The following is a 72,089-nucleotide window of genomic DNA, read 5'->3' as shown; positions in this document are numbered from 1 at the left end:
TTATTACTCTTTCCTGCTGGCACACCTGTCACACCTGAGAGTCAGCTAGAAACTTACAGTGACGTGGACATCATGCAAAGACTGCCAGACTCTGTAATACTGTAAATGATCAGTGACTCAGGTTAACACTAAACTTTAAACAGTACCTCTGTGTGTGCTGAGCATCTGGAATCAGATTGAGTCAGGCTGCATCAGCTGAATCTGTTATTTGTAAATATCAATATTTTTTATTCAGGTGTGGGGATAATATGTAAGACTGCAGTGAAGCGATGTACCAGATGAATCCCTGGCCAAAGGTATTGTACTTACATCAGACTACTGATCCAGCCACATCAGCCTTTTGTGAGGTCTGTTTAAAGTAGACTTAAAATGAACTCTAGGTTCCTGAGAGGTGGACTGTGAGCACAGAAACACATGTTCATACATACAGCTGTAGCAAGCTTACATTAATTTTAACTCTTACTCTGATGTCTGTCTCTCTGTTAGTCCTCTGACAGACTGGTGACCTGTCCAGGTGTGCTCTACCTGTGGCTACTGGGACAGGCTCTAATAGAAAGTTTCTATTATTCTCATTTAAAGTATTTAAGTGCTTATGCATATGCTTAGCTGTGACACTGTTATAGACTGATCAGTGAAAGTTTCTAAAACTAGATGAACTTACTTCAGCATCAGCAGTTTGAGAAAACAACTCCCTTTACAGGTGCTGATAAGGCCAAGGGCACAAAACAGCGTAACCATTGATCTGTTAGGTTCATAGCGAGGCGCGTGAAGTGTGGTACGATCAGCTTGTAACTTCCTCTTCCTTGGAATGCATAAAGGAGTAGGAGCACGACTTCTGTGGCAGAGCTGGCATGACTGAACTGTGATGTTTGATGTGTGTTGGCTCTCCTGTGCGCAGTAATAAATAGCTTGATCACAGCTCTTTCTGTTGCAGTGTTGCAGACTTTATTTACAAAATTCCACAACACCCCCACCCCCACCCTCCCACTGTGAACATGAACTGAATATTCAGAAGAAAATGAATGGATAGACTGACATTTGTTTAAATACTTCTAGAAATCTGAGCTGTTGGTGTGGTAATAATATTGGAGCTGGCAATCTTTCTTACTGAATCTCAACTGTGAGTCATGTTACCTGAGATTAATTCTATGTTTACCTGACAGCCTGGACAAATGTGCTGTGTGAAGGATGTAAATCAAATCAGATCTTAACTGCTTACATTTATGGAGCCTGTTCATATTTAATTGTAATATGAACCAATGATTTTCTGATTGCTGATTCTAAGAGAGTCCTTGTGGAAATCCTGTTTGGCTTTTTGTCATTTTAATTCTCTTTTCCATTTTCCAGAACAGTTCTCCACAGTCGCTGTCCACATGGGTCAGTGGGACCAAGCAGCACTCTCTAATGTGTGGACTCTGACCAGCAACATCCAGCAAGACCCAGGCAGCGTTTTCTATCTCCCAGCTGGAGTTTTTTGTTAGTCTGTGACTGGAGAGTCAGATTTTTGTTGAAGCTGGAGGAACAGAGAGGTAAGTCAGTTTGTAGAGATCCCTCCCACCCTGGCTTTTATGTGGCAGATTTCTTATCTGAAACAGTAATATTTCAGTGACTGCTGCTTATACCACAGGTTAATACACGCTACTGATCCCTGATGGGAGAATCATCACCTCTGCCAACAAAGAAGCCTGGTGGATGTTTGTTTGCAGTCTGGTGATGGGACATCATGCTCTGCATCTTCAAAGTGTGTCTCTTGATTATTATTCATACACAGTAATGTGAATTATGCTTATATCTAGTATAACTGGACCAACCTGGTGCTCTTCATTTATGGGGGCTGTTGAGTCTGAATGTTGGATGTTGTGTATCTCGTGTTCTCTGGGCTTTGTTGTCCTCAGTCTTTTTGCAGAATCAGAAAACAAAACCAGGAGGCCTGTACATGTTTCTTCTCCAATTGGATGATGATAAGACCGTGACACGGGATGCCACCTTTAGTCTTGTGATGAAGCAAAGCTCAGGAAGAAGTGTGATTAAATGGTACCCACATGTGTGCTGTTGAGAAGGATGTACAAGGGCACCTGCAGCCAAATCCAAGCCTCCTCAGGTTAGTTGTAGTTGCAGAATGCTATAGGACTGAGACAGCTGAGGCATCAAATGTTTGATTAAACGGATGAAAAAGAGAAGTTTCTTCCCTATAATTATCACTTTTTAAAATCTTTAGCAACTTCAAGTCTGTCAGCGTGCTGAGGTCACAGAAACAAGAAAAGAAGCTTCAGACTTCAGAGTGTTGTTTACAGTTTTCTGTCATCATGATCTCCCCTGAAGTTTATCACTATTAGGCAAGCAGTAAGTCCACAGTACTGTAATGATGATTCTGACTTTGGTCACGGTTGCATAATATTTTAATAATATACAATTATTTTTTGTAATTCATATTTTTTCTGTTAATCAAAAATTTACTTTGTGAAATTTGTATTTGAAAATGCAGAAAGTGACAATATATTTTTGTTCAATATTTAATTCATTCAGATGCAATTGTTAAATGAAAGAAAAAGAAAAATATATTCTAATTTAGCAAACTAATTTATCAAAAATATATATACATATATCTGTATTAGTTTTTATACATTAATTTGACACCTGTATTGAAAATACCATATTGTATTCATACAGAATCAGTTTGGTATCATTGTTTGTCTGATTGCTGAAACTAAGAACTAGTTTTGATCTAATGTATCCAAACTCGAGCTCTAATATTTCTTCACCCTTGTGTGTGTGATATGTGATTTCCTACATGCTGACAGAGCAGAGCGGCAGTTTGTGCTCACAGATGGTGACGGTGTGGAGAGACGGTGGTGTTTCCTCAGAAGAACTAGCAGAGTCACCAAGGACACAAGTCCATCTCACCACCTTGACTTGTTGATCAGTGGACACACTTGTCTCCCCTTTAAAGGAGATACTCTTAGAGAGAGACGATCAGAGTCATCCCTAAATGTTAGTGCTTTCAAATACACAAACATTTTTAAAGGACAAAAACGAACATCCAACTTTGACTGTAATACAATTAAATCTTTGCATGCGTGTTTTCAAACTCTCAGATGGGCAGGATATCACTATTGGACTGTCTAACCTGCCCGAGCAGCACTGAATGACCACCATACATGATCAGTTCCTGCAACATTCAGCAGCTCTGCTTTTGGTAAGTAGAGTTACCTAACTACAGTAACTTTAAAAACATGATATCCATTTCTAACAGCCTGGTTACTTCCTGTCAGTTATTTTAGAAACCATGTGGTCACCTGACCTAACGCTGTTTCTTCTTCTTCCCCTTAATGTTGAAGTGTCAAATGTCCAACAACTGGAGAGGAAACTACACCACTGTACTGGGATGTTTCACCAACACGTGCCAGACGCTGTTCCTTCATGGTGACATCACCAGAGACGGCCCCGCCCACCTCATGACCTCGCCATTGATCATGATGATTTTAATGATGACAGCGAGCGGAACTAAGACTGTAAAAATCAGAATGTTTAGATGCTTTCTAATTATTAATGAACACTGAGAGCCTCTTTCTGTGTTTTGTCTGTTTTTTTTTACTTCATTTGTTACTAACAAAGTTCACCAAACTCACACAGTTTACATTCTGTATGTTTCCATCTTTACCAGCCACACTCTTAACTGCAATTAGAAAACAAACCTTAGAAATCGTCGTTTTTCTCTTTTGTAATTTTGTAATTCAGTGAATATACTGCGCTGCTTCCTTTAATTGCGTCTCACATTGCTTTAAGTTTTTCAGTGTCCAGCTATTTTTTACTGCTGTTTGAATTCTCTGTATGTTTGACCCTGTAGACTGTTTAATGGACTGCTTGTCTTCCTGTTTGTAACCGCCGCCTGTTTTTGACTAAAGATTTGGATTTCTGACTTTAACACAGCCTCTGCGTGTCCTCCATTTGTGTCCTCTTCCTCTGTGAATGTGTTGCGTGTGTCATGCAACACACAGATTCATTTTATTAACAGCTTTCCCACAGTGAATTGCATCAGCATTCATTCACAGCACATTTCAGAAGGATTCAGATTAATACAGTGATCTTATAGTCAGAATTATCCTGACAGAGTGCCCACTGTAAATTATCTTTCATCAGGTCAATTTTAAAGCTCAGTATTTCAAAGCAGGCGTTATGAAGAATCATATTGGCATTATGACTGTAACAATATGTACTAACAAAGTCAAAGTTTTTTAATTATGCTAGAATATTGGAAGACAATCAGCTTTTAGTGTTTTCTGCATATTAATTATACTGACACAGAGACGGTGACCCTAACTACAGAAGCACTAAACAACTGACAATCTAACAAACATTACTGGCCTGAGCCGTCATGCATAGTGAGTCTGATCCTGTGCTGTGAGAGTCTGACAAGCATGTTTCTGGTCAGTTTGGAAGAAATAATATCACAATGTAGATCTTTTTTTCAATATTCCTTCTCTTTTGCAACATAAACTGTGATCAAAGCTACTTATTTTCACAGCATGTAATAATAGTGACAGTCCAGGGCATTGTGGTCTGTTGAGCTAGGGTTAGGGTTAGCAATTCAGACATATGTAATCAATCTCTTGCTGGATATAACAAACACCTAGGAATTCATATTATAATTTGATTTTCATGAAATATTCATATTCAGTATCAGTCATTTTATATTATAACCACGTATCCACCCAGGCTCATGGTGGGCAGGGCTCTGTCCTGGGATGCTTGTGTACAAGGTAATGTACACCCTGACCAGGTATCCAGTCTGTCACAGTTGTTTTCAATATTTGGTTCTAAAATATGAGTGAAAACAAAAATCCAACTAGGATTCTTGCATATGATGGATGAAGTCTGTCTTTGACTGTATTGTCCAGCTGATCCATCAAACCCCCAGCAGGTAAACCTTATTCATGACATAACACAGTAACAATGTAAAAAATTAAACAGCAACAGTGTAAATTTAAAGTGCATTTTAAACTCCTCTTCAATAAATTATTTGGATGTGCAGAGAGTCATTCAGGACTGTAAAACGTGAACTACAGAACCCAGAGTCTTCATCATTAAATCTCTGGTTGCTTCATTTTTCTATCCTATATCAGATACTTTAAAGGTTTTAGTAAAGTTGCATTCTCATGGTGAGGCAAAGTGCTTTATGTGTGTGCGTGTGTGTCATGAACGGCTGTAAAATTCCTTTAATTACAGAACAAAGCGGGTTTGAGTTCGAGTTACGGCAGACTGCCGCTACTTCTAAACGGAACGCAGCCTTCCTACGGCGGACAGCTAATAACAGGAATCGGACGCGCGGTCCACCCTAGTCCACAGCAACCACCATAGCAACCGCCTAGCATAACTTTAAAAACATATTCTGTCTTCATAACTATCAAAAACGTGAAATGATTTGTAAAGCATGAAAGTGTTACAGCTGCAGAGAGCTATGGCGGTATCTTTGGAAGCTGTTTGCATAGCTAATAATATACGATGTAACCATGGAGACAGTCAGTCACGTGAGCTAGCGTGTTTACTACAGTGAATAAGGTGATTGTGTGCACAGCGTCCACACACTGCAGAGGGTAAAGACATTACTTCAGTATTGTTTTCTATTTATATATGTTTGCCTTCTGTTGACCATCACCTCAGGTTCACCATTACAGTTTCAGCATACAGATGCACACTGTCTAAATGTGAACACATTAAAAAAATCATGTCTCAGAAATAACCACAGCTGTTCATGTTTGTCATTAAAGTTTTATTTGTAAGAAAATTGTGAACTTCAAATTGTTTATCAAGTCAAAGAACATTTGACAAGTCTGAGTCATTCCTTTGTCCTGTGAGAGCTGGAATAAATATATATCCTGACAATTACAGTTGCAACAGTAGAGACAGGTAGAAATGGGATCAGATTAATCTTTGCTTAGTCAGACATGTCCTGTGTTGGCCTTAACCCAAATTTCCCTCGGGGTCAACCTTCAGGATCAATAAAGTTTTATTGAATTGAATTGAATCATATTAAAAAACAATCAATAGCACGATTTTGCATCCATTTCCAAATTGTAGTAAAGCAGCCCAGTCTCATAAATAGGTAACAGAAATGTCTCTAATGTAGACGTGTACAGTCTAGTGTAAGCATTAAAAGACCATAAAGGAAACACTACTATTTATGTGAAACTAATTGAAATAAAAAATGAGCAGGTGCTTTACAGATTTATAAGAAAGAATCTGAAAACAACACTTTTTTGGTCTAAGTGGTCAAAGTAGAAAACAGAACTGATGTTCAAGAACAAACCGTAGCTGCACTAATATTACACATCTCCATTGTTGTGGTGAACAGATATGTTGCTTTTAAAACCACATGCAGTGTGTGACCATGACTGTCCACTGAGACCATGAACGCCACTTCGCTGAAGTCTTCTTCTTCTTCTTCTTGCCATCAAAATGGAAGCAGAAAGAGCACGAGCTGCTTTGATCTACTGAAAGGAAAAAGCAGAACATATGAGCTGAAACCATTAAGATAGAAACAATTGTTCAATGCAGTGTCTCACGTAGCTTAACCTGTTACAACTGTTGATACAAGCTCAGTACAGTTAACACAGTGTCAGGGAACTCCAGTGTGGGAACTAGTGGCTTTAGGTTGATAGTCATTTAACTTTCATGCATTCATTCATTTTATTCAGGAGGAAGAAATGTCAGGTTGGTGCAGGCTGGTTACATGCATTTGGTCCCATGCTGTCTTTAACGAAATGACTTGGTTCACTTTATGGCTGGGCTGTATGTGGGGTTATATCATGTTATTTGGGCAGGAGTACCTGTCGCCTGTTAGGCTTAGAAGGTTTCTCCATAAGCAGAGCTTCTAAGTCTTATAGCTTTTAGCACATCTGCAGCTGTGCAGGCTGACAGGTTTTTGGTGGCTCTTTCTACCCCACACTGGTTGTGAGTGTGTAATGACCCCCACTAGTTCTTTTGGGTTGCAGTTAACTTGGGAGGAAGGGGTGGGTCTGCCAGGACTAGATGAATAAAAATGATCTGGGATACATAAATTTCATAATGCATGCATATATCTCTATTAATTAAACCTGGCCTGAGTGCTGCCATTTTTACATTCAGTTGTTTCTCTTAGAAATGTTGGATCTAAATAATGAATGTGTTACAGTCAAACTGACACTGGTCAGTGTAAATGGCTCATTGGGACATAGAAACCTTTATATTAGATACCATCACCTGATATCGAGTGTCAAACAATATTAAAGCTGTAAAAGCTGTTTACAGTCAGAATTTATAAAAACTATGATTGTAAATAAATTTAAACAAGTGAGCTTTTCTCTTCGTGCTGAATATCAACACTGTCATTTCTCAGACTGTAAGATAGAATTTACTAAATGGTTGATGTACATGAAAAATATGTCCATAATCACAAATGACCATGAGAGCCAGTAGAATTAATTCAACTGGACACTCAAAAGACGTCCTTAAATGCTCTTTAAGTGGCAGAACAAACGAACAAACAGTTAATCGCTTACTTGAGATGAAATCTGCTCAGCTACTTTGAAAACAGCTTCTAACTGGTTCCTCCTTTAACAGGATGACTGCTCAGGGGTAAGGCCATCATGCAGTCCAGCAACCTTTATGGTTCTGCTTTGATTCACCAGGAACTATTAGGGAAACATTTCAGCGCCTCCTGTGAAAGACACAGGGATAAACACACAAACATTTATTAACATGTTCCACAGTCTTCCAGTTTGATTTTCTCGTCCTGTGGACAACAACATACAGAGATGCAGGTTTATTGTTAACTTTTGTAAGGTTTCTTTACTGAACATATCCAGCTGCAGCTCCACTGTGATCCTGAACTGGATAAGCGCTTAAGAAAATGTGTCAATAAATGGACAAACATCAGCTTACTATATTTATCCAAACAGACGGGACCAATAATGCTTCACTGAGTTAGAGACTTTAACAGTCTCTTCTATGTAAGAATGTCTCGTGCTGATGGACCTGCAAACTTGACAACAAAGGTTTTTCAGACTACATGTAGCTGTCCTCTATGTCAGCTAACACATTTACATTCATGTCACACTTATTTCTGCTTTCTCATTTTTATCATTATTACTTACATTTTGATTGGATACCTTGAGTTTGTAAAAGATCAGATTACATAATTGGGATACAATTCAATAAAATTCATGTATCCAATTCAAGGTCGCGGGAGGATGAAGCCTATCCCAGCTGATACAGGACAAAGACAGGCTGCCAGTTATCGCAGGGCTAAGACAATATGTAACAGAAAATCCACTTAAATGTTTGATATTTCTAATAATAATCATAATTATGACTATTATTTGAAATATTATTTAAAGGTTTCTCTATAAATACGTTCGAATTTTTTTATAACCCCTAGAATATGAACCTGAGCTGTTTCAGATTCTGACCTCTGACCTCAGTGACCAGGCTGTGTCCTCACTGCAGCTCCCTCTTGGAAGTACGTCTGCTTCTTGTCGTCCCCCAGTGATGACCGCCTGCCCTTAATATCACGTACTGTACCTGAGGAACAAAACAGGACAAACACTTGCCTTCATTTAAGAAGTACATTCATACAGAGATAATCTATGGAAACACACTAGTTCACCCTTTGGGAGGAATCAGTTCCTGTGAAACATTTCTGTAAATAAACATCGTGGAGAATGAAATGAGTTCTTCAGGTGACTCAGCAGATCCACACTGACAAACTTCTGTGGAAGAAGAATCTGGATTTTTTTGATTTCCAATCAGGTTAAACTATTAAGGATGAAGTGGGAGTCCTCATCTTTGCTCTTCTGAAATCTTTGTTAAACAACAACAAACATAAATTAGTAACAAAAATACAGCTGAGTAGAGGCTTTACAAACCACCACCAGCCATAAGTTAATTAATTAATAAATAAATGTAAATTTTAATCGTCAAATGTTTCCGAGCCGTCTTCAACCTGCTTTTAACACAGAAAAGTCCCACAGTCAATGCAGCCTGACTCAATCCTAAATGTTCAGCACACACAGAGACACAGAGGTACTGTTTAAAGTTTAGTGTTAACCTGAGTCACTGATCATTTACAGTATTACAGAGTCTGGCAGTCTTTGCATGATGTCCACGTCACTGTAAGTTTCTAGCTGACTCTCAGGTGTGACAGGTGTGCCAGCAGGAAAGAGTAATAAGAACCTGCATCCTGAGGAGGTTTGTCATGCAGGATTAAAAGAGCCAGACTTTGTTCACACAGCTAGGATTGTATTTTACACTGACCCTGGGTCAGTATAAGTATCATACCGTTTAAACGAAGCACTGAAACTTGCACATATTTACTGTCAATCTGTGGCTGCGATTAATCACTTTACTGGAAACTTTATTAACTAGTAACTTCATCAGTCATGACAGAAGCTAATATTTCTGTGCTAACATCGTTTAAACAGTAATAGCTTTACTACAATATAAGCTAATGTTTACACCGTAACTTTAAGCTAGCACCATAACGACGGTAAAACACGTAATAATATCTACAAATGCATCTTAAAGCTGTTATATTAGCACTCGGTGTATTACTAACATAACCACATTAACATTATTGACACTCGCTGACTTTTAATAGTCATTCTATAAATGCTGTCCGGTTAAATGGTCTTACCTGTAACACTGCTGTATCCACCGGATTCCAGCCAGAGTGGATTCTGGAGTCTTCCACGCTCCTGTCAGTGATCCTCCATCTGGATGGATGATAACAACCTTCTGAACAGTCTAGCAGGTGGATGGCCCACATCTATGGGACTGATTTCTGCTAATAACGCCCATTGTATGGACTGATAACAGCCGAAGCGGGTGAATAAAGTCACCCAGTCGCTAGCTGTGCCGTTACCCAGCATACACCTCTCCCTCCATAAATGCAAAAGTAATGGCCTATAATTAATTTATCTGCTGTATCTGCTGTTTCTCAGGTAGTTGCTTATATTATTTAATGTATTGTGTTCAGTATACGTCACTACAATGTGATTTCGGAAATATATAAATATACGAACAACAGGCTCTTGCGCGGAAATCTCTTTTCGTCGATAAACAACGACTAGGGATCAGCATAGTATTCAATAGGAGGACCCTGCACGTCAATTCTCGACGCGAGGGGGGTACCCTGCGCGTTGATAAGTGAAGCAGGGGGAGCCTGACCATGCGTCACACATTTGACGAGTTGGGAGTGAGAACGTGTTGAATTATTTTGTATAAAGGAGGAGTTTGTTTGATAGTGACATTACACTTAGTGTGGGACATTGGGCTGTTTGGATCAAGTAATGACCTGAACCAAAGCTTGATTGTTGAACAGTTTTATTCATTATTGCATTATGAAACATATGTGTCCATATGTGGTAACTGTAGCCAAGCTAAAAAGCAGCCAACAAACAGGCAGCCTACACAGTCACAGATGTGCTCCCAAGCTAGAAATTGCGTTCACCTGCGTTCATTGCAACATAAACATTATAAAGTTCCCTAGATCAGCGGTCCCCAACCTTTTTTGCGCCACGGACCGGTTTATGCCCGACAATATTATCACGGACCGGCCTTTAAGGTGTCGCGGATAAATACAACAAAATAAAACTAGTAGCGGTACCGAAAAAAAGAAGATTTATTCATAACACACGTGAAAAGACCCAGGTAAACCGAGTTAACGATAAAAACGATAACAAAATAACGCTGAAAACCGATAAAAACCCTGAAAATCATACATTTCACACCTGAGCCTCAACTCTCGTGGCCCGGTACCAAACGACTCACGAACCGGTACCAGTCCGAGGCCCGGGGGTTGGGGACCGCTGCCCTAGAGTAACTCAGTAAGCCTAACAGGGGATAGGTACTCCTGCCTGAACTGACCACCCCAAATACAACCCAGCCACAAAGTAAAATCAAATGCACCTAGCTCCTAAAGTAACCTGCCTACACCAACCTGACATTTCTCCTCCCTAAGCTGGATGAAAGTAAGTTAAATGACTACAAACATAAAAACCAGTAGCTTGCAGACACTGTGATTGTCACTTACAGAGATGATATCAACAGATAATGACGGAACAAGAGAAATACAGAGAAAGAATGCAAATGCTTGAAGAAGAAGACAAACGCATATCTGCAGAGCAAGACGTTGCTGCAATGTCACAACGTCTCCTAGAGGAAAAGGAGGAAACTGAGTGCAAGTTAAAGAGAAAAAGAGAAAGCAGGTGTGATAAAGAGACAACAAGAGGAAAGTGCTGCAAGGAGAAGGTCAGTTGAAGACTTAAGAAGAGAAATTGAAAGATTGGAAAATCTGAAAGGATTCAAAGCAGCACAGGCAAAACTACAGGTTTATGAGGAAGACTATGCTTCAGTAAAGCAAGAAAGAGTCACACTAAACCCTGCAAACTTACAGGTATCAGAGTCCAAGAATAATGCTAATCAACCCTTACAAGAAGAGAGTTAAACGTCACTTATGAGAGTACAGGTGAGCTTATAAAGGTTTTGGCAGAAGCTATGTCAGCTAATAGACTACCTGTTCCAGAGCCCTCAGTATTTAGTGAGGATCCACTTAAGTTTAAGCATTGGAAAGCACCTTTTCAGACTCTAATAGAGAGAAAGAACATTTGAATTGAATTCAAAATCCTGCTCCTCACATACAAGGTCTTAAATGATCAGGCCCTGTCTTATCTTAGCGACCTTATAGTACCATATCATCCCATTAGAGCACTTCGCTCTCACACTGCAGGCCTACTTGTTGTTCCTAGAGTATTTAAAAGTAGAATGGGAGGCAGAGCTTCAGTTTTCAGGCCCCTCTTCTGTGGAACCAGCTTCCAGTTTGGATTCAGGAGACAGACACTATCTCTACTTTTAAGATTAGGCTTAAAACTTTCCTTTTTGCTACAGCATATAGTTAGGGCTGGACCAGGTGACCCTGAATCCTCCCTTAGTTATGCTGCAATAGACGTAGGCTGCTGGGGGACTCCCATGATGCATTGAGTTTTTCCTTTTCAGTCACCTTTTCCACTCACTATGTGTTAATAGACCTCTCTGCATTGAATCGTACATGTTATTAATCTCGGGTCTCTCTTCCACAGCATGTCTTCTCTCCTGTCTTCCTTCTCTCACCCCAACCGGTCACAGCATCGACCAAGTCTGTTTGCTTTTGGAACTGTGTCTTCATTCCACCTACTTCACATACAAGGGTCAGTTCTACAGGCAGAAACATGGGTGTGCTATGGGCTCCCCAGTTTCACCCATCATGGCCAATTTGTACATGGAAGAAGTGGAAAAGTCACCGGAAGTGACATCTCACATTGTCACTTCCGGTATGATGGCGCCTGTGTTTGGCTCTGCCGCTGCCGGGTGCAGTTTGTCGCGCTCTACTACTGTTGTGTTGTTTTTTTCTGCTCTACTGTTCTCACTCAGTTTTAATGATGTATTTGCTGCCCTGGTGTATGATCGCCTGGCTTTGCTATCCATCCGATCCTCTATGATGCCACACGATGTCTTGTCGTCCTCTGGCATTTTCCACCCTCTTCCATTAGCTGGATCCTCATCAGGCGATTTCAGTGGTCCCTCTAGACCACGGAGAAGGAGAGGGAGAAGAGGAGGTATTCAGGTAAAGCTCAGGCTTTACTGGCGGCGTGGTTTGGCTGGTAAGCGACGTCGAGCGTGTGTTGTCTCCTGTGTCCAGAAAAGCTCCATGGAGGGGGACTTGTTTTCCACGGCCTTGTTTGGATACGCTGGGCCCGGCTCTTTGAGACCTTGCCACCTTAGGAGGGTTTATCCAGACTCTTCTGCGGGCTGGCTTTTTCTTCCCTCGGTGAGTGGATTCTACGAGCGTGACGGCTCGAACCCTGTGTATTTACGTCCCTTAACTCGAGCCTCTGCAAATAATGAGGCTTCTAGCTCACTGAATATGGCGCTTTTTAACGCTCGATCTCTGTCTAATAAATCATTCTTGTTGAATGATTTTATATTATCTAAAAAACTGGATTTTTTATTCTTGACTGAGACCTGGCAGCGGGATGTAGACTACTCGTCACTTATTGAACTCTGCCCGGATGGCTATACTTTTATTACCCAGCCTCGGTTGTCTGGTCGGGGTGGTGGGCTTGCCGTGGCTTTCCAGGACCGTTTCTCCTGCCGCTCCGTGAAAACTGGACATTTTCGTTCGTTTGAGCTGCAGCTGCTTAAAATTGGTAACAAGGATCCTTTCTACTGTGCTGTGGTGTATCGTCCACCTGGATATAACAGGTTATTTTTATCGGAGCTCAGCGACTTCTTATCCGCTACTATGAAGCTGTCTAGGGTGCTTATAGTTGGGGACTTTAACATACACGTTGATGATGACTCCGACCCATTCGCCAAAGACTTTATGAACATTATGGATTCTTTTCATTTGACTCAGCATGTGTCCAGTCCTACACACAGCAAAGGTCACACACTGGACCTTGTTTTTTCTTTCGGTCTAAATATTGATTTTATTTGCTCTGGGGACATTTTTATTTCTGATCACTATGTTATTGTTTTTAACTTGTCTTTTAATGAGCTGTTGTCCCCCGTTAGACGGATGGTTAGCTCTCGCATCTTAAACTCCTCCACAGCGGAGAAATTTGTGGATGCTTTAACTTACAGCTATCTCCTCAAAATGGTGTTGATTTCTCAACCAGTCTTTTTAATAATTATTGCCTTTCTATTTTAGATTAAATTTGTCCGGTTAAGACGAGGAGTGTTTCTGCCTCCAAATCTCCTCCTTGGCTAAATGACAGTATTCGTTGTCTAAAACGTGATTGTCGTAAAGCGGAGCGCAGGTGGAGGAAAACTCATCTAAATGTTCACCTCCTCTCTCTTAAGGACCTTTTAGCTTCTTTTAATAATGCGATCAGAGATGCAAGGGCTGCCCATTTCTCACACTTGGTTACAAAGAGCAGAGGCAATCCTAAGGTGCTATTCAACACCATTAGAAGAGACCTATTTTCCGTACTCTGCCACCATAAAGCCTGCAAAAGTTACTATTAGCCTGTTATTGTGAGAGGATGATCTAAAGTCTTTGCTTTCAATATTATTTTTGCCTATTTGTCAATGCTGGTATGAAGCCTGTCTGTGCTGTTTTGATCCCTTTGCAAATGTTTCTTTCAATAAATCTCAGAAAATCAGTTTGGTTTTAATGCTCAGTTTATTTTTCCACAACACTTTGATCATCTGAATATTTTGTAAGTGTGGTTTTAGTAACAGCCAGTGCTGAGCAGCTACTAGACAGTGTTTTCCTTATTTGTGGCATGAAGTTCTCTCTTTTTCTTATGTGTACTTTCAAAAATTCATATTTGAACATCTGAAGCTGCTCAGCATTAATAAAGAATTACACCAAGCTACAGCTGAAACAGTCATCAGCAAAAGTGCTGCTTGCACATAATCACTTCAGCAAAAAAAGATTCTACACACAGTATGTAAAACTATTAAGAAGTCTATGAATGTCCTGGCAATTCCTGAGCCGTTTCAGCATCCACCTTTAAATCAGCTCCCTTACAACTCGTACTATACAGCTTCCTGCTGTAATGATGAAGACGAGTTGAAAACACTTAAATCTCAGTAATGTGCAACTCACAGACTGCACTTGTGGAACTCATTGGAGATGGAGGTCAATGCTGAGTGTCTAACAGCACAATTTGGTTAGTGTTCACATATTTTTCTGAAAGCAGGCTCAGTTGGGGCCAACTACCTGCTGCGATGAACAACCTAGACAGGAAGTTTAGGCATAAAGCAAAGAGAGAGTTTGTGAAGAACTTTCCTTGTAAAGAACAAGGATGACAGATAAAGATGCCACCAGGCACTTCCAGATTCTCAAAGTCACAGCCTCAGAGGGTGCACACACACAAACACACCACATAGGAGGGTGAGAGGGGTCGGGGGGTCAATCCTGAGGGTCCAGCAGCACAATTTTGTTAGTTTTTACACATTTTTTTGTCTCTTTCATTGTCCTCATCATCATCATCCCGTTTTCTCTTCTGTCCTGCTTCTGTGTCAGCTGATGTAGAGGGTGATGACACCGTGTCTTCATTTTCATTATCCTCACTTTCAGAGGTGGTGTCTGATGGTTCGTTGCCTGAGTTGAGGAACCTGAATCTCTTCCTGTTCATCTCATTACTGTCACCATTATTATTTTCCTCTCTTTGGCGCCTCCTGGAGCCAAAGAGACCGCTTTCATCAGCTTCCTCTCTTTGAGGGCTCCTGGATTCTTGAGGTTCTGGGATGATAGGTATTAACTCTGGGACATCATCATCAGATTCACTTTCAAGGTCGCTTTCATTTTCAGTGCCAGAATCAATGTCACTTTCCCAGACCCACCACATGTCATCAGCAAACTGATCTTCTTCCCAGGGCAGATTAATGTCCACGTTTACTGCTGGTAGATGAAGACCTTGATGGTCCCAGGGATCTTCAGCTAAACCGGCCAGGTTGTTTTCCATGTCAGCTGCTGGAACAGGTAGCACTTCATTGTCCCAGGGACCTTCTACTCCTACTGCTGGATTTAATCCTATGCCAGCTGCTTGCAAAGCTAGGTCCACTCGTGCAATATCGTCAATATTCCCAAGTCCCAGAGTATTATAAAAAATTTCTATCACAGTTTCCAGGCTGAATTCATTGAACAGACCACGCATTATAGTATCCCGGAGCAAACTCATCTCTGGACCTACTGCGTCGTAATATTCAAAGCGCTCCACTAAATGAAGCAGCGGGCGAAATCTTAGCTGCACATCTAGAAACGGAGAAATATTTTATAGTGAACACTCATGATGAGAGAACAGTCCACAAATTCCAGTTGGTGCTATATTACATGCAATACAGGCGCACCTGAAAACTAAGTGCTAAAAACTACATAGGTGAGGTTACTACTGTATGCACTGCAGTTGTGATGAACTTATTAGCTTTGAATATCAGGTTTTCCTCAGGCCACAGTCACTATTATAAAATACTACAAAACTACTTAATCTTACTCTTTCCCTTTACAAAATAATTCAATCTTAAAATTAAACTGAAAATAGCATGCAGCACCAGCATTTAAATAAGCCCGTGAAACATCCCTGCTTAGACAAAAACATGTATATTCTCCAATCCCCCATTGGCGGTCACAAAACAGTTGATGTACCGGGAGAAACACTGTACGAAACGGAGGTATCTAGACTGTGTGACCGAGGCCTTTACGAGCATGTGTTGTAACACACACATGCTCATCACAAAATTGAAATGCTTACTTTGGTTAGGGCCGTTGATCTCACCGTCTCCGCTATCCATTTTAAATATGGTTCAAATCCACTGGACTGGAGGAAAGTGATCAGTAAGCTGCAAACTTAAACTGGCTGTTTACAATTTTCACTGTAGTTAAAATAGCTGAAAAGTTTAGAAACATTTTCTGCTGTAGCTGTTAACACGCGAAGAAACTGCAATCTGTGCTGCAAGAAACGCTGCTAAATGTTTTTTTACAGAACGTTGTCATGGATACACGGGGTTCTCACGATGATTCGTGAAGTCATACTGGACGTCGGATTCAAATGTGACGTCAGTGCTTCGAACGTGGACTTTACCAAATATATATATATATATATATATATATATATATATATATATATATATATATATATATATATATATATATATGTATTTCTTTCACAGGAAAACCCAGACCCAGGACACGCTGGACAGATTATATCTTTCGGCTGGCCTGGGAACGCCTTTGGTCAACTTGGTCAACGCCGGATAGGCTGGAGGAGGTGGCTGGGCACAGGGAGGTCTGGGCTTCTCTGCTTAGGCTGCTACCCCCGTGACCCGGCCCCGGATAAAGGGGAAGAAGAGCGATGGATGGAGGGAGGAAAACCAAACGAACACAAATTACACACCTCATACAAAGGAGACTTTTTTGGCGAATAGCGCACTGTTTGGCAGACGGTCTGACAAACTGGTGTTTGCTAATAAGCTAACGAAACTCAACATGGACATAAGAAGCTTTTTAAAAGTGGGAGAGACGCGGGTGAGGCGAGAGAGGTAGATACGCAACTGTCTCCAGTTGCAGCACAGTCGTCATCACTTGTTTTACGTTGTGTGTGTTTGTATATTACATACATTTGCTACGAGAAAGCGAGAACAGACTTCAAAGTAAAAACTCTTCAAAATCCATTTAAACAGCTATTTATTCGTCTCAGTTTAGAAAGATGTTAAAAGGAGTCTTTGTGGTTCCATGTGCAAATTTCACTTTAGATCAACAACATACACCATCATAGTGTTACTCGTTCAGTCCGAGTCAGTCTGATTTTAATTTCAAAATAATAGCCATTTGAAATCAAGAGTGTGGCCCAATGCTGAAACATAGTAAAGATATAATGTATGTGTATGAAGTCAAAATGTGTGCACTGTGTGGCACTGATGACATTTTTAGAAATAAAACACAAACCCTTCATTTGAGTGCATTGTGTGATTTGCCCATTTCCATTTCTTTGTACTTTTCAAAGATATGCATGTCTGTGTATTCAAATTCTGCCATAAAGAAGAAGATAGACGTTCATTTACAGTGTGAGGTCACTGTGGAGTCTAGTAGATATTTGTGTGTGAAATCAGTCAAATATAGAAAATGGAAAACAATGATAAAAAACAATGTAAATGGAGTGTGATTATTAAAACTTTATTAGAATTATTATTTTTAAATGCTGCCAAAATGAAAGGAAAGCATGAATTTAGAAATGATGATATCTGTGAAGACAGACATCATTTGGTGGAAAGGTCATAAAATCAGACAGAAATAAGCAGCCAGCAGAATTCAGACTGATGTACATCTGTGGCTGCATGAAATATTGTAGTTCTGATGGCATCAAACACTGCATTAATAATTAGCTGTTCTGCAGTCTGAAATGTCTTGAATAATAATCACAATGTTTATTGTGATTTGGGTCAAGTTGACAAATAATATGAGTTAATAACACAATAATCAGAAAATCAGGAACGATGAAGAAGAGGTGAACATCCATAGGACGAGACACTTCGATTTTTGTTCAATTCACTTTTATTTGTATAGCATGAAATCACAACAGAAGTCACCTCAAAGCACTTTATATTGTAAGATAGAGACCCTCCAATAATACAAAGAAAACCCCAACAATCAAATGGCCCATGTGATTAAGAATTTTTGCAACAGTGGGAACAAAAAACTCCCCTTTAACAGGAAGAAACTTCCTGTAGAACCAGTTTATTTGAGGGGCAGCAATCTACTGCAACCAGTTAGGGCTGAGGAGAGGAAGCAAGGACACACTGTGGAAGAGAGTGTTACACCTAATCTTAAAAGTAGAGATTTTATTTCCCTCCCAAATCCAAACTGGGAGCTGGTTCCACAGAAGAGGGGCCTGTAACACAAAAGCAGGTTCGTGTATGCTTTGTGTTTTAGCCCTACAAGCTGGGACATCTTCAAACAAAGCAGCTAATGACCACACCGACTTAGAGGAACGCACTGAGGCTGTTACAGCATACAAATTAATAGGGTTGATATTGAAAGAGTCAGTGAAAACAGATTTCCAAGGTGATGATAGTTAGACTTAGTTGGAGAGCACATGTTAAATATATTCATTCCAAAGTACTTGTTTAGTACTCCAGTACTAAACAAAGAAGAACAGGTATTACATGACAAAGAAAAAAATGTTTAATTTCTACAAGTTTAGAAATACCAAAGGCCTGCCTCTGAATTTCTTCAGCACGCCGTCGCTGCCTGACTCCAGGCTATCGTGTTCTCTGTTGTTGGCTGTAACACAACAAACACAGCTTCAAGTGTGGTGTCATCTGTAAAAGATAATGTTCTAATCATCTCCTCTCAGACCGTTGGGCTGTCGGAGGCTGGTATTAACCCTCAGACATAAACAATCTATGTTGTGGTTTAGGGCTGCAACCACATGACTTTCTGTGTTGCTTGCTCAACACACTGTGATTGTAGAACTTCTATGTATAAAGACGTGTTACATTTAAACCTTTGTCAGATGAGTTCATATAAGACTGAATAAGCCTATTAGCACCATATAAATCTCAGTGTATTGTGTACAATATTTAGGGGTGGTGCTCAAGATCAAAACAGCACATTTGGAGACAGAACAAAGAAGACAGGATAGAGGCATGCATTATTTATTGACTCTGAATGAATTTGACAACTTTGAACATATAACAGTAAATAGCCATTTTTAAAATTAATCTGACCTAATAGCTGGTCACAATACATTTAGATTATAACTCATCATTCATAGGTCAGGGGCATTTTTCTCTGAGAACATGCTGAGAACATGTTTTTTGTCAGCTTGCTAGCCAATTCAAGAGGAACTGTAAGCATGACACTAACAGTACTATAGATCCTACAGGCAAAAAAAAAAAGGTTTATCAGGAAACCAGGTTGTAGTCATGGGGAGGGCAAGTAAGTACTCGGAGTTGATAGGTGTCTTAAAATGGAGCTGCAGCACCTGCCAGAGTCTGAAGTTTGATCAAATTAAAGACTTTGCAGAATAAAAACAAAAATCCTCAGTTCATACTAAATGCATGTCTGTGTCAATATGATATAAAGGCAACATTACAAATCAACGTTTTGCTTATGTGGTGGTGCAAAGGCAGATAACCAGTAAAGGTGACTCAATGGTGTTGACAGCACCACATGGGGAGGGAGTTACAGCCCAGGAGAGTTTACAGTAGCAATAGTGCAAATGTTGTGCTAGTTACAGAAGCCCACAGGCTCGTTATTTACAAGCAGAGGTGAGGCAGGTCAATTTCACAAAGCAAAGTTTATTGGACAAAATTACTAAAAGCATAGCAGGAAAAAAAGAACATCTTTAGGTAGCAGGGCTGGCAATACTAAACTGTTAATTATAACACTTTATTAACAAACATTAATAAAAAGGACAAAGTTTGCTGCCACAGTGCTACTCTAGTTAAAATAGCAGCTCAGTAAAATTATTACACAAAATGGTGGAGACCGGCCACTTGGAGAGGCAACCTACAGGGAGGAGTGCCCAGGGGTGCCACCAATTACTCACCCGTGTCTTACTGCTATCTGAATGGTGCATTATACCCATTTCCCAGTGTGTACACTCACATGCATCAGGAGGTTTTTAAAAACAGATAAGGAAGGTGCCTGTCTAACATGTAAAGGCAACTCATTCCACAATTTTGGTGCTGCCACAGCAAACGTCTGATCCCCTCTGAGCTCACGATTTGTCCTGAGCACGCTCAAGAGGAGCTGGTCTGCCGACCTGAGGGACCGGGAAGGTATGTATGGATGAGGAAGCTCAGAGAGGTACAGAGGGGCAGCAATTGACAAACATTTAAAAACAAATAAAAGCAGCTTAAAATGGATCCTAAAATGCACACGCAGCCAGTGAAGTGAATATAAAACTGGGGTGCTCGCGTCTACGAGTGCCAGTTAAAAGACGTGCAGCAGCATTCTGAACTAGCTGCAGTCGAAAAACAGAAGATCGACTCACCCATATAAAAGAAACAAGAACAAATATACTCTAAGAAACAACTCTTTTTAAAAACATGGTTAAAATATAACAAACAATTTAGAGTAAAATACCATAAAACAAGGAACCAGTCAATGCCAGCACATAAATGATTGTAAAACAACAAGACTACAGCAATACAGCAGCAGTGTGTAGGCCTGTAACAAAAGAGGGAAAACAGTCATCCAGAGTCCATCCTATTATATGCCATCTTACTTACCACCCTTTAACAGTTATACAGAGTAAGCAATTGCCAGGGGGAAGGAATCTGGTCTGCAACATTTAACAGCCTGTGATCTTTGCTGCCTTGAACAGGAAAGAGTGCAAGTTGCCAGAGCACAAGAGTGGACCACAGCTGTTCCTTATAACTAACCTCTGATTTACAGCTAAGGGAGGGGTGAATGTTCATGCTGCATTCACAGACACCATGTATGACCCAACATCCACCAAATATAACCCACTACACTTAGAAATAAATATATTGAATGAAATTTGCTGATCAGAGTACTGCCTGTATTCCTCAGCAGTAAGGTACACATGAGCCTTCCTCTCCTACAGATGGGACGTGTTCCAATACTTCATTTTTGACTTGTAGACATTAGTATGCTCATGAGGCTCTTTGAAAGTGAAACAAAATGAAAATCATATTTGAGATCATATTTGCGTTACACACAAATCCCATTTGTACATCTCAGTTTAAGCTTGAGGGTCAAATCAATCATACACTCAACTGTCTGACAGATTGCTCTCTCCAGGCTGTTACCTCGTTGCTCCTGATGGGGCAGCAAAGAGCGCAGTGACGGCTGCTGCCACCAGAGAAACCAAAAGCACTCTTCTCCCGCGTCATTGAAGTCTAAACCGACACAAAACTTGTGTGTGGGATGACATCATGATAACACCTGAGCAGAAGCAGTCTATGGACACTACACAATGGCACCGACGTCTTCATGGGACTTAGTTTCTCTCTGAGTTTTGAAAGTGAAAGCGTCCCAAGTTCCGAGAGCGTCCGAGATAACAGGAAGAGGGAGCGCCGGCTAAACGGCGTTTGTGTGTAATAAACAATAACAGTAAATGATATTGTGTTGCTATAATTTCAAGAGTTACGCTGTGTAAACGTCTGTAATGTTGACTCAGCATGTCTGCCAAAGCCACCGTGAGGAGAAACAAAACAGCCATTCAAACGATTCTGTCCGGAGACTACAGGCTGATCCTCAACAAAGTTTATGAGAAGGAGCTGATCAATCAACGGGAGTACAACAGTCTTAAAAGTATCAACAGGGAAGATGCGGAGGGACACGTTATTGAGCTCGTGGATAAGATGATGAATAAAGGAGACGATACGTGCGGAGCTTTCCTGAACCTCCTGCAAACTGATGAAGACATTAAAAGTACTTTCCCTCAGCTGAAGGACTTACAACTGAATGAGGCCCTCTTTGTACCCAGGCCGGTCGAAATTTCTCCACCTCACAATGGTAATTACAAACATGTAAATCCTGTGTCTGAGAGCAGATGGTGCTAACTGAGATCTGTAACTCTGTTTCACTGTGATTCCTTCAAGCGTCGAGTCAAAAGGTATACAACATGACTCCAGCCAAAGGGAAACGATGTTCGACGACGGGAAAGGAAAAGGAGCGCAACATGTAACGGTGCTTATTTCAGAGGAATAATAGATAATTTAGTCACAGAATATTGAAAGACAAGGTCATCTCAAAGTCTTTTGTTATGCTCTTATAGCCTTTATTAACTCATTATCTATTGTAATTCTTCATATTCAGCATAGCTTCCAGCCCTGTTCCAAAAGGAGCAGGTCCACGAAAAATATTCGGACTTTGTTGGACATAAACAACGAACTGGAATCTTCTGAGGTGGCAGCGCTTTGCTTCTTGTGTAGTGATGTTGTCAGTAGGAAACATCTGGAGGAGGTGAGCGCCACATGTGTTACGCTATTTACTTTTGTTTCTTTGGCATTTGTGGGAACCTTTAAAAAAAAAACAAAAAAAACTTTATCCTACAGATCAGGCTGTCACAAAACGGCCGGAGGTCGAGCACCAAAAATCAAACCCACGTGCAGAAAACCCAAGGCGGAGGCAGAGTAAAGGGTTTAACAAAGGTTTATTGACTAACACCAGAATGACGTTCACGTTAGTACTTGATTTAAGGCTTGATATATGGGGCGTGAGGGTCTTGGCCAGGGGAGAGGGATAAGCAAGGGGACAAGTCCAAGAGAGCAACAGCAGCTGCTGGTGATTAGGTACAAATGTGCAGGTGGGAGATGGAAGCGTTGAGGGAGAGGTGGTGCGGTCCAGGTGGGTTAGGTGGTGTGTGGCAGCTGTCCTGAGTGGTGAAGGTCCCGAGGTGGTGTAAGGGCAGGAGGGCAGGCAGGAGAGGCAAGGAGATGATTCCGCGAGCTGGCGGGTTAACCAGACTTCCAAGATGAGTGGTCCGGTGTGATGGAGTTTTCCTGGAGTAACTAGAACACGAGATTACAAGGTTAGTAGAGCACTTGAGATTCATGAACATGGAGCGTGAGGCCTGGTTACCAACATAGGGTAGTTGATGAACTGGCGAGGAAGCAGTGTCAGCAAGCAGCTTAAATCTCCAACCTGATTGCCCCAATCAGCTTCAGGTGAGGGAGGCTGTAGGCCCTGCCCATGGGTGGATACCAGGGAGGTCCAGACCTTCAATGGAAATTTTACAGCCACACACCCAGACCATGACACAGGCAGGCCAAAGAGCTGTTCTCAAGGTTAAGTGAAAAAGGTCTACTGGAGAACAATACATTCCTCAAGGAGCTGCTCCACACTATCCATCGAGAAGACCTCATCATACGCTTAGAGGCACACAGTGGAAATCTAGAGGAAACAGATGCTAGACGTGTCCTGTCAAACTTCAGGTAAGGACAGTTTCACTTTAATAGTACAGCTTATTAATACAGCAGTACTGAAATACTCATTTAAAATTTGATGTCTGTTTTTTTCTTTGTTTCTCATTCTCATTTTTTTCCCTCTTTGACTCTTTTGCTATGACTCTTAGAATAATGCTGTACAAAATATATGATGACATGACTGTAGATGGTCTTGAAAGCATGAAGCTTCTACTGATGTCAAAGCTGGGCAAAAGACACCTTGATCACTGCAAAGTGAGAACACACCCACACACCTTTAAGTGTTTAAAATTCAACTCAACACAACCACAAATGACAAAATCCTAGCTTCACATCTTGTTTTTGCTCGTATCTAAAAAGTAAAGCTAGCTCTCACGCCTGTGAAATCAGTCCACCAAATAGAAGTCGGGTTGTAATGACGGTCCAACTCTCTTGTGTCATCTGTGACTGAAGTAAACACTTTCCTGATGAGTTTATGTCTCAGTCGCTATTTTCGAGTCGTACTAATGACAACACGAGGTCACCTTTTTAAATTATGACGCTTAAGGGCAAATCTGCACTCTGACTGATGGGGTTTTGATCTGTCAGAGCCCACTGGTGTCTGCGTCAGATCCGCCCCTCACTCATCACGCCTAGTTTTAAAACACCAACATCATGATGGCATGAAACCCTCTGCATGAAGCTTTAACCCTTTCATGCATGAATTATGACAATCGCAATCAGGATTTTTTTTCTTAAGTATTTTTATTCATCTTTAGGCATGAAAAAAACATGTACTTTATGTACTTCAAAGAGTTTTTTACATGTCCACTTAGGTGGACCAGTGGGTGGCAGGGTATGGAGTGACACATCAGTGTCCAATGTAGTGGTTTATGTGCAAGTATACCATCAACACTGACACAAATACAAGAAAACAGCCTTTGAATAGCTGTCCACTGTAGTGACCACTATGCATGAAAGGGTTAATGAACACAGAATGAGCAGTCACCAGTCTAATGTCCAGTCCCTATCTCACATACTTCTCTATTACAGATGACTTTCTATTACACCTGAAGTGATTACTAGTTTTACATGGTGTGTTCAGAGCCTCTTTGAACTGAAAACTTCTTCTCTGTTGATTCCAGACAGCGCTGGATGTGTTTGCCGAAATGGAAAAGAAAGAGTTGATTTCAGACACACATGTTGATGAGCTGTATGACGTGCTACTAAAGCTGGACGCAAAACTGGCGAAGACTGTGAAACACTACACCATGAGGTACGAGGGACGCTTCCATACACAAGTACACACAGATTTGAGTTTGAAATTCAGGTTTTGTACTCTCTACAAGGGTCCATGGATAAGAACGACTGTGTGTGTCTGCAGTGTGTAAGTTCAACGATGATCCCATGAGTCACCAAATGTTTGTGTCTAAACTGGTTGAGGAATGCATGGCTCATGTAAACTCAAAAGTGAGTGTGCGAACACAATCAGACATGTATACTAAAGTGTATAGGTTTGCAGGGCATATAAAATGGTTATCGATGCTGCTCTCCTCCAACCCTAAAACAAAACTAACCAAAAGTAATGAAAGTAGCTGATCCAAACAACAATTCTGAATAATGCAAAGCAGTGGCACTCAAACCACAAGCTAAGTTAGCTATCAGCAGTTATTAAAGCTCTAACCTGAGCGATGGTTTTGGAGATTCTGGATATAGTCCCATGTTCATGAACTGGCTCAAGGTATATGACAAGGAGGGAGTCCACACAAGACGTGTAACTTGAATAAAAGATCATTAGTAAAGATAAATCAACAAAACAAAACCACTAAACAGAACTGAAGCTCGGTGGAGTTTAGAGCCTAGAAGGCCCAAAGTGAGCTAGATTAGCTTATGATTCTCTTAAGGCAACCAAAAATAAGTAAGAGAAGATCAAGATTTCCTCGGGTATAGTGGAAGAGACATTAGTATATGTGTTTGTAATTCTTTTTTAAAATGTCCAACTTTTATTTTTACCATGCTCATATTAGAGGTGTAAGTTCACAACATTCTTTCTGTTTCCAGGCGGTGAAGACTGTGATGGACAGTAGAACACAGAGCCCGCCTTTCTTCAGGTAGACTCTCATTGGTTCATGTATTCTGTTGTCAGTAACATTTATGCTGATGTACAATGAATTACTTGATTGTTCCTTTCAATTTCACCATAGTTCATTTACCAAAGTGAACTTTATAGTATTAATAAATGATGTCTGAGTTTAAAAATATCTATCTAAGGTCTATAATTCAGGGAATGTTAAGAGTAGTTTGTGGTGCATATTTTAGCCATAACTGTCATGTTGTTACTGACAAAATTATGTTATAGAAGTTCAATATACACCTTATTTTTCTCCAGAAAAAAGTCCCCCTTATAAGGAAAATGATGATAACATTATATCTCTGTGCAAATTTGTTTTTTTAGATGTGGTGCTGGTGGAAAACTTTGTACTAAGAGTTTCCTACAGTTCATGATGTTTGTGATGTTTCCCTTGCAGCCAGGAGATGGATGATATCTCGACTGTCCTGGCACGTGTGAACAGGGAGATCAACAGAAGAGAGTATTTAGATGCCAGAGCCCTGATACACTGTCACCAAGAGGCTCATCCTCAAATATGTGAGACCAAGTACAACACTGCAAGGGTCCCAAAGTCCCAGATTCTCATAGACATTATCAGTCTGGTTTGCAGTGTGTCTGTGATTTTATTTATGGAAGCATTTGTGCTTTTTTATTTTGTCATAATACAAATCTCAAAAAAGTGAGTACACCCCTCAAATTTTTGTCAATATTTTGTTATATCTTTTCATCGGACAACATTAAAGATGTGACACAAAGTAGTCAGTGTACAGCTGTATAACAGTGGAAATTTGCTGTCCCCTCTAAATAACTCAACATACAGTCATTATTGCCTAAACCGCTGGCAACAAAAGTGAGTACACCCCTATGTGAAAATGTCCAAATTGTGCCCAATTAGCCATTTCCCTTCCTGGTGTCATGTGACTCGTTAGTTTTGCAAGGTTTCAGATGAATATAGAGAGCAGGTGTGTTGAATTTGGTCTTACTGCTCTCACACTCTCTCATACTGGTCACTGAAAGTTTTATGTGGCACATCATGGCAAAGAATTTTCTGAGGAGCTGAAAAAATCCCTCCCTCATGATGTAGACCGTTTGCTCCCAGTAGGGTCTCAGTTTGCCAGGGCCCCCCCTTTCACTCAGGTTTCGTACCAGTACTCGGTCTCCTGTCTGTAGCATTACTCCTTTGCACCTTTTGTCATAGTTTGCTTTGCCTTTGGAACTTGACTGTTGACTGTTTGCATTTGCAATGCGGTATGCTTCTGTCATCTTCCCTTTCCATCTTTCTGCATACCCATGTGGTGTCTCAGTGTTGTTTTCTGCCATGAGACCAAAGAGAAGGTCCACTGGAAGACGAGGGTGTCGACCATACAAGAGGTAGTACGGAGAGATGCCAGTAGATTCATGCTTGGTACAGTTGTTCCTTCCAATTTTGTTTCTCCTTTTCTCCCAGTGTACGCAGCATCTGTAACAGAGTGCGATTCAGTCTTTCAGTAGGGTTGCATTGGGGATGGTAGGGGGATGTCCTTGAATGACCAACGCCTGCGAGTTCTCTTAGGGACTTGAATAACTCATTCTCGAACTCGCGACCCTGGTCATGGTGGAGCTTGGAGGGGTAGCCGAATTTGGGAATGTAGTCGTTGAAGAGGTCTTTGCGGCCTTATTCTTGGTGGGATATGCTTGTGCGAACCTGGTAAAATGGTCCACAACAACCAGTATATATTCGAACCCACCTTTACAAGACTGGATGGAATGCAGGAAGTCAATGCAAACGAGCTCAAGAGGGGAGCTGGATGTTATGCTACCCATGGGTGCTCTCTTGTGCGCCGTTGGCTTCTTCTGCTTGATGCACTGACACTTCCTTGTGACATACTGTTCAATTTCTCTCTTCATGAAAGGCCAATAGAACCGCTCTCGAGCCAGGTTCAAGACTTTCTCCACGCCAACATGGCCCATGTTGTTGTGGAGGTGCGTGAGAGCGACCTGTCTGTAGAGAGTAGGTAGGACCAGTTGCTTGCATCCTGTAGTCTTTCTATAGAGAAGGTCATTCTCCATGTGCAGCCGACTCCACTCTCTCAACAGTCTCTTTGTGTTAGCGTCAGCCTTGTTATCTTCCGTTGGTCTTATGTCCTTCTCTACCATGTCAATGACTTTACCGATTGCTCGATCTGCTCTCTGCGATTGTACAAGTTGGTCATGACTGATTGACTGTAGGGGTTCTTTGACGGGTAGGTTTGGTGTGGTGAGGCTAAGGGCTGCAATCCATGCTACGTCTCCTTGCTCCGCTCTTCTGCTCCCTTCCCAAACTGCACATACGGCTTCCTCCGACAGTTCCTCTGAGCACTCTTCCATGAACCTCTCAATGTCAAGTGGGCAATGTGACAGCACATCTGCATCAATGTTTACTTTTCCTGGCCGGTATTTGATGTCGAAGTGGAAATCTGCCAATTGTCCAACCCAACGGTGTCCGACTGCGTTGAGCTTTGCTGTGCTGAGGACATATGTCAAGGGATTGTTATCTGTAAAAATGGTGAAATGTGGAGCATAGTAGAGGTAATCCTTAAACTTGTCACAAACTGCCCACTTGAGGGCGAGAAACTCTAGTTTTCGGCTGTGCAAGTGGTAGTTTTGTTCAGCAGGTGTGAGCGTGCGAGACCCGTACCCAATCACTCTCATCTTGTCTTGTTGGTTCTGATATAGGCCAGCACCAAGGCCTCTCTGGGACGCGTCCGTGTGCAATATAAAAGGGCGGGTGAAGTCAGGGTACGCTAACACTGGTGGCTGAGTGAGCATGTCGATCAAGCGCTCGAGGATTTCTTGGTGTTCTTTGTTCCACTGTATCAGGGCTCGAGAAGGCTGCTGAGTGTGTTTTGCTCTGCCTCTAGTTGGCTTTGGTGGCAGTGTGTTGGACGGGACTTGGAGCAAGTCATACAACGGTTTGGCTATGCGTGAGTCCTGCACATACATCCGATAATAGCTTAGGAATCCCAAAAGCTGCCTGACTTCTCCGACAGTCTGTGGCCTTTTGTGTTTGAGTGCCTGTACTGCCTCAGTATCTTTGGGGTCCACCTTTACTCCATCTGCAGATACCAATCAGCCGACATAGCGAACCTCTTTACGAAACAGCTCACACTTCTCGGGTTTTAGCTTTACACCATGCCGTTGTAGGGCTTGGAGGACTTTCTGTAACACTTGGACATGTTCGTCGAACGACTTGGAAAAACAAAGCACGTCGTCAAGGTAAGGGATACAGCACTCGTCTCGGAGGGTGTCAAGCATTTCTTCCATGCTCCGTTGGAAGGCTGCTGGGGCATTCGACAGTCCAAAGGGTATCCTCACCCATTCGTAGAGGCCCCACGGGGTAATGAATGCCGTCAGGTACCTTGAGCCTTCTGCGATGAAACCTTGATGATAAGCTTTACCCTGATCCAGGATCGAGAACCAGCTGTAACCACCTAGCGAGTCTGTGAGATCCTGGATCCGAGGAAGTGGGTGTCTGTCTGGCACGGTCTTGTTGTTTAAGAGATGATAATCGATGCACAAACGTAAAGACCCACCCTTCTTCCTTACGCAAATGACTGGAGCAGCATACGGCGACTGTGACTTCACTACCCATCCCTTGACAATCAGCTCTTGAATATACTCCTTCACTTCCCTGTAGAGGGGTTTAGGGATAGAAGCATAGGCCCTCTGGACTGGTGTATCATCTTTGAGCCTGATTTCCATTTGTAGTGAAGGGATACAGCCAGTGTTGGGGAGTAACGGAATACATGTACCGCCGTTACGTATTCAGAATACAAAATATGAGTAACTGTATTCCGTTACAGTTACCGTTTAAAAAGGTGGTATTCAGAATACAGTTACTTTGTTGAAATAAATGGAATACACGGCGGTACTTCCCTGTTTCATATTGTCGCGGGTCAGGATTGTTTGGGTTTGTTTGACAGATACGCTCTGTTGTTCCAGGCGGCAGCGTTACGGTTGCCATGGTTACAGGGTGACGCTCTCTCTCTGCGTGTTTCCTGGGTGAGAGAGCGCTTTTTTGTTGTTGTTGTTGTGCTAAGCTAATAGGCAGACTGCTACAGGCATAGCTCTAAAGAATGTAGCTTCATGGGCAGTGTAGTCCGTGCTGCAGCGAGAATGGACTACCATACCCGTTATGTGTCTGTGAGCGAGGGAGGGAGAGAAAGGAAAAGTCAGAGCTGTCACGGAGCAAAAACGGGAGCTGGAAGCATGTAAATATAATAATAACCACTGCAGCCAAGAAGAGAGCCTGAGGAGCCCATTTGTAAGCTATTAAGACTCAACTGTACACTGTGTTCGTGTTTTCCTCTGAAACAATAAGTTCCGTTGGAGCAGCCTTTCAACGCCTCTCTCTGTCTCCCGCTAGCAAAGTTGACCCAGACAACAAAGTAAAGCTAGTTTTCGGCTACCAGCCCGACACGAACCCGACGTATTAGCCAGAGGTCCCTTTACTACGTTTCGGACCTTCAGTAACAGTAATAAATCACAGCAATAGTACATTCACGTAGTTGTAAACAGCATGATAATATATTAAGTATTCCAAAGTATTCAGAATACGTTACTGTCATTGAGTAACGTAACGGAATACGTTACAGAATACATTTTGGGGCATGTATTCAGTATTCTGTAGTGGAATACATTTTAAAAGTAACCTTCCCAACACTGGATACAGCCTATGTCTGTGCTGCTACGAGAGAACGCCTCACACTCTTCTCTTAGCATCTTTTCAACTGACTTCTGTTGGTCCGGACTCAGGTGGCTAAGATCAACTGGTGGCAGCCATGACTCAGTGGACAGTTCAGAAGCAGAGGTGGCTGCGCTTACCTCAGCTGTCGTGATGGGGCTTTGTGTGGGTTGAGTCAGCTCTGATGTGTTTGTGTGTTGGTCTGTCTCAATAACTTTAGCGACATGTTGAATAGTACCCAGGGCTGTTCTCTTCGGTAGAATTATTTCGTGTTTGGAGTGGTTAGAGATGGGGACCTTAACAAATGGCCTTTGAGGGTTGTTGATCTCAAGGAGCCCTTCCCCAACACTCAGGTGTCTCAATGCAATGTTCTCGTCGGGTTCGTACAGCACCAGGGGGTCACAAATGTCAAAACTTTGGGGTACTCTGCACCACACTTGGACTGCTTTTCCAGCAGGAATGGTCACATTGCTCTTCCCAATTCTCACTGTGGCTGGGTTACATCCTGCTCTTTGTGGTACTTGTATGAAGTTTACCATAGCCATGACTTGCTAGGAGACTATACAATAAGCACTGGCCTCTCGGTCTGACTCTTGTGTTTGGATAATGGTGCCAAGCACGTTCGCACCCAAAAGGGGCTGAGGGAGTGACAGCTTACTGACAAGGAATGAAGCTTGCACAGTAAGATTGGGATCTTTGTGACCAGCGAGAGTGACTGTAAGTTCGACCCACCCATCATAGGGAACTGCTTGTCCGTTAACCGCATAAACTTCAAGTCCATCATTTAACAGCTCTTGGAGTGGTCGTACCTGATAGTTAGGAATAAACCGCTGAACCCACTGTCTGTCCACTAAACTCACTTGTGAGCCAGAATCAAATAACACTGTCACTGGATAGCCACCAATCAAACACTTGAGGAGGCTTTTCTTTCCAACTAGGGGGACTTTACAGCTGTTTGGTGTAAAACTTTGGCAAGAGGTTACCTGTTGCTTTCTCTGGTCTCGCTTTGACTGCTTTCTTTTTAGCTTACTGCAACGTCTTGCACACTCAGTGGTGAGTTATGCAGAGGAGGACCTTACTGGCTGGGACTGTGACTCTGCGCCGGCCTCTGGCTGTCCCTCGACAGAGACCGATTCCAGTTTCCCTGAGTTTTGGTCCGCTTTAAGCATCCCACTGCTTGGTGTCCTGACTCGCAGCATACAAAGCAATGACTACAGTCCTGCAAGTTCTGTTCAGTACACTTTGGACAAAGGAACGGTTTCTTTTGAGGAGGTCTGTTGGGATTGGCTGGGGTTTGGAAAAGCGGGTTGGAGGGTGGTTGTGGGGACAGCTGGCAAGGCTTTGCCTCCTGCTGTTTAATTAGGGTGGCGACCATGTTTTAGAGTCTCTACTTGGGCGGCAAGCTGTTTGATTGTTGGTGAGGATTGTTCTTTGGCCATCTTGTCGTTTGCTTCGATCCCAGCACTTTGGGCTTGTGCACTCTTTTGGCGGGTGACTTGGCCTAACCTTCGCTGGTGTTCATTTTCATCACTGATAATCTTTGTGACCTCACTAAGAATCTCTTCGTCAGTGACATTGTTGTTTGAGGTGAGAGGTCTTAGTCTTTGTCGCAAGTCTGCGTACTTAGCTCCCAGGCCTTGATAGATTGTGTGAAGGAAAACTTCCTGGACAGTTCTCGGGTCATAGGAGATCTCAGTGTTGGCCTGCTTTGAAAAATAAGCTTCTGTTTAAGTCCAATCAAGTAGCAAAGTAAGTAGGAAAGGTCTCTTACGGTGACTGGCTGCTTAGGGCTAATCTGTATGATTGGTCGTGGATGCGAATTGCTCTGCTGGCTTGCTACAGCAGGTGACTGGGCCCTTACAGTTCCACATAGTCTTAGCCTCTCACCCAGTGTCTCATACGCATTCCTCAACTCCTCTAACTGTTGTGTTTCTGTGTTTGCATAGGGGTTTGGTGATATATCTGGTGGATCTTCCGGCGGTTGTGGGTCTAGCAAGGTATTGGATGGTTGTGGACTGGGCATGGCATGTACTTCATTCTCACCAGCTGTTTGCAAGGCAGGATTACTTCCCTGGATGACTAGATTAATCAAATCATTCAGCGTCAACAAATGACTCATGCCCTCATCTTCGAGTTGCAATATTGTATTTGACTGTATGTAGGAGGTGATATAGTCCATACAACCTTCTTTATCATCCTGACTGAGCTGTGTAGTGTCTTTGTTTTCCGATGCGAGGCTCTTAGCGAGTTCGAAGAGGTCCTGACCTTGGAGTGAAACCAAGCGTCTCCTGATATTCCAGGCGAGTTCCTTTCTCTCAGTCGACATGTTGTATGTATTTCTGATTATCTTTCAGCTCGATAGTGACTCGGATGCGTTAAAATCCCCCTCACTGCAGTACGGTTCCACGTCGAGGCAAAGGTCCTCTTTTAGCCTCACTACCTGGACACCTACTCACTGGCTTGGCTGGGGTAGCGGCCTTGTCACGATTGTGTCGTGGTTCTGGTATCACTGGATCTGCCCTCGACAACTGTAGAGGAGAGATCCCGGACGAGCCCCCACAGTTTGTTCACACCTTGTCCCAGGTGTGAAGACCACAATAACAAAAAGAATACAAATCTGTAAAAATAAGGGTAGAGTCTCAGAGAAAGAATCACAGGAGCACTCGTATCTTTTCCCGAATTGCGTCTCTTATTTCAGATCAACAAATATAATTTACATTCAGTGCATTCACTTGTCAGATATGCTCAATAACTGTAAAAGGTAAATAAAAGGCATTTGGCAAATATATGTATCTATGGTTATTACATTTCTCCAGTTTACACTGTTAATTACACTATTCCTTCACTCATTTACATCAACAGTGCAGATACCATACAATGCCTTAAACGTCTTATTGCTCTTTCTCACATAAAGGGCAAACTCAAAATAGCTTATCCACAAGTCTGATATAAGTGCATAAATCTTACTAGATTAGACAAAACACACCTGAATGTATTACTTTGCAATGTAACAACATAAATGTACATGCATTCTTAGCTTGTTCTTAACATTTCCACATTACTTGAACCAAAAAGTGTATATGAGATATTTTAAACTCGAATAATCTGATGTCAGGGCCTTTACAGTTAAATTGGAGCACCACACACACATATTTGATTGTTAAATGGAGGTCACCAAGTTTAAATACATCCCGCGGGCTGGTGAACTCTCGCGGTAACTCTCGCGGTAACTCTCGCGATAACTCTTGATAAATCTCGCGAGACTTGGGGCTGCGCGGCTCGGCTTTACCGCCGCTGCGGTGCCACGCTTCAGTAACTTTCAACTAAACCCCACTTAAGGTTACATCGGCGGTGACAACATAACTCTCAGTAAACACTGAAGTAGAACGAGGCAGAAAGCCCTCATACACTGTATTTTTAAGACGATACTGACCTGTAAAAATAAGGGTAGTCTCAGAGAAAGAATCACAGGAGCACTCGTATCTTTTCCCGAATTGCGTCTGAGAGGACAGGAAGTTGGTCCGCTCTAGGCAACCACGGGCAAACGACTACAGTGTCAAAAGTTCCGCTTATCATTTCTCACTTTTACTCTCCTCAGTTTTTATGGACTACACGTAATGAATGTAAAATAATAATTGTCTTAATTACTGGCGTATATTTTTCTTAGAAATAATAACATTTACCCAAATGTGGTAGCACATTTGTGTTCACCACATTAACATTTCTTGATGCATGTTCAATCATCCAGGTAAGTAAATCCCCAAAAGTTTTCAGTCCCACTGAAAACTGTGAGTCCGAAAACGCTACGTCTAGATGAGCAAAATCAACTTTTGGGGAGAATGTTAACATGGTTGGTCAAAACCTCTCTGGACATCTCCTTACATACAGATGACCTTTTTGCAGGCAACATTCCCATGGCTACCACATCTTGCCCCCCGTTAAGGCCTGCATGCAGTGGGAGCTTCTCTAACCCAAGAAATTTACGGCCCTGTTTCATCTACCAGAGTCAGGCTTAAAGTTCTGTATCATCTGGTGCCATCACCACTCCAGGGAGACCATCACCCTCAAATTTCTCAAAGAAGGGGGTGTAGGAGCCATATATGAGCTTTTCCTTTTTTGGATTAAGAGGGTTGGTTAAAATGCATGCACTGTATTGGTGCACAGTTGTGGGGCGTGACTCATGGGTGTGTATTAGATCAGGGGCGTCGAACTCCAGGTCTCGAAGGCTGATGTCCTGTAGGTTTTAGATGTGTCCTTGATCCAACAAAGCTGATTCAAATGGCTAAATTACCTCCTCAACATGTCTTGTACCCCCTCCAGAAGTCGGGTAATGGACTAATCATTTGATTCAGGTGTGTTGACCCAGGGTGATATCTAAAATCTGCAGGACACCGGCCCTTGAGGCCTGGAGTTTGACACCCCTGTATTAGATGATAAATGTGGTTGCACTCACCTGGTCACCGCACCTGGTGTTTGATGAGCAGAAAGGTAGGGTGTAGAGATGGGATTTCCGGCTCTTTTTAGAGAACCGGCTCTTTCGGCTCGGCTCACAAAAAGAGCCGGCTCTTTGGGCTCCCAACCGGCTCTTCGGGTTGTTTTGTTGCTTTAATTAATTAATTATCAACAACAATATAAAATTATGCAAAAAAGGAATTAGTAATGTAAAAAAACGTGGTTTTCTTTATGTATGTTTATATATAAATATTTATGGGGGCCCCTAGAGATGAAACACGTACAAACTCCAAAGCACTTAGAAATTCCAAAGCACGTACAAACTCCAAAATACTAGCGTTAACTGAAATTCCAAAACAGAGCTACCTAGATCACTTAAATTACACAATCGAATTCATATGTCTATTGTTTTTGTATTAATACACAAACACTCATATATATATATATATATATATATATATATATATATTCAAATAATTTAAAAAAAAAACTTCATTTACCTGTTACTACCAATCCAATTGTTGGTACTTCCTGGCTTGTGTAGCCACTAGGTAACAAATGCTCAACACGGCCCCTAGCATCCTGGAGCACTTCCGTTGTGTTTTGGAGTTTGTACGTGTTTTGGAGTGTGTACGTGCTTTGTCTCTAGGGGCCACTGTAAATATACTTTTATTTATTCACTCCACATAAAATGTAATAAATAAATTATAAAATACAAAAACCAACTATTTACATTTCATACATTTCAACTTTTAACTACTTAAATTTTCAGCTTTTTCCTTTTAAACAAATTTAAAGTGAAACAAAACAAAACACTGCAAACCACAACACAATAAAATATAAATTAAAATATGGAAAAAAAGAACGCCCAGATCTTTAATTAAGGGAAAGGTTGGCATTTAGAAATATTAATATCACACTCAACTAACTGCGTTTTATCTTCCCATTGCACTAATGGGCGGACAGTTCTTAGGTGCCTGTGCATGTTGTTTGTGGAGCCGCCTCTATATGATATCCTTTTCTTGTAGACTCTACACTCTGCCTTTGTTTTGTCAATAAGATTGAAATGGTTCCAGACTTTGCTTCTTTTCTTGGTGTCACTCATTTTCTTTACTGTACCTTTCCAATGTGACGGTGTTGTCTCTTGTTGTTGCTCCCGGCTCTCTTTCTTTCCCTCTCCCTCCTGCTCTTGTTGTGTGCTACTGCTGTTGCAAGTGTAACTACCGCCCCGCCCCCTCAGCTCAGCGCTGAGCAGAGGGGGGACGGGCGCAAACGCAAGGCTCTGTTTGCCGTCTCTGCTCAGCGCAAACAACGCTGACTTGCAGCGTGAAGCGAAAAAAAGTGAAAGAGAGGGCAGAAGAAAGAAAAAAAACAACAACCCACGGCTCCCAATAAGGAGCCGGGTTGCATCGTTCACTTCAAAGATCCGGCTCTAAGAGCCATTTCATTCGCGACCGACCCATCACTACAAACAACTCACCTTATACCATGACGGCTGCATGTCACCTACCGCTGTAGCATATTATGAAATGGACATGTGCAATTACCCTCCTTTGGCATATAGGAGGGTATTCAGAATATAACAGTTAGCATAAATAATCATACACACATTTTAATTCTGGAAACATCAAATTTTCTCTTAGTAAAACTGCAATAGTAATTTCTGGTGATGTCCAGCATTAGTTTGGCAGTGTTAGACAGTCATGTAACTTTAATGTGCAAAACCAGAATTATGAATGATTGAGGTAAAAACAAATATGACAAAATCAAACTTAATAAATGGGCTTCTTTTTTTCACTGTACCAAGGGTCATCTGTAATAAAATGCACAAATTAAAATCAATATTCAGGAATTAAAATCCACTTCTTTTAAAATAAAATCACAGATCTTTGGTTTCAAAAAGGAAAAGAAAAAAAAATGAAAGAAAACAATTGGAAATAGGATTTCGGTATTTCCTACCCTAATACGGCACCACTTTAAGCGTAATCAATGTTTAATGAGGAGGATATAGCTTTAATTAGTGTCCTGGAATTTGACTAGCCAACATTTAATAATAGTAATAATAATACATTTTATTTAAAAGCGCCTTTCAAAAACACCAAAGGACACTGTACAGAGCAAATAAGACAAGCATAAAAACAGGAACAATAAAAGAAAGTTTAAGAGCATGGAGAAGTTATAGAGAGTGGGCCATCTTGGACAGATGGGTTTTGAGGGTGGCCTTAAAAAGAGGGAATGAAGTGATGTTTCTGAGGTCAGGGGGTAGGGAATTCCAAAGTCGAGGGGCAGAGTGACTAAAAGCCCCGCCTCCCATGCTAGGGCAGGGATAGCTGAGTAGGTAGGTAGAGTGGTCGCCCCATGATCGGAAGGTCGGGGGTTCAAATCCATTGAACAGCTACCCTGAGGTATCCTTGAGCAAGGTCCCGTCCCTACACACTGCTCCCCGGGCGCCTGCTTAGTGGCTGCCCACTGCTTCACTGAGTGAATGGCTCAAATGCAGAGAAAAACAAGTAATTTCCCCACGGGGATCAAAAAAGGATACATTATTGTTATTATTATTAATAAGGAGAAAGGATGGAACAGGAAGGAAAAAGAGAAGAGGTCATGCTGTTCATTTGCAAATGCAGCAAAACTGCAAAAACATGTTCTTTGAACGTTGCTCCAGCTGCCATGTTGCTCCTTTCTGTCCTGTAGATGATGTGTGGCTGCTTCAAAACGCTGGATTCTTGAATACGACTGTTTTCCATACTGTCAATTCTTTAAGTGTAGTTTATCAGTGCCTGTCATTCTCCCTACTTTAGCATTCACAACCCTACCTTTTTCAGAAACACCCAATTAAAACAATTCAGCATAATACTGTTGCAGCTGGAGTTTGGGCTTCTTTGGTGGTTTTGAAAGGATCTTCTTCCTTGTAGGCAAGCTTCCTCCTGCTGTGGTCCCACTTTAGGTTGTCTCATCCACTGCTGGGTGTCTCTTTTTCCACTCTCCAATGTCCAGTGTCCTACTTCTCCACAATTATTTCAGGTACTAAACATCGTCTTTAAGTCTAGAGAGCTCCTTTGGATCCATATTCCATCCCATGATATTTGTTGTCGATGCACAGTGCAGTAGTTTGGAGTCGACCCCCAGATTGCTGGAGCTGGCGGGTTCTGCTGTTGTTGTGCTAAGGCCGCTGCTACTGCTTGCTCTAGATCAGCCTTCAGATCCACAGATGTTACCACTTTTTGTCTGGCCATGGCCTTTATTTTATCAGCTTTGGTGTTCTTCTCTACCACATAATGATTTTTAAACACAGTGAGTACTTATTCATTTTACCGGCCTTGCTTTCTCCCCACACGATTTCATACACTACATACAACCAATCGGATCCTGTGTGCTTTAAACACTCACAAGGGCCTTAACCCAGTATTTTAACCATTTTCTATAAAAATAACCTTGAATTAAGGTTCAATCATTTCTTAGTTCCTTACTGATTGATCACTCATGACAGAATTACTTTAGTCAAATTGCAGAGTTTAATTGAAACACAATGTGGATACCTTCCTTTTTTTTTCCTTGACCAGGCTGAGGCTCAACTCTCACTACCGGTCCAGATTCCAAGGGCCTCGCTTTGGTGCGCCAGTTTGTTGGGTTCATTTTTGAGAGATAAGACACATATGCTCAAAGTGCATTTTCTTTAACTTATTTAATGCTTTACAACCTCAAACATTACAGCTAACAGCTGGATTTTCCCATTTGAGGGCAGCTTGCCAAAATAGTGAACAGCCACTTACTGTTAAAGAGACACAGTGAAAGTGGACAGTATACCCTTGGTCTCTTAACATAAAACTCATTGCTGCAGCCAGACACAGCACAAATATGATCCCCTTAAACAGAATTTTAGTGTCCCTATTTTCAACTCTGTTATCGACTCTGTCACTAGCTAGCTAACAAACTAATGTAATTCTATTAACTGCAACCCCCCAACCAACTACATGAATCACGTTCCCTACTGACCCCAAATGGTGCTAAACATGTTTTTAAAATTTTAAGCACTTATTTCTTAAATCTGGCTGCACAGATGGTTACATCTATCGCATGTTTTTGAGAGCAGGGCTCAATGGTGTAAATTAGCCATTACAGGTGTAGCATTTAATGTCCCCATTAATGTGTTTTTGTTTTGCCTTGGGTTTTTTTCCACAGGGCCCCAAATCCCCGGGAACACCCCTGCTTCTAAATATGTAATGGAATTCTTTTTAAGGCCAGCGTAACAGATCTATTGATTTATATAATTCATATTTGTTTAAAGTGCAGTAAACTGTACCTCTCCTTTGTTTATTTATTCAGTTCCAAACCCATCTGCCCTTTAAATCTGACATTATTAGCTGTTTCTGGGTCCAAACTCCTCTTCAGTTCTCAAAGTCAAACTAACCCTGCATCATCACTGAGAGTTACAAAACTGTCTAAAATCTTTCATAAAATGATCGATGTAGCTGCTCTACCAGGTGTAACAATTAAGTTTAACACTGAAGCTCCTATGAAAACAGGATTTATGAAGTTAAACAGGGTTAGAAGTTAGCACAAAGTTAGTTTCCATTTAAATATAATATACCATGTTCTGACTGAGGGATTTGAAAAATGAAAATGTACAGCTCTGCTATCACTTCACACGTAAATGAAGACAGAAAACTAAACAGTAGTAACGTTTGTAGGGTTACTGAATGTCCTCTGGCCATTAATTAGAAAAAGAACTTCTAAAAATACAAAAATATTCCTGCTACATTTATGTTTCATTTAAAGTAACCAGACACTAAACCTGAAAATGAAATCAATCACATATGAATCCAAACGTTACAAAAATAAAAAATGACTCAAAGCAAGAAGCACCTTCCATGCCATACCAGCTTTATAAAGCACTTTAACTTAAAACCAGGGTTAACAAATTGCTGTACATATACAAATAGCATAAGCAAAGTAAAATAAGACTGAATAAAATAAATAAAATAGTACATGTTAAAACAAATTAGACCTTCAGGTCTTCTTCTCCTCATGTGGGTACATTAACAAGATTTTACATTTAGTTTTATAGTAGTTTAATAAAAATAAAGCATGTAAATATAAATGAGTCAGCTTAAACTTTTTTGACTTAGAAATGACTCCATGTAAGATTTAAAATTTAGAAAAACAAAAGATTAAGAATAATAAAAAAAATGTGTTTTTTGGGCCAAACAGATGGTGCAAGGGGTCATCTGTGATGGCTCTTGTTTTGGTTTTTTTTGCTGTTTGGGGGGGGGGGGTTACTAGTTCTCTGTGCAGCCTTCCTTTTCTTAGCAGTGGCCCCTGCATACCATGCAAATCATGTCAAAAAATAATAAGCATCACAGTGATCAGCAAACTGACACACAGAATTAAATGTTCAGAAACAAACACAGACAGATACAGTTGTCAATACTGACATGAGGAGGTAACATCTGCTGCTGCTGATGAGGGACTCCTGTAATGAGTACAATCATTTGTTTGTTTTGTTTTGTTTTTTATTTTGTTCATTTGTTTTGTTCCTCCTTATGGCGTCGTTGGCAGACATGCTGAAGCTGCATTACAGACATTTAAACAGTTTAAGTATTGCAACAGCAGCACAATACAGGTTTTATTATCTTACAAAAGTCTTAATTTTAAATGTAATCGTTATTGCATGTTACCTACCTTGATATTAATGATCTGTACGGGGGGGGGGGGGAATCTTTCGAAAGTCAATCAGTGAATATGAACATATCTAACAGTATAGAACATGCAGCACTGACCCCTTTCAGATGGCTTCTGCTAACAACATCATGACACAAAGTGCTGCCACCTCAGTAGAGTCCAGCTTGTCTTCTAGAGTTGAGGACAAGCTTTGTATCACAGACCTGCTCCCACCAGCACAGGCCTGGATGGACTGATAGATACACACAATTATTACCACAGGCTATATGAATGTAGCAGCAGTCTTTGAGATGACTATATGTCATCTCCTGCAATATTATGTGAAGAAAATTGATTAAACAGCACATTATCTCTCTGACACAAATGTTGTCACTTATTGAGCTGCTCTACCTTTCCAGAAGTAGGACCTCACCTCCATTTGACTGGAGCCGTCATGTGACAGAACATGTGAGGGAATCAGAGAGAAACAGAGTTACACATCCAACCAGAATATGATCTCAGACACAACATTTCTCTGTGTGTAATTGCCATGCTGAAGTCAAGAAGCTTTGTTAGGCTTAGGTGGAAATGGGTTGTCCTTCAGCTGAGGGAAAGCACTTCTAATTTTTTTCATGAAGTGGCAGGAGGTTCAGGAAAGCTCTGCATGTATCTTCTCCTTTACTCATGATCTTATCCTCGAGCTCAACATGTACCTCCACACATTCCCTGTTGATACTTTTAAGGTGGGTGATATATTCACGCATGTGCAGACTTTTTGATGGGAGGAGGAATGTAATTATGCATGGACTGATGTGCGTGTTTACATCACAGAATAAGTCCCAACATGGACGAACTAATTGCCCAAATAATATAAAGTCATCAACTTGGGATTTCTTTGGCTTTAAACCAGATAAAAGCAGTAAACCTGAGGATGTAACCAAAGCGGTGTGCCGCCTGAGCTTCTTCGTTCTTCTTTTTTTCCTGTTGACTGCTTCTATTAGCTCCATCATTATTAGCAAACTTACTCATGGGCAAATAAATGAATACATCGGCCTTGTAAAATTGATAGGCTCAGCCAATAGTCAATATATTTATCCAATCGCCCAACCCTAGTAGAAACTGCACAAAATCTGATTAAACTCAGCCAAGATCACTGTTGCTACACCGTAAAACATGACTTTAACATGATGAGTTGCTAACCTTACCAGCCATGTTTGGGTTGAAATTACTCCCGTTCAGAGCTGCCTAACTTACACACATTCTGTACTTAAGTAAAGTACAGATACTAGAGCTAAAAAATACTCAGGCAAAAGTTGAAGTCCTGTTTTGACTTCTTTACTCAAGTAAAAGTGAAAAAGTACAGACTCACAAAGTAAAAAGTAGCTCCTTGAAGAACATTTCTACCATCTATTTTTGTGCAACGCTTACTGAACCCTGTGCTATATTATTGTAATAATAAAATAACTTTAGTAGATGGGAAAAAACTTTATTTCAGTCTAAATTTAAATTCTAATAAAGGTACTCAGCTTGAATAACTTAAGTAGGACACAAGCAAGAAAAAAGGAAAATTAATCTCTATTTTCTGTTGCTAATTGTAGAGAGTGGCTTTGCCTCTAAAAAGGGAAAATGTGTACAGTCAGGGGTTAAAGAGGAGTTCAGCAAGTGGAAACCCTAAAATCGGTTGTAGTAGCTCACCGTAGAGGGAAAAAATATAAACTCCAAATAATTTTTGTGTTGAGAGCTCCAGTAGATATTCTTAGTGTACAGGCTGTGATCAGCTGACCTGCTGCTCTTATTGGATGTTCGTAACGCAATACAACCAGATGTCAGCAGATGTTTCACAGCTGTCTTGGTTGATTTTCATCCTCTACACAGACAGTACACTGTTTATGCTGTCTTATAACACACTTATTTCAACCAAATAAATCTTTGCAAAATTACCAATATGCATACTCTCACAACTGGTATCAATTTCTCAACGTAATATAATTGTTTTATCAAAACAAGCCTTTATAATAATACCAAAAAATACACACGACCCCATAGGTTGTAGTTTTACAGTGTATGTTAACTAGGGTTGCCACGATTGGTCTACTAGTCATGATTATGTTGACTATCAAAATCGTCGAGTGGTATATACTGGATAAAATAAGTTAAATGGCACCGTTATTATTGTCCAGCCGGAAATTCTTGACCATCTCACACTTCCGTTTAATCAGTTTTCTGTGTGACGTTTATTCAGCTGTGTGAAAACCCCGTAGGAACCCTCCCGATGGGTTAATCAAGTTTTATTTAATCTAATCTAAGCTAATAACTTTAATCTCAGCCAAACCGATTTACTCACGAACAAATAAAACACTGAAAAAGGCCAAACAATAACATGTTTAAGTTATTTAAGGCTACGTTCACACTCCAGGTGAAAGCGCATCAAATCCGATTTTTTGACCCTATGCGACCCATATCCGATCATGGTATGACAGTGTGAACGGCACAAATCCAATATTTTCAAATCCGATCTGGGTCACTTTCTTATGTGGTACTGAATCCGATACATATCTGATGTTTTACAAAGCGACTGCTGTTTGAATGGTCATGTCGCATTAAATCCGTCTTTTACGTCACTGACACAAGACAGACGCCAATTATCAGCGCCGGAGAAGCGCCCGTGAAGACATCGTGAACGCTTCCTGGCCATCCAGTGTAGATGTTAGTGAAACTGTTTGGAAGACAACATTGGAGAAACGTGAACATTTTATTTGTACTGTATAATCTGCAGATTCTGACAGAAATCTGCAACTATCCTTTGAAGCACCGCTCCTCTAAAACAGCAATAAGGATCATTATTAGGTTATATACATTATTATGTAAATAACAAAATAACTTAAAGCAAAAATTGGGAAACGTAAAGTCCGAAGTCTTTATATTAAGGGCCATCAGTCAAACAATATTGTTTGGTCTGGGTCTATACAGAGCACGTTGTGTGTGACGTCTTCTTTTGCGCATGCGGGCCGCTTTGAAGGTTCATACTAGAGAGTGTTTGCTGTCACATTTTATTTGCAGTGTGAACAAGCAGAAAAAAAAAATCGGATTTGATCAAAAAATCGGAATTGAGCATTAAGACCTGCAGTGTGAACGTAGTCTAACTGACTTGTATATCATGTTTAACCTGAGTAGCAAAAAACCGTGGGAGTTTGAAAACGATGTGCCGGGAGTTTGCCGTCTCTTCGGCTCAGATATTTGAAGTTTACACAGCTACATTGTCGCCTGAAAATATGTTGAAAGTTTATTTTGCGACCCAGAAAGACTAATAAGAGTAATACTGAAACTAAATAGCTGCAGTAGTAGTAGCTAGGGTTGCCAACCGTCCCTTAAAAAACGTAATCGTCCCATATTTAGAAACAAAAGTACACGTCCCGTATTGAGCTAATAAGGGACGCACTTTGTCCCGTAATACAGTGAGAATCAAAAGTAGTCTATAAATGTTAATGGAATTAACGCTTTGTTTGAAAACATAATTCCCAGCCCCTCTCCTGCTTTGTGACCAATGAGCTGACAGCACACTTATGACAATTCGAGTATGACCATTCAGATTATCCGCTTATCTCATTGGTCGAGGAAAGGTCGCTTACGGAGAAAATACCGGAAGACAACAGATGACCACAACAAGAAGCATGGCCAACAGGGAAACAAACGCCGACACTGCGGTGCAAGTCTCAGATGACAGTACACCTAAAGCTGGGCATACACTGTACGATTTTCAAACTGCATGATTGACTCGCAGGGGTTATAAGTTCGTAGGTCACGATGCAGGTTCTCACACTATACGGCCCGATGCTCTGATGCGACCTCTGTGCTCACACTGTGCGTCCATAAAATGAAGGTTATAACAGAAAATCTGTCGCTCACTCTCCCTCTCTGTCTTTCACTCACACAGACACGCACACCACCACCATCAACTTTGCTAAATTGCTAATGAAAAACATTGATCAGGCAGCTGTGATTGAGCAGCAAAGTCCATCCAACTATTTTCACGGTTGTTGTGGTCGTGATAATTTTGTGAGGCCACATCGAAAAGGCTCGGGTGAGCTTTCAAAAGTTCTACAAGTTGTGCCTCCATCGCTTGTGTCCAGATCACACGCTGCACAGCCGTGCTGCTCCGTCTTTTTCACCGACGTTTATGTGTTTGCGCGTGAGCAGTGTGAGCGGCGGCGGTGACACCCTCACGAGCGATTGATGATAGGGAGCTGGTCATGAGGTGTTAATCGCTTCTCGTTACCCCACGTATACTACACGATGCATGATGAAGACCAAAATCGGGCCGATCACCAAATCTGTCGCACGACTCAAAAATCGGCTCAAAATGGGCCAAAAATCGCACAGTGTAAGCCCAGCATTAGACCAGCAATGTTTGTTCCCCTCAGAGAAAGAAAAAAAAAGGCTGCAAAAGTACAGGGAGGAATGGGAAAAGGAAAACACCTGGCTGGAAAAGTGCACGACAACACCTATAAAGCGCACTGCACTGTGTGCTGGCGCACTTTTTCCATAGGCATGCTTCTAATGGTGGGCACATAAGGAACATGAGGGGCGTGAAAGCTCGGGGAACCCTTAACCAATTTTCTGTCCACCAGGCCACGGCAGAAGAAGATATGGTATGTAAACACTTACTGTGCGCTGCATTTAGGTGACCATGATGAGAGAGACAGACAGAGTCTGGCTGGCTCAGATGCTGGCAGTTGTCGCTGCAGTCTACTGGTAGCGTCTCCTTTTAGGCCAGGATAGATGAATGTCACTGAGCAGTGACTAAGTTTGTGGTAAAAGGCTTGCACCCATTTGCCGCAGCAGATGCTCCCAATTTTCGGTAAGTGGTCCGTCTTCCTCTCCCTCTCTCTCTCAGCCTGGAGTTTGTTGTATTTCTGCATCTCTTTCTCATATCTTTCCCATATTTCTCTCTCCATTTTCTCTTTTCTTTCTGCATTTCTTCTTCTTTCTCTCTCAGGATGCGTTGTTTCTCCTCTTGAATCGCCCTCTCAGCCTCTTGGAACATCTCGTTGGTGTAGTGGCATAGGAGATGCACTGGCATACATCTTTAGTTGTTCTCTCCTTATCAAACCTGGTATCAAACAGCCCCGGGGTGTCAATGACAGCAACTTTCTGCCCATCCACTTTAACTTTGCCTTTTGAACACTCTTCAGTCATAGACACGGCACTGAACTTGGATTCAAAGCACTCACGACCAGTGTTGGTCAAGTTACTTGAAAAAAGTAATCATTAACTAATTACTGATTACTTCCCCCAAAAAGTAATCCTGTTACTTTACTGATTACTTATTTTCAAAAGTAATTAATTACTTAGTTACTTAGTTATTATTTACTTTTTAAAAACACGATTTACAACCTGAATAAGTGATAAAGCGATAGATCTTTCAGCCCAATTCTACTTTTTCTGCGTAATCCATCATACAAAATGTAATCAAATGGAAAAGTCTCTTTTTAAAACTTGTTTTATTAGTTTTAATCTTTTAACTTCATGCATCAAGCAAAAAATTTTATTATATGCAACAATCTCTGACTGGAAGAAATTTGTTTAACATTTAAACCTATTTTCTGCACATTCCAGCACATAAAATAAAATGTTTTTTTGTGTTTACACTCACTCTTTCAAATAGATGCACGTAAAACACAGAAGAAAATAAATAAAGTCAAAGACTAGTGGTTCTGTTGCTCTATTTTCACCTGTAAAGCAGGAGTGGGGTAGGCGGAGGTTTACCCTGGTGCAGGTGAGCCGCAGCGGTCAGTTGAAGAATCCACGAGTTTCTCTGTGAATTTCCCATTACGTGAAATTCACACTTTAGGGGAAGTTTAGGGGGGTTTTTTTCACTGTAAAAAGAAGTTTTCTTCCCACGTGTAACCGGTTTCTGCTTCATCCCGCTGCAACAGTTCGGCCCAAACAGACTCCTCGACTCTGCGTTGTGTTGTGTTTTTAAGAAGACAAAGAGTCTCTGATCGATCGTTGCCACTTTATTCCCTGAATGGAAACAACGGTGTTTTATCAGTGCAAAGGCTCGCCACACACCACTCCGCACAGCACACTCTCGTATGGCTACGGCAGACTGGCAGCGATTACTGCAGCCATATTACAATTTCTTTTTTTTTTTGTCTGTCCCATTTGGTTCTTTAGCCGTCAGAATTGTTGTCTGAAGACCAACAAGGATACCAAATGGATTTATTTTGCCAAATGGATCATCATGGCATTGCCGTATTGGTCCATTTGATCAAACTTTGTTGTTATTATTTATTTTATTTTCAGTTGTTACAGATGGGACAGACATGACTGGGGGATAGGAAAGGGAGAAAGAAAGAGAGGAAGGAAAAGAAAAACAGAAGGGAAAAGGGACAGTGAGAAAGGGCACTTACAAAGACAAAGAGAGAAAAAAAATTCTCCTGGATCACCTGTTGAGAGAAAAAGAAGAGAAAACAAGCAAAACAAAACAAAAACAAAGCAACATACTAAACACAACACCATCACGTTAATCTAGCTAAGTGTGAACAGCAGTAAATACTAAATATTGAATGTTGTTGTGCAGCACAGACAGCGCACAATGTGCTTTGAAGTAGCAGCTAAGAAAGGTGTAGTTTATGTCTACGAACAGTGAACACCCGTGTGCACACCTGTGTGGATCAGCGCGCTTGTATACAAAAGGTTTCTCCATGTAATAGTCTGCTAGAGGGTGTGGAGGGCCATAGCCCCGTCCCCCAGGGCATGAAGCAGGCATGGAGGAGATCCAGGCTCCAGACATCCAGAGGCCCCAGAGTGCGAGAGCCCAAGGATTACCACCGGAGGGGCATCCGTGCCACCCTCCTGGGAAGGGCTGAGGAGATCCCCAGACGAGGGGTCACCCAGTAGCCATGGAGCAGAAGCCATGTAATAGTCTGCTAGAGGGTGTGGAGGGCCATAGCCCCGTCCCCCAGGGCATGAAGCAGGCATGGAGGAGATCCAGGCTCCAGACATCCAGAGGCCCCAGAGTGCGAGAGCCCAAGGATTACCACCGGAGGGGCATCCGTGCCACCCTCCTGGGAAGGGCTGAGGAGATCCCCAGACGAGGGGTCACCCAGTAGCCACGGAGCAGAAGCCAGAGGGGGCTGCACCGGCGTGCCCGCCAGCTCTGCCGGCAGCCAGCTGTGCCAGGGTGAACCGAGTCGCAGGCCCCGAGGCTGGAGGCCCGAGGCCCCCCTTTGCCCCGGAAGAGGCCTGACCAAGCGACAGGCACCAGGCCCCGCCAAGTAGCCACCGGGAGTGAGCTGGTGCATACCTGAGCGCCCAGCCCCGGACACCAAGAACCACCAATGCACCAACCCCTGAGGGCATCAGTTACCGGCAGGGAGTGTGGTGAGGGGAGATAGGCCTCCACACTTTGGAGGGCCTGGGAGTTCCCAGGGAGGTGGAGTCTAAGACCCGACCTGACATATAGACCCAGACAAACAGGCACACACAGACACAAACATGCTTTCCCACCCTCATGCACACATATACAAACACTCAGCACTCACCCAACGTAGGGATAGACATACATGGACATGTACACACAATCACACTCCCCAAACATACTCTATACCCCGGGTCCAGGTACCCTCACCCCCAGAGGGGGAAACGGCACCCAGACCCAAGAGATGTGACCCTTTCCCCCGGGGTGGAGGCAAGCAGACCGCCCCAGGCTCCGCAGCAGCAGGGAGGCCAATCGGACAGCCAACACCTCCTCCCAGCCCCCCGCCACGATGGCTAGTAGAGAACGGGGGTGTGTGAAGACCCCATACCTCCCTCCTCCCGCTCATGTGTAGTGTTGCTGCGTGTTGTTCTAAAGTGCATTTAAAACAAGGGAGGGCATGGTGCTGCTGCCAGAGAGCAGCAGGTGTTAGCACGGCCCCTCCCGAGAACCCTCAATGTCTACATGGATTTAAAATTGAGAGGTGGGCACCGGCGCCAGAGGTAGGGTTGAATACACAGACCGTCCACTGGACGCCGTTAACGTGGTCACCCTCAAGGCCCTATATATATGTGTGTGTTATGAGAGTGTGAATAATGTGGATGTCTAAGTTGTGGAATAAAATTGAGGCACAGGTGGCCAGAAGGGGACGGGGGGGGGGGGAATGCCTCCCCTGCACCCTGGTGACACACCCGCACCCCAAGGCCCTACCTGTGTGGGTGGGTGTGGTGGAGCGGGGAGGTCCCACAGGACCTGGGGAAGCCCACCCTACCCCACCGCAGAGGAAACTGTACCCACCCCCAACATTCAATCATCTCCAGACTACACAAGACAACAGACACCCAGGTTAGGTTTATTCTCCACCTCTCCTATGTCTCTCCCCCACCTGCAGAGTGGACTTCTGCATATTACAATTTCTAATGTACAATAGAATAACAGCAACAACAAATGATGTACCTGAATGGAAACAACGGTGTTTTATCAGTGCACAGTCTCGCCACACACCACTCCGCACAGCACACTATGGCAGAACATCCCATTAGCATTCCGCTTTAGCATACAGTTTTACACAATAATAAACAAATGAAAAGTACATAAAACTGGTGCTGGATATGTGTCCACTAAGCACTTATTACACTTGGTGCCCATCAGCTAATCAAACATGTTTTATGTGTCTGTACTACTTAGCTATATTGTGTGCGGAACAATACAACTCACCTCTCGTATGGCTACGGCAGACTGGCAGCGATTACTGCAGCCAGCCTCACCTAACCAGCCACACCGAGAGGGGGGGGGACTGGTTTGGCGTAAGCACAGTCTGAGAGCATTGGGGCAGAAGACGAGCATGTGGCCTCACCCTGGACTGATGTTCACTATGGGTCTGGAAGACAGCTCCCACCTCAGAAGACGTCAGCATTCCAGTCTGTGCAACAGCCGTGCGCTGAGAAACAACAGGCTGATCATTGCTTGAGGCCTTATCAGCTGAGTGAACAGTCCATCTGAAGGCCTCCTGAACCCCACCAGTGGTGACTGCCTCTGCTTCTGCCAGAAGTTCATTATATGGAACCCTTATCAACCGGTGGGAGGCCCTGGGGTGCACGAAGGGCTCCCTGCTCAGCGCCTCAGCAACCACATTTTTAGGACCAGGAATGTACTTTATGTCAAACTGGAAAGGCGCTAGCTTTGCGATCGACCTCTGCTCACATGCATCCAGTCTTGGCTTAGAAAGTATGTAAGTGAGAGGGTTATTATCCGTCCATACGGTAAACTATTGACCCCTCAACCAGTGATGGAACTTGTCGCACACCGCCCACTTCAATGCAAAGAACTCCAGCCTATGCGCTGGGTACTTGGACTGTGCATGATTGAGTGTCTTACTGGCAAAGGCGATCGGTCTTGATGTAGAAGCCCCAGCAGGAACTTGCGACAACACGGCACCAAGGCCACTGCTGGAGGCATCAACAGAGAGCAAAAAGGGCTCCTCAAAATTAGGATGGGCCAGGAGCACTCGATCCAACAAGGCCTGCTTCAGCTCATTGAAAGCTGCCCTGCATTCATCCGTCCAGTCCTCCTCACACAGCTTTGTACGCACCAGCCGGTGCTTTCGCCGTGAACCACGAGGGCCTTTATCCCCAGATGTCAGCTGAAACAGAGGTTTTGCGATGGATGAGCAGTTCTCAATAAATTGTTGGTAGAACATTACCATCCCCAAAAATGAGCGGACCTTCTGTTGGGATGGAACACTCGAACCCTCTTCCATAAGGTCTGCCTCTACAAGGGATGTAATGGATGCTATTTTGTCAGGGTCTGACTGTATCCCATCAGCATTTACAATGTGCCCCAGGAATTTCATAGACTGTCACAGAAAATGACACTTCTTTGGAGCCAACTTCAGGTTGTGAACCTGGAGTCTCTGGAACACCATATGCAAGCGCTCCAGTGCCAATTCTTCTGTGGGGGCAAAAACCAGAACATCGTCAAGATAGCACAGCACACTGAGGAAGTTCTGATCCCCAAAAACACCTAGCATCATCCTCATGAAGGTTGCCGGGCTGTTGCACAGTTCTTGTGGCATACGATTATATTCATACAGACCAAATGGAGATGTAAATGCCGTGTACTTACGGTACTCCTCATGCACCTCCACATTATAATAACCCGAAGTCAAGTCCATTGTGGAGAACAATCCGTTCCCTCCCAAAGCAGCCAGTGCGTCAGCCGGATGCGGGAGTGGGTGAGCATCTTTGACAGTTCTAGCATTAAGCCAGCGAAAGTCGTCACAGATTCTCAACTCACCGGACTTCTTCCAAACTAAGACCAGTGGTGATGCAAACTCACTGCAAGACTTCCAAATTATTTCCCGTTCCTCCATGTCATTCAGAGCCTGTCTTAGTTTTTCATAATGCGTCGGCGGCACACGTCGGCATGGCAACCGGAATGGCTTGTCGTCCACAACTCGAATTCGATGTAAGCAGCTGTTAGCCTTGCCGCAATCCAGCTTGTCTCTCAAGAAGATAGACTCAAACTGGGCTATGAGGCCAACCAGTTTCTCTCTGCCAGCCGGCGAAACTGAACATGAATCAATGTCGATATCAGACAGCCCCAGATCTTGCAGTACTGCGTGTAAGGGGCTACAACAACCTGTCATCTCCTGTGAGGGTGAATCATCAGGCAGAGTGGAAACATCGGTGACTAGACTCTGCTCATCATGGCACCAAGCTGAGCCAGTAGACCGTTGCACGTTCTGTTGCAAGTAGGAGCCAGTGGGGGTGAAGTTCTCCACCGCTGCACAGGGGGACACGTCAGCCAACTTCATAACTGACCTCGGACCAGACCTTGACCCGGTGGGCTCTACGACTACAGCACTGCCCACCTCCCCACTATTCACTAGCTGCAGCCTGCCCCAAACCAGGTGTTCTGTCAAGGGCTCTAATGTTACAAAAGGGCTCTTTAGCTTGACAGTTCCGATCTTATCACCAACATGCCCTGGGGCCACCACTCCTGACATTGAACTCAGCAGATTTTTATTAGGCTGTTCTTCAGCACTCAGGGTCTTGCTGCATTCCTCTCCTAAATCTCCCTCTTCCCTCAGGCGATTACCCAGATATCTCATTAGGTTGCTGCTCAGAATGAGGTCCTCACTCTGCCCTGCAACCACCAACATTGGCACAACAACTTTACAACCATACATCTCCACCGTAATGTCACACACACCTGATGGAACTGTCCTCGAACCACCACAGCCAATCAGGACGACATCAGTGGGTTGCAAGGTGGAGGTCTGCAGCACTGCATGATGTAATAGTTGGGGCATCATATTAGTGCTGAGGGTGCAGGCCATAGAGCCACTGTCAAGCATTGCTTTAACAGACACTTTGCCACCCAGGGTCACATTTTCATAGAACAGTTCATCATGCTATTTTAGTCTGTGTGTGTTCTGAAAAATCGGTCGCCGGCCTAGCTGGCGCTCCTCACAAACAGTGTGTAATACAGATTCTAAATCATCAAAATCATCCTCTTTGGGGGCGATTTCAGGCCTAACACTTGCCCCCTCCACGTGTAGGCCATCTAGTTTCCCAGCTGCTGGGTGGCTGATTCAGGCCCCCTCACTCTGACAGACACGGCCCTGGGGAATTGAGCCTGTGTGTAGTCGCCAGCATGGCAGATGAAACACAGCTGATGGGCTCTACAGTGGTAATACGTAGAGTGTTCACTGTCACCACAAATCACGCAAGGCACGATTTTGTGTGTTTGGTTCTGGGGGGCCCTTACATCATCCTTAGCAGGCAGCTTTGCTTGTCGAGGCTGTCCCTCCAGGACTTTCTCTAACAGGGCTATCACATGATCAAGACGATCAGTACATGGTTGTGCATTAAGGTCGGCAAATGGAGCTGAGGTAGAGGTTGGTGATGGTGTAATACACTTACTGCTGCATGTCATCTGCTGCACATTAGGACTCACCTCCTGTCGCCGAAAACTCAAGGTACTGACTGCACTAAACTGAGGGGTGCACTTCTGGTCCTTGCCATGCTCCAGCAGTTTCTCGTGCACATCAGCAACCGTCCACTGCTGCAGGGGCTTGCACTTGAAAATAAGGAACGCTGTTTCCCCATTACACTGACATTTGTGGCAAGTGGAATAATACCACATAAACACTGTTACACACACACAACGGACGTTAATGTTTTTGTCACTTTTTATGGAATCAAACTCAAAGTAAGGTCAGTACTTCCACGCTTTAAACGCTGCATGCTCATACTCTCTCCCGCACTCGATATTATCCATTGTTGATCTGCACACAGCTGTTGTCACGAACGTCGCACTCGCTTACGTCACTGTCATGAGACACTCTCACAAAAAAATCACGGTTTTAGTAACACAGTAATGCAGCGTTCCTACGGGAAAGTAACGGTAATCTAATTACCGTTTTTGCAATAGTAATCCCTTACTTTACTCGTTACTTGAAAAAAGTAATCAGATTACAGTAACGCCCATCTCTGATTAGGATCTACATCAGGTTGTAAATGCATAAATCTTTACTTCTGAACATTAACCAAGTTTTGGGATAGATTTTTTTTTAGATTCAAAAAATTTGTTTTTAAAAAGTACCCCAAAAAGATGTGTTAGAACTATTAATCCTGTGAGGTCAAAGTCATCATCAGTGAGTATAACTATAACCTGGCATTATCACAATATGTGCATTATTAATCATTATTTATTTATTTATTTGTTTATTTATTTATTTATTTTTAATTTTACCTCACATACAAAAAAAGTCCTAAATCATAGGATAAGGATTGCTGTTTGAAACTAGGATTAGAGGGTTAAAAGTAATTTCAAAACTACAGCTTTCTATAAAAGGCTTTCTTTGGAGAGGCTACATAACATTTAATTAAATCATCAATGATCACCATTGTGACACTAAAAAATGCCACTAACAAAATGACTTACCAAGCTTGCTGGCCATGTCTGGGATGAAATTGTTCCTGTCCTAAAAAGTGCAGTGTAGATACTTCCTCTGGTGTGGAGTCAAACGTGAAAGTTAGAGACTGTGCTGCACCTTCTTTAACAGAACATATCAACCAATCTACACCAACAAATAACTGCATTGGACACAGAGTGAAAGTGAAACTAAAGTTTAGTGGTATTATTTACTTACAAGGGTTTTTTTTTTATACAACCAGATAACCATGTAATTTCTTGAATTCTTTGCACCATGTGCATTTCCTTTTCAGTGTATCTGCCCCATCTGAGAACAAACAAGAAGATACAGGGTCATGGAGAAGTTTAGGAGATGCACAGGGATACGCCTTTGTGATTTTATGCAAGGAAGGCCTGGTCTCAGAAAGGCATATAGCCTTCCCTTCAGGTCAGAATCAAGCACTGATGTCCTACAGTGATATTTCCAGCCCCAGTCTCATTAGTCCTGCTGGATCCTGTGCATTACAAGCATACATTGCATGTGTATTTGGCAGTAAAGCAGCTTTAGTAACTACTGGTATTTATGTATTTAGATGTTTTTCAATCAATCAATCCTTTTAATTTTCACTTGCAATGTTACACGTACATGTTACCTGCAGCGAAATACATACATTATCATACATACATTACGCAAACATCAGATTGGGAAGACAGATCGCAGAGAGGTTGGATGGTAAGAAAAACAATGAAATACACAATACATGAGGGGAGAGGAGGAATAAAAGGAACTCCATCCAGACTGAGCTCCTAAGAGGAGAGCAGTTTGAGAAGAGAAAAAATATGTAGAAAATATAAGTGTGAAAACAGTAATGGGTTCTGATTACTTTCTAAGTCTTCTGGGAAATAGTAGTATAGTAGTTATATGTCCTGACGGCATAGAAACAGCAGCAATTTTAAAAACTACAGACAGTACAGCACAAAGTAGTTCTTGCATGAACTTGCATTATTTTTGCATTTTTGTTTCACATCTGGTGCTTCTTACAGAAAATGTCCATGCAACAGGATATCTTAAAATGTGTTCACATTTACATGTCCTCAAATTGCAAAACTTTAATGATTTTTGATTAGTAAACTGCATAATATTTGTTCAATTCATAATGTATGAGGCCTGGTATCATTAATTTGCATCAACTCTTGCAAAATATTATCTCAAAATACTTTAAATCAAAAATGAAAATAAATTTTAATGAACAACATTCATTCGTTGATGCAGACAGATGACAGTTTTGAATACAGTTAAGTAAATATCCGGTTTTAGAAAAATCCCCTTAAAACGGAAATAATACCACAAAACTTTCATTTTCACTGTGTGATCTGTACATTTAGTTGTAGGTGTGGTTTGGCTCATACTGCCTGTTAAAGAAGTTCTGGCGCAGTCTTTGCCTTTCGCTTCTTACTCCACTTCAGGTAGCTACACAACACTGCTTAGTTTGGACATCGACAGAAGCTATTACAACCCAAGCATGGCTGGCAAACTCAGTAAGTCATCATGTTAGTCATGTTTTCTAGTGTTACAACAGTGATTCATTGCTGATTTAAAATCTAGATAGCTAAATAGATAGATACATAGATAGAAACAAGATCAGTAAGGTTAGTATTAGACGCAGACCTAGAATGGTTTAAAATAAATGTTTTAGGTCTAAAAGGGAGAAGGGAGAAGCATAATGTTTAACAAGACGTATTCCATTATGCAAAAATGAACAAAAAATTTAAAAATTTGCACAACCTGCCTATATTTTCATTAGCTATAGATATGTATACAATAAAAATAGCAATAATAATGGACAATAGGAACACAAAGACAAAGACTCGCTGTGCTTCTTTGGTCATTAATATTGTCCATAGTCCTCCTTTCTAACCATGTTAACCTGCTTCTTATTTAACCAAGTCTCTGAGACAGCAGTTTTGTGAATGTAGTTCTGAGATGTGGAAGAGAGTTCATGACTTTTGAATGTCCAGCTTCGCCTTGTTTATATTATGTTAAGCATAGGTGTGTAGCTAGCCACTACGTAGCACATCATTATATACCAGCTAGTCCAACTTCAGTAACTCTACAAGCATCACTGCTGTTTAGTTTTCTGTATTCATTTATATCAGAAGTGATAACAGAGCTGTAAGTTAAAATTTTTTCAGAAATCCTTCAGTCAGACCATGGTCTATTATGTTTCGGTGGACACTAGCGAGCCAACGCCCTGCTAACTTCTAACTCTGTTAAATTTAATAAAATCTTTCTTCGTGGATGCCTGGATGTTTAAATGAATTGTTACACCTGGTAGAGAAACCACACTGATCATTTTATTAAAGACAAAAGAATTTAGACAGTTTGTAACTCTCAGTGATGCCGCAGTGATCGTTTGACTTTGGTTCCTAAACTCCTTTGGAGTTTGGACCAGTACACGGCTAATGATGTCAGACTTAAAGACCAGATATGTATAATAAGTACTAGTTTCTGATCTTTCTACACAGATTTCTACACAAATGATGAGGTCAAGATTGTGATGGTGGGGAAGAGTGGAAATGGAAAGAGTGCTACTGGAAACACCATTCTGGGTTGTGAGTGCTTTGTATCCAAGTTCAGTGCCATGTCTATTACTGTCGGATCTTCCAAAAAGAAAGCTACAGTGAATGGACATTGTGTTGCTGTCATTGACACCCCAGGCCTGTTTGATACCAGGGTTGATGAAGAGGAAACTCAGAAAAATATATGCCAGTGCATCTCCTATGCTTCTCCAGGACCCCATATCTTCTTGGTGGTCGTCAGACTGGGCAGATTCACTGACGAGGAAAAACAGACGGTGCAAAAGATTCAAAAAATCTTTGGCACTGATGCAGATAAATACAGCATGGTTCTATTTACCCATGGGGACCTACTTGAAGGAACCATTGAAAAGTTCTTGGAAGAAAGCCCAGACCTGCAGGAACTCGTGGCCAGATGTAACGGTCAGTACCACGTCTTCAACAATAAACTGAAGGAGCGCTCTCAGGTCACTGAGCTGCTCCAGAAGATCAGAGAGATAGTCCAGAAGAACGGAGGAAGCCACTACACCAACGAGATGTTCGAAGAGGCTGAGAGGGCGATTGAAGAGGAGAAACAACGCATCCTGAGAGAAAAAGAAGAAGAAATGCGGAAAGAAAAAGAGAAAATGGAGAGAGAAATACAGGAAAGATATGAGAAAGAGATGCAGAAATACAAAAAGAAACTCCAGGCAGAGTGGGAGAGAGAGAAAAAAAAGAGAGAACAGGAGATGAAGAAATTAAAAGAGAAGTGTGAGAGAGAAGTGAAGGAAGAAATACACAAGATTCAGTCCAGATATAAAAGTAAAGCCAGAGATGAAGCTGAAGAGTTTAATCCATTATTTTTTGTGACAGTACCTCTTGAAACCACAGTTAATGTTGCCCATGCATTGGTTGGAGGAGTTAAAAAACTTGGAACTGGCATTGGGAAGATTTTAAAATTGCCTTTTAACTTGTGATTCATGCATTGAATGACTGTCAGGTTAGTCTTGATCTTTTCAAATAGTACAGCATGACGGCCCCTCTGTATCATTGTACCATTGTTTTCAACATTTTTTTTTACCATGTTACCACTTCCTACCTTCCTGATCTCACAGATAGGAACGAGTTCAACAAGTTGTAATATTTGGGGGATTTTATTTGAGGTTATTGTAAAATTTGTCAATTTGCATTCCGAATATTTGAAGGTTTTTCTTTTTTTTCATGTATAGCTAGCTTTTTTCACACAGCAGATCCTGTGGACATATTGAATTTCCTTTTTATGTTATCTTAATGATTTACTAGTTGAAGTACATTCATACTGTGAGCTTTTGAGTTATTCATAATATTATAGTTCGAGATATCTCTGTTTTTAGCATTTTTACAAACACATTTTTGTTTTACGTGAATTGATTGGTGTACGTGTGGATGTGAGAGCATATTATTGTCTTTGGTCCTGTGATGCACTTTCACTGTGCGCAGGATGTACCATCTCACTCTATAACAGTGGTTAAACACATAGGCTCCAATAGATAAGCAGTTAAGAAACTGATAGTGAGAGCTCTTCGTAACTTCTCTTATTGCCAATTATGTTGTTTTTGTTTGTACAATTTATTTTTCTTCACTTGCTTGGTGAGTGGATCCAGCTTTGTTCCAACTTTTACCTTCCCTTTGACTGAATTGTTTGCGTTGCCTTTTGCCTTCACATGTGTGACTCGCAGCCTGACAATAAACTTAGATTTGTGGACTTTGTGCCATGACCTCTAGAATTGTAAGTATTAGTCCTTCTTTTTGTAACCTAGTTTTCTCCTTTAAAATAAATTTGTGAGTCACAGCAGTGTCATAATTCAACTGAGTGTTGTTCTTGCTTTCTCAGTGTTGCAGATTAACTTTATACTTTAATATAATTCTGGAAAATACAAGATATAAAATTACAGGTTGAATAGTAGCATCTTAGCTTCTCATGGTTATTTATCTAGTACTGCATCACACTCTGATCAAATTACTGCCACAACCTAAATGTCCAAATTCTCACCTGTAGATTCTAAAGATCTGGAAGAAATTATCAATCAGTTATGTCTTGCACCTCTCTACTTCCCCCCACCCCAACAAAACTATTTAAACCGGTATCTCATTGTTTTACAAATCATTTAGTAAATATTATCAACAGCTCTCTACAGCCCTGCATTTTCCCTGTTTCTCTCACATGTGCAGTAATCACACTACTACTTAATAAAACGGAATTAGCACCAGAGGAAGGCGACGCAGAGAGTGACAAAAACTTAACTCAAGGGACACAAGACCTTTGGCAAACAGGACTGAATCTTGGGCCTCTGTCTTCTGGGGTGGGCACGCTGTTGTCACCGGGATGTGTGACCTCAGATCTTCAGTACTCTTGGACAGGTGGTCAACGTTCGGGGAGGACAAGAAGCAGGAGTACTTTCAAGACACCTTAACCTGAGATCAGAGAGCTCAGAATTTCAAAAAACATCTGAAACAGCTCAGGTTTGGAAAGAAAGCTTTCCATGTTAGGTGTTTTAAATAAAAATTATTTAAGCATTGTAGTGAGTTTTACATGACATTTATATATTGTGATAAATCTCGTTGTAATAAATTGGCAGCCTGCTGAGGGTGTACCCTGCCTTTGTCTCCTTGTGGCAGCTGGGATGGACTAACACCCTTTGCTGCCATGAATTGGATAGAATGTATTCCAATTATGCTATCTGAATGTTTACAAACTCAAAGAATGTAATGAAAGTGTAAGTGATGACCAGTTCAAACATTTAGAAAGTAATCATAAAAAGTAATTGTACTACTTAAACCTGACACATGAGTACAACTACATGTGGTCTGAAAAACAGCAGTTTTGTCACATTATCATATCTAATTCAGGTATTTAAAGGGAGGCTGGAGGCACTGAAAGACTCCCCTACCTTTCCCTGCTGAATCAAAGCAGAAGCAGAAAGGTTTCTGGATTGCATGATCACTTTAACCAGCTAGCCATCCTGTTATGGGAGGAACCAGTTAGAAGCTGTTTTCAGAGCAGCTGAGTAGATTTAATCTTAAGTTAGTGAGTAACAGGAGAGTTTTGTAGAACACTTAGAAAGATTTCTTTGACTGTTGAAGGTGACACTGGTCGTCATATCCACTATCCAGAGTCTTAAAACAACAATAATGTTAAAAAAAAAACTAAAAAAAAAAACTTTTTGTTTTATACATTTAAGACTCAAATTCAAACAATAGTTTGCTTAAAGCCCAAGAAACACTATTTACAATGTCCAATAGTGCCAACAAGTTTACAATCAACATTTCTGGATACCAAAGGAGAAGAAAACATGAAGTATACACCCCACCCCTCACAAAAAAACAAAGACACACACACACACACACACACACAGTAGAGGTAGAGAGCAGGTTACTCATATATACTGTTGTTTTAAGGTAACGTCTAGCAGATGAAGACAGCAAAAGCAGAAAGAAGACCTGAAAGACACCGATGCTGGTGCAGGAAGGTAAAACAGCCAAAACAAAGATGGATTATAGAAATATTCTCCTCATACTTCATAGAAAGAAATATGAGGAGTACAAGTAGGATGGTGTCGATAAAATACAATTACATACTGGACAAGCATGGTGTTCACACAGGGAAGGAAACAACCCAATTCAATTTTTGACAGTGATGCAGTAAGGTAAGGATAATACTTACTTGAAATCACCAAGGCTTCCAGAAGACCTTGGGAAAGAGCGATTAAGAGAGAAAGAGAAACAAGAGAAAGTGTGTGTGTGTGTTTGTTAGTGTATATGTGTGTGAGGGAGAGCTATAGAGCGGCAACCAGTCCAGGATGTATCCTGCTATTCGCTCTATGACAGCTGAGATAGACCTTCTAATTGGTAGTCCTTTCACATATTGTCATAACACTTATTTTTTACAACTGGCCAAAAAGACTTACGACTGATGTTCTTTCTATAATAAATGAATTAAATTGTTTCTTTGAACAGTACTGAACTGGTGGCAGTATAGCCATTATGGAGGGATACAGAGGAATGCCCATAGGTTAATGGCAGATTTTGTGTTTAAAAAACATATTTAAAAACCAGGATTACAATGTAGAAAACATTTTTTTAAAGAATCAAGTAAATATTAGTGCATTACACTCTTAACTTCACATTCAGCTGATATCTCTCTGCCTGTATTCATAAATTATTTCATTCTAAATTACTCCTTATTTTATGCCAACAAGGTGAGCAGTGTTTCTCTTTGACTGACAAACTGTGTCGCCGGCCTCTAGCTACATACATAAAACACAGTAGTTGGAACGGTGGTGTCCACTGTATTCAACACTGCAGGCTAACATGGTTTCCTCACATCAGCACCAGCTCCTGTGTATTTTTAATGGATTTATTCTAAGTTGATGAGAGTGCATCAATTTTACAGGATGTAATTACACACTAATCTATGACAGACTGTATCTTTAAAATAAAAATGTGTATAACAGCACCAATGACAACAAACCCATGAAAATGATGGTCGTGAAAGTGATATGACACTGCAGCAATTTTAGAAACGATTACAAAATTAATGTAAAGGACCAGACCTAAATATAACAACCACAAACTGAAAATACTGGCAGGAGCCAGTGCTACCTCTCAGCCTCTTAGTAGATGCACTGAGGGTATAAATTTGAAAATCATCTGAGAGGTAAGTACTTCATTTTCCAGTAAAATATAATGTATTTCAGAACCTCTGTTCCCTTAATGTCATAGCTACTGTGTCCCCATTAAAAATGGAAAAGTTAGTGTGGACATTTGTGCATAATATTTTACAAGACAGAAAGATAGCACCATGACTTCATCAATGATAGTTTGTTTTCTTGATGCATTACACAAACTGTACCTGAGCAGTGATGCTGGTAAGTGACAGGGCCGTCTTGTTCACACTGACATACTTGAGTGCCTATGAGACTGGGACCACTTAGTGACTTGAAAAAAAGGCATAGTGCTTGGCTTTGCTTAACACAAAAGCAAAAACCTGCCGTTACTGCCTCTGCACAAAATGGCCTAAAATAACTAGAAAAATGCCACAATCGCTTCCAGTGCGTATAGTTCGTGACAGGTGATACTGTCAGTGCAACTCTTCAGTACCTCGGTTTCGTTCAATGTCATTGGATCCAAAAAAATTGATGACAATAAACAATTTCTATTTTTTTCTATTTCTATTTTTATATTTACACTTAAAATCAGACACAAACTAACTGTATTTATATAGTTTGAAGCTTTAAGTGGAGTGCAAATTTGGCATGTGAACAGTTGAAGTGGAACACAGAGCAGAGCACCATCAGTTGGAAACAACAAAAATGAGTAAAGTGTCATAAAGGACAGTAGTAAAACACCACTTCTTCACCTTTGTCCCTCTAAAACAAAAAGACAAATTTCTTCATGGTCAGTCCAAGATTATTTATGAAATTATTACTGATCATTTTGTCCTCAAGTTGGTTTCAACAGATCATTAAAATTGGAAACTTTGTAAAAATTTGCATTATAAAATACATACTGGCTATCCACACAAAAACAGATACTGTCGCAAAACTAAACAAAGAAAACAGAAGAAAGCTGTAAAACTGGCTAAAACACACAGTAGCTTAAAGTAAGATGGAAAAGAAAAGCATTCAATATAAATTTGACTGATTCAGGGTGTCCAGAGTTTATTCAGTGTTAGACCCCAAGTGGACAGAAATGTTTTGGTTCACAAAAAGGTTTACTTTAATTTCCCAGAGGTGCTAGTTTCATTTGGGGAAATCTGCATTCATGTGAGGATGAAGAAGTCACTTGGATGAGTGAAGAAATGTTTCTCCCACTGAAAACACTACGTTCAGATGAACAGAATCAACTTTCTGGGGTTTAATTTCAAGTTCAGCTCAGCATTTAAACATAACTCAGCAACAAAATCCATTAAAAGAAAATACCTTGTTGACAAAGTGAAAACTAAATCAATGATAGAGAAATTACAATAAAATCTGGTTATTTGTTTTCCTCATTGTAGTTAACATTTATATGCAGAAAACAAATAAACAAGAGCATTAGTTTAAATGGAATTTCTAAAGGAAAAACAGAAGTCACTGATAATCAAACATAAGTGTGTGTTTCTTTATTTAATGTTACTAATACACATTTTTATCCAGTGTTGAACACACTAAGATCTTGCATTAAAAAATATAAAAGAACAGTAGCTGGCAGTGTGAGACTATACTATACTACTCTACTACCAACACTTCAGTGATGTTCATGTTTTTATTTGAACAGGCTAAAAATTGCCTGTTCTAGTTGTTTGATTTCTTTATAAATCCTCCTGCCAGCATCGGCGACTACTTCACCGATTCGTATCAGATGATATAATGGATTAAACTCCTCAGCTTCATCTCTGGCCTCATTTTCACACCAGGACTGAATCTTGTGTCTTTCTTCCTCCAGTTCTCTCTCACACTTCTCCTTTAACTTCTTCATGTCCCATTCTTTCTCCTCCCTCTCCCTCTCCCTCTTCCTCTCCTCCTCTCTCTCCTTCCTCTCCCTCTCTCTCTCAGCCTGGAGTTGTTCGTTGTATTTCTGCATCTCTTTCTCATATCTTTCCTGTATTTCTCTCTCCATTTTTCCAATTTTTTCTCGTATTTCTTCTTCTTTCTCTCTCAGGATGCGTTGTTTGTCCTCTTCAATCGCCCTCTCAGCCTCTTCGAACATCTCGTTGGTGTAGTGGCTTCCTCCGTTCTTCTGGACTATCTCTCTGATCTTCTGGAGCAGCTCAGTGACCTGAGAGCGCTCCTTCAGTTTATTATTGAAGACGTGGTACTGACCGTTACATCTGGCCACGAGTTCCTGCAGGTCTGGACTTTCTTCTAAGAACTCTTCCATAGTGGTGCCTTCAAGTTGGTCCCCATGGGTAAAGAGAACCATGCTGTATTTGTCTGCATCAGCGCCAAAGACTTTTTGAATCTTTTGCACCGTCTGTTTTTCCTCTTCAGTGTATCTGCCCAATCTGATGACCACCAAGAAGATATGGGGTCCTGGAGAAGCATAGGAGATGCACTGGCATATATTTTTAGTAGTTCTCTCCTTATCAAACCTAGTATCAAATAGGCCTGGGGTGTCAATGATAGCAAGCTGCTGCCCATCCACTTTAACTTTTCCTTTGGAACACTCTTCAGTCATAGACACGGCGCTGAATCTGGATTCAAAGCATTCACGACCCAGAATAGTGTTTCCAGTAGCACTCTTTCCAGTTCCAGTCTTTCCCACTATCACAATCCTGACCTCATCATCCTTTGTCCTGTCAGAATCTGTGTAGAAAGATCAGAAATAATATGAACATTGAACTTCTGAACATTAACCAAGTTTAGGGATAGATTCTTCTAGATTCTAAAAGCGTCCTTGTCTTTAACAAGTACCCAAGAAGATGTGTTACGAATGTTCTGGTAGATGATCAAAAGTGAATTCAACGTCTTTAGGCATGGGTCACAAGTAACTATTCTGCTATCATCCTCTGAGGTTATAGTCATCGTCAGTGATAATTATAACTCTGTGTCATCACAATATGCACGTTATTAATTATTGTTTTAGTTGTTATTTTAATTTAACTCACATATGTTTAAAAAATCCTAAATAATAGGGTTAGGATTAGAGTTTGAAGCTAGGGTTAGAGGGCTAAAAGTAATTTCAAAACTATACCTGCTTTCTATAAAAGACTTTCTCTGTAGAGACTGCATAAAATTATATTAAATTCATCCATGATTACTGTTGTAATACTAAAAAACACCACTAACATGGAGACTTACCAAGCCTCCTGTCCATGCTTGGGTTGAAGTTGTTCCTTTCCGAATTAGTGCTGTGTAGACACTTCCTCTGGTGTGTGCAGTCAAAAATGAAAGTCAGAGACTGTGCTGCACCTCCTTTAACAGAAAATATCAACCAATCCACACCCACAAATAACTGCTTTGGGCACAGAGAGGAAGTGAAACTAAAGTTTTGTGGTGTTATTTAGTTACAAGGGTTTTTGTATAAAACCGGATAACCATGTTGATTTCTTGAATTCTTTGCACTATGTGCATTTCTCTTAACCACGTGTAGTGTATCTGCCCCCTCTGAGAACATACAAGAAGATTTGGGGTGCTAGGAGATACACAGGGATACACCTTTGTGATTTTATCCAAGGAAGGCCTGGTATCAGACAGACATATGGCTTTGCCTCTAGAACAGGCTACAGTCATAGTCTTAACACTTCACTTTGATTCAAAGCACTGATGTGTTAGAGTGATGTTTCCAGTTTCAGTCTGACTAGTCCTGCTAGATGTTTTCACTATGTATAACAAGTGCTGCTTCTTATAGAAAATGTCAGTGCAACAGGATATATTAAAATGTGTTCACGCTGACATGTCCTCAAGCTGCAAAACATTGATTATTTTTTATTAATAAACTGTATAATTTCCTTTCTATTTGTAATGTACAAGACCTTGCATCATTCATTTACATCAACTCTTGCAAAATGTTATCTTATAATCTCAAAATATTTTTAATAAAAAATAAATATTAATTTTAATGAAAAGTATTTAGCAAAAAAAGATTTCTTTAAACTCTGCATCTGCAGACAGATGCAGAGTTTTGAATACATTTGAGTCCATTTCCGGTTTTAGAACAATCCCCTTGTAACTGAAATAAGCAGCAAAACTTTAGTTTCATTTCACTCTGTGTTCAGTAGAGATAGTTGTAGGTGTGGTTTGGCTCATACTGCCTGTTGAAAAAGGTGCGGCACACTCTCTGCCTTTCACTTCTTACTCCACTTCAGGTAGCCACACATCACTGTTTAGCCTGAACATCGACAGAAGCTATTACAACCCAAGCATGGCTGGCAAGTTCGGTAAGTCATCATGTTAGTCATGTTTTCTAGTGTTACAACAGTGATCATGGCTGATTTAAAACTAAGATAGAAAGACAGAAACAAGATCATCGAGGTTAGTATTAGACACAGACTTGTGATGGTGTAAATAAATGTTTCAAGTCTGAAAGGGAGTAGGTAGAAGCTTAATGTTTATCAAGACCTACCCCATTGTGCAAAAATGAATAAAAAATAAAACCTAAATTATGCACAACCTGCCTACATGCTCATTAGCTATAGATATGTATTCAATAATAATAGCAATAATAATGGACAATAGGAATGCAAAGACAAAGACTCACTGTTCTCCTTTGGTCATTACTATTGTCCATAGTGCTCCTTTCTAACCATGTCAACCTGCTCCTTATTTAACCAAGTCTCTGAGACAGCAGTTTGTGAATTTAGCTCTGAGATGTGGAAGAGAGTTCATAACCTTTGAATGTCCATAGTTAAGATTCCTGCTATTAAATATGTTATCCACTGTGACATTATAGTTACACAGTTCATAAGTGTGATATTTACAAGCGATTAGTGATTATATGTAACAGAAAAGAAATAAAAATCATGATTAATTGCATTTTCTCATAGCAGAGTGTTAGGGTCATTTCTGAGGATGACTATGATTTCACAGGATCAGTAGCAGAATACTTGACCCATCTCTGCTGATGTTGAATTAACTTTTGACCATCTACCAGAACATTTGTAACACATCTTGGGTTACAGGTACTTGATAAAAAAAACTGACCCCAAACCTGGTGCATGATCAGGTGTATGTATAATAAGTACAATGTATTTCATGCCATGTATTCTTTCTGATCTTTCTACACAGATTTCTACACAAATGATGAGGTCAGGATTGTGATGGTGGGGAAGACTGGAATTGGGAAGAGTGCTACTGGAAACACTATTCTGGGCCGTGAGTGCTTTGAATCCAAGTTCAGTGCCAAATCTATGACTGTAGAAACTTCCAAAGGAAAAGCTTCAGTGGATGGACATCGCGTTTCTGTCATTGACACCCCGGGGCTGTTTGATACCAGGGTTGATAAAGAGGAAACTCAGAAAAATATATGCGAGTGCATCTCCTATGCTTCTCCAGGACCCCATATCTTCTTGGTGGTCGTCAGATTGGGCAGATTCACTGAAGAGGAAAAACAGACGGTGCAAAAGATTCAAAAAATCTTTGGCACTGATGCAGACAAATACAGCATGGTTCTCTTTACCCATGGAGACCAACTTGAAGGAACCACTATTGAAGAGTTCTTAGAAGAAAGTCCAGAACTGCAGGAACTGGTGGCCAGATGTAACGGCCAGTACCACGTCTTCAATAATAAACTGAAGGAGCGCTCTCAGGTCACTGAGCTGATCCAGAAGATCAGAGAGATAGTCCAGAAGAATGGAGGAAGCCACTACACCAACGAGATGTTCCAAGAGGCTGAGAGGGCGATTGAAGAGGAGAAACAACGCATCCTGAGAGAGAAAGAAGAAGAAATACAGAAAGAAAAGGAGAAGGTTGAGAGAGAAATACAGGAAAGATATGAGAAAGAGATGCAGAAATACAACGAACAACTCCAGGCTGAGAGAGAGAGAGAGAGGAAGGAGAGAGAGGAGGAGAGGAAGAGGGAGAGGAAGAGGTTGAATGAAGAGAGAAAGAGAGAGATGGAGGAGAGAGAGGCAGAGAGGAAGAGAGATAGAGAGAAGAGAGAATGGGAGATGAAGAAGTTAAAGGAGAAGTGTGAGAGAGAAGTGGAGGAAGAAAGACACAAGATTCAGTCCAGATATGAAAATGAAGCCAGAGATGAAGCTGAGGAGTTTAATCCATTATTTTTTCTGACAGTACCTGCTGAAACCGTACTTAATGTTGGCCATGCAGTGGTTGGAGGAGTTAGAAAACTTGGAACTGGCATTAGGAATATATTAAAATTGCCTTTTAACTTGTGATTCATGCATTGAATGACTGTCAGGTTAGTCTTGATCATTTCATAGTATGACTGCCCCTCTGTATCATTGTACAATTGTTTTAATTTTTTTAAATAGTTTTTAGAGTTTCCTGCATATAAAGACTTCCTAGTATGATGTCACAGATAGCAACAAGTTCAAAAGTCATAATATTTTGGGGATGTTATGTGAGGTTATTGTAAAATTTGTCAATCTGCTTTTTGAAGGTTTCAAACTTTCTCTTTTTTCATTTACAGCTCGCTGTTTTCACACAGCAGATCCTGTGGACATATCGAATTTCCTTTTTATGTTATCTTAGTGATTTATTAGTTGAAGTAGAGTCATACTGTGGGCTTTTGGGACATTCACAGTATTCAGTCATTCTTATAGTTAGAGATATCTGTATGTATGTATCTTTGTAACTTCTCTTGTTGCCAATGATGTTGTTTGTGTGTGAGATTTACTTTTCTTCACTTGCTTGGTGAATGAATCCATCTTTGCTCCAGCTTTTACCTTCCCTTTGACTGAATTGTTTTGAATTGCCTTTTTCCTTCACATGCATGACCTCTAGAATTTTAAGTATTGGTCCTCCGTTTTGTAACCTAGTTTTCTCCTTTAAAATAAATTTGTGAGTCACTGTCATAATTCAACTGAGTGTTGTTCTTGCTTTCTCAGTGTCGCAGGTTAACTTTATACTTTTTTAAATATAATTCTGGAAAATACAAAATATAAAATTACAGGTTGAATAGTAGTATCTTAGCTTCTCACAGTTATTTATCTAGTACTGCATCAAATTCTGATCAAATTACTGCCACAAGCTAAATGTCCACATTCTCACCTGTAGATTTTAAAGATCTGGAAGAAATTAAGCATCAGTTAAAGTCTTGCACCTCTCTACTTCACCCCACCCCAACAAAACTATTTAAACCGGTATCTCATTGTTTTACAAATCATTTAGTAAATATTATCAACAGCTCTCTACAGCCTGGGATTTTCCCTGTTTCTCTCAAATGTGCAGTAATCACACAACTGCTTAATAAAACGGAATTAGCACCAAAGAAAGGGGACGCACAGAGTGACAAAAACTTAACTCAAGGGACACAAGACCTTTGGCGAACAGGACTGAATCTTGGGCCTCTGTTTTCTGGGGTGGGCACGCTGTTGTCACCGGGATGTGTGACCTCAGATCTTCAGTACTCTTGGACAGGTGGTCAACATTTGGGGAAGACAAGAAGCAGGAGTACTTTCAAGACACCTTAACCTGAGATCAGAGAGCTCAGAATTTCAAAAAACATCTGAAACAGCTCAGGTTTGGAAAGAAAGCTTTCCATGTTAGGTGTTATGAATAACTATTATTTAAGCATTGTAGTGGGTTTTACATGACATATATTGCTAGCCCTGAGATAAATTGGCAGCCTGCTGAGGGTGTACCCTGCCTTTGTTCTGTGGCAGCTGGACAGAGAAAAGCAGTTGTTTAGTCATCAACCATATCTTTGGGTGTAGACTAACACCCTAATTTCCAAAGGAAATCTGAACAGCAAAAACAGGTAGTTTTAAATGTGAAAATATCCAGAAGAATAGAGTAACACATTTTAAGAGGAAAACAATACCACTAGGAAGTTGAGGTTACTGGCAAATTCAGCTGACATTCCAACAAATCTATCACTCGAATGTTAATTTACAATTAAAAGTATTCATACATTTTAACACATATTAGGTCTTTCATATTTGGTCTTTAAAGTGCAGATTCCAAGCAGAAGCTGCAGAACATTTGAATACATAATTATTTTGTATAAAGGAGGAGTTTGTTTGATAGTCACATTACACTTAGTGTGGGACATTGGGCTGTTTGGATCAAGTAATGACCTGAACCAAAGCTTGGGTTTATGAGGAAGACTATGCTTCAGTAAAGCAAGAAAGAGTCACACAAAACCCTGCAAACTTACAGGTATCAGAGTCCAAGAATAATACTAATCAACCCTCACAAGAAGAGAGTTAAACGTCACTTACGAGAGTACAGGTGAGCTTATAAAGGTTTTGGCAGAAGCTATGTCAGCTAATAGACTACCTGTTCCAGAGCCCTTGGTATTTAGTGAGGATCCACTTAAGTTTAAGCATTGGAAAGCATCTTTTCAGACTCTAATAAAGAGAAAGAACATTTGAATTGAATTCAAAGTCCTGCTCCTCACATACAAGGTCTTAAATAATCAGGCCCTGTCTTATCTTAGCGACCTTATAGTACCATATCATCCCATTAGAGCACTTCGCTCTCACACTGCAGGACTACTTGTTGTTCCTAGAGTATTTAAAAGTAGAATGGGAGGCAGAGCTTCAGTTTTCAGGCCCCTCTTCTGTGGAACCAGCTTCCAGTTTGGATTCAGGAGACAGACTATCTCTACTTTTAAGATTAGGCTTAAAACTTTCCTTTTTGCTACAGCATATAGTTAGGGCTGGACCAGGTGACCCTGAATCCTCCAATAGTTATGCTGCAATAGACGTAGGCTGCTGGGGGATTCCCATGATGCATTGAGTTTTTCCTTTTCAGTCACCTTTTCCACTCACTATGTGTTAATAGACCTCTCTGCATTGAATCGTACATGTTATTAATCTCGGGTCTCTCTTCCACAGCATGTCTTCTCTCCTGTCTTCCTTCTCTCACCCCAACCGGTCACAGCATCGACCAAGTGTGTTTGCTTTTGGAACTGTGTCTTCATTCCACCTACTTCACATACAAGGGTCAGTTCTACAGGCAGAAACATGGGTGTGCCATGGGCTCCCCAGTTTCACCCATCATGGCCAATTTGTACATGGAAGAAGTGGAAAAGTCACCGGAAGTGACATCTCACATTGTCGCTTCCAGTATGATGGCGCCTGTGTTTGGCTCTGCCGCTGCCGGGTGCAGTTTGTCGCGCTCTACTACTGTTGTGTTGTTTTTTTCTGCTCTACTGTTCTCACTCAGTTTTAATGATGTATTTGCTGCCCTGGTGTATGATCGCCTGGCTTTGCTATCCATCCGATCCTCTATGATGCCACACGATGTCTTGTCGTCCTCTGGCATTTTCCACCCTCTTCCATTAGCTGGATCCTCATCAGGCGATTTCAGTGGTCCCTCTAGACCACGGAGAAGGAGAGGGAGAAGAGGAGGTATTCAGGTAAAGCTCAGGCTTTACTGGCGGCGTGGTTTGGCTGGTAAGCGACGTCGAGCGTGTGTTGTCTCCTGTGTCCAGAAAAGCTCCATGGAGGGGGACTTGTTTTCCACGGCCTTGTTTGGATACGCTGGGCCCGGCTCTTTGAGACCTTGCCACCTTAGGAGGGTTTATCCAGACTCTTCTGCGGGCTGGCTTTTTCTTCCCTCGGTGAGTGGATTCTACGAGCGTGACGGCTCGAACCCTGTGTATTTATGTCCCTTAACTCGAGCCTCTGCAAATAATGAGGCTTCTAGCTCACTGAATATGGCGCTTTTTAACGCTCGATCTCTGTCTAATAAATCATTCTTGTTGAATGATTTTATATTATCTAAAAAACTGGATTTTTTATTCTTGACTGAGACCTGGCAGCGGGATGTAGACTACTCGTCACTTATTGAACTCTGCCCGGATGGCTATACTTTTATTACCCAGCCTCGGTTGTCTGGTCGGGGTGGTGGGCTTGCCGTGGCTTTCCAGGACCGTTTCTCCTGCCGCTCCGTGAAAACTGGACATTTTCGTTCGTTTGAGCTGCAGCTGCTTAAAATTGGTAACAAGGATCCTTTCTACTGTGCTGTGGTGTATCGTCCACCTGGATATAACAGGTTATTTTTATCGGAGCTCAGCGACTTCTTATCCGCTACTATGAAGCTGTCTAGGGTGCTTATAGTTGGGGACTTTAACATACACGTTGATGATGACTCCGACCCATTCGCCAGAGACTTTATGAACATTATGGATTCTTTTCATTTGACTCAGCATGTGTCCGGTCCTACACACAGCAAAGGTCACACACTGGACCTTGTTTTTTCTTTCGGTCTAAATATTGATTTTATTTGCTCTGAGGACATTTTTATTTCTGATCACTATGTTATTGTTTTTAACTTGTCTTTTAATGAGCCTTTGTCCCCCGTTAGACGGATGATTAGCTCTCGCATCTTAAACTCCTCCACAGCGGAGAAATTTGTGGATGCTTTTAACTTACAGCTATCTCCTCAAAATGGTGTTGATTTCTCAACCAGTCTTTTTAATAATTATTGCCTTTCTATTTTAGATGAAATTTGTCCGGTTAAGACGAGGAGTGTTTCTGCCTCCAAATCTCCTCCTTGGCTAAATGACAGTATTCGTTGTCTAAAACGTGATTGTCGTAAAGCGGAGCGCAGGTGGGGGAAAACTCATCTAAATGTTCACCTCCTCTCTCTTAAGGACCTTTTAGCTTCTTTTAATAATGCGATCAGAGATGCGAGGGCTGCCCATTTCTCACACTTGGTTACAAAGAGCAGAGGCAATCCTAAGGTGCTATTCAACACCATTAGTGACATTGTTACTCCTGCTCTGCCTGCGGCCCCTATTTTTTCTAACGAGGACTGTGAAAATTTTCTCTCTTTTCTGCTTGCAAAAATTCATAACATGAATTTTACACACTCAGCACCTGTTATCTCAATCTCTACCCCATCTCGGCCCATTATCTTTGATACTTTCTCTCCTGTTTCACTACCTGAGTTGGTAAAATTAGTGAATTCAGTAAAAGCATCCTCCTGTTCACTTGACATTGTACCTGCATCATTATTCAAAAATGTCTTCCAGTCTATTGGCCCATGTGTGCTCACTTTAATCAACTCTTCACTGGCATCTGGTATAGTTCCGGTTTATTTTAAAAACGCTGCTATTCTCCCACTTTTAAAAAAACCTCAACTAGACCCTTCTCTTTGGAGCAGTTATAGACCTATCTCTAAATTACCATTAATTGCTAAGCTTCTAGAAAAGGTTGTGGCTAAGCAACTTATGGCAGCTCTAGACAAACATGGCATTTACGATAATTTTGATTCCGTTTTTCGTTGATTTCACTCCACAGAGACAGCTCTTCTTAGGGTCTCAAGTGATATCTTGATGAATAATGATGCAGGAAAATGCTCTGTTCTACTCATGTTGGACCTCACATCAGCTTGGAGCATCACATCCTCATTGAAAGGCTGAAAAATTGGGTTGGTGTATCTGGAACTGCATTAGAGTGGTTCTCCTCTTATCTCCATCACCGATCCTTTTCTGTGGCAGTCTCCGATTTTAGATCATCCTCTACCTCCCTTACTTATGGTGTCCCTCAAGGGTCAGTTTTGGGGCCTTTATTGTTTTTAATATATCTTCTCCCCCTCCAGCATATAATGGGCTCTTTTGAGGACATTTCTTATCACTGTTATGCTGATGATATTCAGTTGTACGTATAAATCTATTTATTTATTTATTTAAAAGAGGGCTTTGCTATCCTACCC

At 41.4% G+C, this 72,089-nt stretch overlaps 3 protein-coding genes and 2 long non-coding RNA genes across 8 annotated transcripts in view; 3 read left to right on the top strand and 2 right to left on the bottom strand.

The window, feature by feature from the left end:
* LOC134616572 (uncharacterized) overlaps positions 1 to 3,925 on the top strand; it is a 4,598-nt gene extending 673 nt beyond the window's left edge. The window contains exons 2-8 of one of the 4 annotated variants that reach the window (XR_010091465.1): positions 1,348 to 1,529; positions 1,628 to 1,741; positions 1,896 to 2,101; positions 2,219 to 2,343; positions 2,802 to 2,991; positions 3,096 to 3,196; positions 3,339 to 3,925. This is a non-coding gene — a long non-coding RNA (uncharacterized LOC134616572). Of the gene's footprint in view, positions 1 to 235; positions 297 to 1,347; positions 1,530 to 1,627; positions 2,102 to 2,218; positions 2,344 to 2,801; positions 2,992 to 3,095; positions 3,197 to 3,338 lie in introns of all 4 variants that reach the window. The other 3 variants (XR_010091464.1, XR_010091466.1, XR_010091463.1) reach the window with 3 other exon arrangements.
* Positions 3,926 to 7,543: 3,618 nt separating this feature from the next.
* On the bottom strand, positions 7,544 to 9,868 carry LOC134616573 (uncharacterized). Its single transcript, XR_010091467.1, has 3 exons — positions 9,671 to 9,868; positions 8,455 to 8,559; positions 7,544 to 7,696 (listed from the first exon to the last, which is right to left on the bottom strand). It is a non-coding gene; the product is annotated as an uncharacterized LOC134616573 (long non-coding RNA).
* Positions 9,869 to 54,675: 44,807 nt separating this feature from the next.
* Positions 54,676 to 57,019, top strand: LOC134616571 (GTPase IMAP family member 4-like). The gene is made up of 2 exons (XM_063461443.1): positions 54,676 to 54,765; positions 55,753 to 57,019. Exons 1-2 carry the CDS (start codon positions 54,750 to 54,752, stop codon positions 56,757 to 56,759), a joined length of 1,023 nt encoding a protein of 340 aa, XP_063317513.1. The 5' UTR covers positions 54,676 to 54,749; the 3' UTR covers positions 56,760 to 57,019.
* Positions 57,020 to 62,048: 5,029 nt separating this feature from the next.
* LOC134616568 (GTPase IMAP family member 4-like) lies at positions 62,049 to 63,664 on the bottom strand. Its single transcript, XM_063461441.1, has 2 exons — positions 63,603 to 63,664; positions 62,049 to 63,107 (listed from the first exon to the last, which is right to left on the bottom strand). Exons 1-2 carry the CDS (start codon positions 63,616 to 63,618, stop codon positions 62,068 to 62,070), a joined length of 1,056 nt encoding a protein of 351 aa, XP_063317511.1. The 5' UTR covers positions 63,619 to 63,664; the 3' UTR covers positions 62,049 to 62,067.
* Positions 63,665 to 64,665: 1,001 nt separating this feature from the next.
* Positions 64,666 to 71,710, top strand: LOC134617226 (GTPase IMAP family member 4-like). Its single transcript, XM_063462427.1, has 5 exons — positions 64,666 to 64,681; positions 65,520 to 66,532; positions 69,713 to 69,778; positions 69,862 to 69,990; positions 71,675 to 71,710. Exons 1-5 carry the CDS (start codon positions 64,666 to 64,668, stop codon positions 71,708 to 71,710), a joined length of 1,260 nt encoding a protein of 419 aa, XP_063318497.1.
* The last annotated feature ends 379 nt before the right edge of the window (positions 71,711 to 72,089 follow it).

The sequence above is a fragment of the Pelmatolapia mariae genome, linkage group LG18 (assembly GCF_036321145.2).
Source record: "Pelmatolapia mariae isolate MD_Pm_ZW linkage group LG18, Pm_UMD_F_2, whole genome shotgun sequence".
Lineage (NCBI taxonomy): Eukaryota > Metazoa > Chordata > Actinopteri > Cichliformes > Cichlidae > Pelmatolapia > Pelmatolapia mariae.
Note: the sequence above shows the minus strand (reverse complement) of the source record. Positions and strands in the feature narration are given on the sequence as shown.

What these genes read in the sequence shown, in the direction of transcription:
- LOC134617226 (XM_063462427.1), top strand. An exon ending in ATCCATTATTTTTTCTGACA is followed by an intron (nt 66,533 to 69,712) that starts GTACCTGCTGAA and finishes CTCTTCCATTAG; the next exon opens with CTGGATCCTCATCAGGCGAT. An exon ending in AAGGAGAGGGAGAAGAGGAG is followed by an intron (nt 69,779 to 69,861) that starts GTATTCAGGTAA and finishes TCCTGTGTCCAG; the next exon opens with AAAAGCTCCATGGAGGGGGA.